Raw genomic sequence first — 60,948 nt, forward strand, 5'->3', positions numbered from 1 at the left:
ACAGGCCAGAGTTCTCTCTCTCGCTCTCTCTGCAGCCCTGAATTCTACTTCTCCATAGAAATAACATTTTAAGTTTTGGTCTCAGACCTTAATTTTTCTGATAACACACTGGCCAGTAAGTAAACCATATTTTCTACAAATTCAGCGTATCTGTTCCCAGAGAAGGACTGAAGTAGTCATTTGTTTAAATGTATTGAAAAAATGTCAATTCATCTATCAGTGGTGCAAAGTTCTTTTAACAAGTTATATTCATCTCCTTGCTAGCCTGTGTACTAATTTATGATGTTCTGTTCAGTCATGGCCAAGCTTGACATATAAGGAAATGTCCAAAAGTACACATTACACCTAGAAAACAAAGAGCCTTCTCCACCAGAATTTTGACTAAATTGTTTTGCTGAATTTGTGGAAACTGCTCATGCCAACTGAAACCTGTTTTTTTAAGGAACATTCAGTTTTGTTGCTGTTTTTCCAGACCCAGACTGGCATTTCTGGTTACTACCCAAGCCCAAGTGACCCTATCCTGTGTTCCACTTCTGAAATGCTAGGGACAGGCATCCAAACCAGGGAGCCATAGGTTCAGTTCAAGTTTAAGATTAAATGTAGGTCTCCCAGATCCTGGGGAAACAGTCCACCCACTCCTTTGGCTGTGGTTAATCAAACTCTCAGATTTCATGAAAAAAAAAAACACTCTGGCCTTCTCCATTTTGAATGAGAACATAGCAGTTGTAAGAAGCCAAACAGTAAAGAAAATATTTCCCCATATCATGTTGTTCAACCAAGAGGGAGGTTATGTACAACTTGAATTTATAATGCCTGGTTTGTTGTTTTTTTCCTAAAAAAGGTCATAGAATCTGATAGTTTTAAAAATTACTTGTGTAAAGCCAGGATTATAAAACAAGATTTGTATGCACCCCAAACCTAAATCCCAGGTTTATAAAAGCCATCTTTAAAATAAAAACTTTTAAAGTTTCTGGGTTTTCCTAATCAAAACGTAATTTCCTATAAACCTCAGGTCTAATTCCACAGGCCCCCAACCTTTTGGTCATGCCCCTTCCCATTTTTTGGATTTGGTTATTTTTCCACTATAAACCAGATCATCGGAGTGGTCCACTCCCGAGGAATGTGCCTGAGCCCACGAGGGCTGGGACAGAGGGCTGCACGGGGAGGGAAGCAGTTTGCCTTTTGCCAAGGAGGAACCACCCACACGCTGGGAGGATGGGATGGGGGCCCAGCCACTATCTGAACAGCTCCACTGCCACCGGGGAAATGAAGTAAAGCAGATACAAACAACTGGAAAGGCTGCCAAAGTGTCAGGCTCTGAATCCTCCAGAGCCGGCGGATGCTGTAATCGTTCATTGTCTGCTGAAATAGGTTCTTGATTTCCCTGTATTTGCTGTCAGCGCTGCTGACTTCTACTAGCTAAGAAAAAAAAAAATAAATAAAGTTAAAACGCAACACAGACCAAGGCGTTACAGCGCTTTGGGTTACACCTCACTGGTCCCTCTCAAAGGACCTAGGGACCACTCACTGCAGGTGCCATTGTGGCCTGGGATTTTTCGGACTCCCCTCTCACTTTTTCATGGTCCTTTCTTCACCCTCACTCCTGTCCCACGTGCTCTAAACTCCTACTCTGGGAGCTTGTCCTTAATACAAAGAAGCTATTGCTCTCTGTGGAACACATATCTCCTGCTCAGAGAGCATCTGTGATGCTAAGCAAGGTAAAACAAAGCTGTGCAAAGACATTGAGGGTCAGGATTGGTGTCCAGCTGGAAAAGAGAAGGTGAAATCATTGTTCTATGTCAAGTGCACACATCTTGTGCACTTACTTGTCTTTACAAACAAGCTCCGATGTTACTGTAGTGAGACATCAAAGCAGCTTTATTTATAAACACACTGCCTGATGTTTCAAAAACATACGAGACCTAAATCTCATTATTACAATACTAAATCAGCTGATGGTCCCCTTAACATGCATGCTTTTATTTGAAATTCTAGAGCGTGACTGAGTTTTAAAGGAGAAACAGTCCTGTGAATAGGGAGCACTGATGCTCAACCTCCAGATCATCAACTGTCATCTAGGTCAAAGCAAAAGCACAATGGTTAAACTATCATTTCTGTACACTGGTCATTTAGATGTGCAATGCTGTGGAGTGACAGGACAGTCTTGTGTCCCCTGCAAAGCTCTTCTGCAAAGCCATCTGTGTGCCCCTTGTAGCTGTACAATTTGAAGTGACAGGCTTGCAAGCTGAAAACTAACAAAACCACTCCCCAGGACTCAGGCATGTATTTTAGATAGGCTTGACACAAGCCATTACAAACTATAACTTTTCCCAAACTAGTGAGTAGGTGTGAACAGATATATACCTCATATCCTATTTCAGGCAGGGCTGAATGGCCCCAGTCTTAAGGAAACATGACGTATGTGAACAGCATCTGATTGACTGTTCAAAACAAGTTTGACCAAGATTAACAAACTCAAGGGACTTCCATTAGACAGTGTCCTGGTCATGTTTCAGGCTTTTGCTCAGAAAGCTTTCCCTCTTTATATTCTATATAAGCTCTTCTCCCTTACTGACACAAGTAGACCATGTCCATGTATGTTATACTGACACTCTGCAGCAAGATGCATCACATGCTTTCAGCAAAGTGTTACCTTTTCCTTCATTGTCTGGCTACATGCTTATAAATGTTTAAAGTCTAATAATACCCCAACCTAGTCCTGTCTGAAGAAAGTACTTTCCAAGCATGATCCCTGCATCACCTCTCCTTATCACCACCAGGCCATATTGGCCTGTTCTGGCAGTAAACTACAAAAAAAAATTAGTAGTGGCACAAACAGTTCACGCAATACCTGTGGAGAGCCTAAGAAACCATTAAAACTATCCTTCTGCTGAATTGCATGGCAGGACCATGCAACTTAACCCATTGGGAGAGGTGTCATAGAAGGAAAAGCCCACCAAAAACATGTCAGATTATCAACATCTGCCCCTTGTTCCAACAAGAACACTCACTTTCTTCCCATTTCTCTTATTTCCTCTGACTGCTACAAGACTCTACCCATGCCTGTTCCAACAACACTGCACAAATATCCCTTAATTCATGTCTCCACTCTTCCAGTCCCACTCTTCCTCCTCCAGATGACAGCATCCACAACTCAGGATGTCATTCTTATTCCCCGAGCTTCCCAGCTCACTAGCAGGCTACATGGCAAACCAAAAATATGTTTTCCCCAGGCTATATGGCAATGCATGCCTGAGTTGGACCTGAGTTGTTCGATGTTGTCACCAGTATCAGCATCAATAGAATAATATAGAACACCACTCCAGAGACAGCAGTATGGTAGAGTTTTTCTGTCTCCATCAGATTTATTTGAACACCCCCAGCCACATAACTTCTCATCAGCAGCAAGTGGGAAACTGCACTGGCAGCCTCCAGGCTGCTGGGATTTCTCCTGGGTGCTTCCCTTGCAGCGTGCCTGCCACAGTGACAGCCTGTCAAACCCACCGCCCAGCCTACCTGCACGAAGCCTGCATCAGCAGATCAGTGAGTCATCCTAAAGCAGGAGAGAATTCGATGAACAGGAAAATAACAAGCATAACGTCCCATACCTGTCCTTGTCCTGTTGCCTACTGCCACTCACTGCAGTTCTGGGACTTCTGCAGGTTTTTTATCACAATCTGAGGATTCAGATTTCTCTGGATTGTTTCTTGAAAGAGAAGACAAATGCACCACGAATGAGAAAGGAGGTTTTTTAACATCTGGGAATGCTGCCCAGGAGAGCAGATGTCATTGTGCAACACAGTGGGATTAGCCTCTCTTGTGCTGCTCCTGCACCCAGTCCCTCCTCTGCTCCCTGCTATTTCTGCGTCAGGCATTTCATTGTCAGGAAGAGGGGATCCATGCAGACGTTTTGTGCTGTAGCGGCTGACTGAGGAGCTGTTTATCCCCATCACCCAATTTCACATTTCCTTTCCTTCACATGGATTCTGTCTCCAAAGCCACAGAGACTCAGGCGGTTGCTGACTTGGTTTACGGCCAGCACCAGCTCCTTTTGTGTTGTCGAAAAAAGACCTCATGTTGATAGCACAGGGTGAACACCCACAGGCATTTGAAGTGCTGCCTGTGAAAGTTTTGGGGAAGTTCGTAGACATATTTTCAACTATGCCTCACTCCAAGTGGTCAAAGCATGTGGGTACTCAGAGAACCTTTTGTTCCATTCATAGGAGCATGATTTCTATCACAAAAACAGGCCTCTTTGAACTATGATGTGGTCCTTCTCTGGGGATCCAGAGCCTGCTTTACTCATGTTACACCATCTCTGTTTTCCACCAGTGCAACATAAAGCCTTACACTGAGCTCCCCATCCCAGGCACTCTCACTACTCTGCTGTTTGCTGGAGTTGCTCAGGGTAATTCCTGCAGCTACCCACAACCTGGCAGCTGGCACTGCCCATACCAGACAAGGCCCTGGTGACAGATGGTGCCTCAGAGGTTGGGGAAGCCCAGAACCTGTTGCTTGCAGCCACCCTGAGTGTCTGGCAGCCTTTCTGGCAAACACCAGATTCACCAGCCCCCACACAGTTGACGTGCCTGGATTCTGTTGGATGACTCAGGCTCAGCTTTATCACTAGGGAAGATGTAAGAATAAAAACTCCACACAGTCACTTGCAAGAGTACAATAATGAAGCAGAGGTATGAGAAGATAAAACCCAGAAGGAGCTACTGAGGTGGTGCTCAGTCACCATCTAAATGCTAATTCACTGGCGTGCTTACAGCTCACTCATCCTGCAAAAATCTTGGACAAACTTCTCTCTTTTCCAGCTGTTGAAGAAGGCCACCAGAGAAGCCATGCTCTTTTTCCATTCCCCGACTGGAGAAGGGGCCACCCGACCTACCTCTTGCTCCCTCAGGCTGGTTTGGAAAATCCTATATGGTGACACACACCGCCTCCTTTAGGCATAAGACACACTTCTAAACATTTTAACCAAGGCTGCCTTCCACAGCTTACAGCCTCCTTCAAATATGATATATCATGAGCAACCATCACTGCACATGATTTCATTTTAAGCTCTGCACAGAATGTATGTATACCATAGAAAATCAAATACAGTACACAATTAGCTTAAGCTCTGGTGCCCCAACCTTTCTTCTTCCCTGTTCCTCTCCCCCAAGGCCGTGGCCACAGCAGTTTGTGGGGTTTTTTTCTGCTAGGAAGAGCCCTAGCTGTACAGGACATTCACACTCAAGGAAAAACAGAGTCACCAGAATGTCATGCTCACTGTGCACCATAGTAAACCAGGTTCATATAGAAAGCCAAATTACTATTCATGCAACAACCACCTACAGTGTGTATGCACAAGAGTGACAACAAGTCCACAATGAATTAGTCACTATTATTCCCCTGAACATCCTTATTTCAGTCCTTGATTTCCCAACCGTAAAAACATAAGAAAGGTTCCTGTATTTACAATCTTAGCTCAGCACGGTGTAACATCATGGAGACAGAAACACTGCTCTAAAATGTCTCTCTGTTCAGATCAGAGCCATGCCCAGTTTGGATTAGTCTGCAAAACCTGTTTCTATTTTCTCTGTTTTATAATTCACTTCCTTCCCTTTCCCCTTCTTACTGTGCTAACAGAGGCTGCTTGTGCTCCATGAAATGTTCCCTCACTGCTCTCACATCCAAGCAGACAAGGATTTTCAATGAAATTTTGGAAAAGCAGCTACATGACAGTTTCCCTGAAAGTATGTCAAGAGGTAAGCACACAGACTTTTTACCTTCGAAATCTGTCTCATCCTTCTGTGAACCAATTTGAAATTCAAAAGTGCACTGATGAGTTTGGAAGCACAGCTCCACATCTGCAGAAGCTGTAGGGGAAGCACCTTGTTCTGGATGGTACAAAGGAAGAGGATATTTGTTAGCAATGGGCTTTGGGGCACGGAGTGTTCACACTTCACAGAGTCAGATTTAGCACCTGTACAAGCCATGAGGAAAAACTGGTAATTGAAACCAGTCAGATCACAGACTCATCTCTGAGCTGTGGCAGGTTTTCTCTGCTGCCTTTGCCACCACAAATCTGAGGGTGTCTCTCCTGTCCACCTCTTCTCTCTGCATCCCCCTCGGACTACTGGTGCCTGCAGCGCAGCCTGTGCATTTAACATCCCTTAAATACCCTTGCGCAGTGCCAATCCACTTCGATCCCTGCAGCCCTTCACCCTCCTTTGACTGCCCTGGGAGGAAGCCTCCTTCCAGAAGTATTCAGTTCAGCTGTGGGAATACTTTCCATGAGATGTTCTGGATGTTAAAATTTTATGCAGATTAAAAAAATAAAAAGTGATAGAATAATTACTGGAAGAATAATGCACCCAGGCTTATTACATATATAGGTACCAACTCTGGAGCAGATTCCCAGGCCAAAAATTGCTGGAGGCAGGGAGTGCATTTGGGGAAAAATACCACCACATGACTGCCTTGAGCTTAGAATTTTCTTTGGGCACATCTGCCAATCAGCAATGGGTTAGTTGTACCTCTCATCCTCTCATGCTACAGCCTTTCCTGCACTTTGTGGGAAGGACACAGCAGGGAGTGACCGACATAGGATGCTGGGTACCTGCTTCCCATATTCAACCTAATGGTTGTGCCCATTCAACCAATACCATCAGCATTCCATGCTGCCCATGGAGCGGGCATCAGGGATGGACAGATAGTGCAGAAAGATCACCAGGGGCAATAAAAAAGGCAGATCAATCTCTGCTGGTCCCAAGAGCATTTGTAATAAGCATGCAGCCCTTCAGTGTGCTCTGCGGCACCTCCACCTACAATCATGGAATCATGGAATCATTTTTGTTGAAAGAGATCATCAGGATCATTGAGTCCAACCACAACTTAACCTAACTCTGGCACTAAACCATTTCTCTAAGAACCTCGTCTAAGTACCATTTAAATACCTCCAGGAATCGTGACTCCACCACATTCCTGGGTAGCCTGTTCCAGTACTTCACCACCCTTTCCACGAAGAAATTTATCCTAATACCCAATCTAAGCCTCCCTTGGTGCAACTTGAGGCCATTTCCTCTTGTCCTACCACTTGTTATGTGGGAGAAGAGACCAACACCCTCCATGCTACAACCTCCTTTCAGGTAGTTGTAGACAGTGATAAGGTCTCCCCTCTTCCTGCTCTGGGTCAAAATCTGCTCTATTCTGCACTTAGTGCTCAGCAGCTGCAACTAAACGGTGACTTTGGGGAGAGGAGAACTGACCGGGTTGTGGTGCAGATGCTGATGAAGAACAGGACCCGGCAGTTCCTACGAGCTGCCGATGGTTACAGCTGGACTTAAGCGATACCTCCTCACGATCTTCCTCTCACCACATCCCGAATCCTGCATCTTCCTACACCGTCCTCCCCTACAGCAGCTCCTCGCACCCGGCCAGCCCTCCCCGCAGCGGGGCTCTGGAGCAAGGCTGGTTCTTCCCGACTGCCTGGGCAGCCAGGGAGGGGGTGGGGAGTGGCCCCGGCAGGTCCCCACGGCCGGGCGGGCACCGCCACCTAGGGACCCGTCAGCAGAAGGCGACGGCACCCCGGCGCACCCCGCAGCCCTCTTGCCGCCGGACACCGGCGGCTCTGCCTCTCCTCCTGCCTGCGCAGGCTCCTCCGGAGCACGGCTGGGAAGAAAACGTGAAAGCAGACAGAATGAGGAGCACTGATCTTGATGTCGGGTCTTGCAGAGTGCTTTGAACTTCTCCTCTGCCTGGCACAGGCAGCAAAGCATGAAAATTTGGGTAACCACCTTTTTGGGGTTCCCTCCCCCCTTTTCCCCTTTATTAAGTGCCATTTCCATTGTCACTTGCAATCACAATGACTCTGCACTCATATCTGAAGATCTGTCTGACAGCTGAAGAACAGATTGTCACCTGCTTTTGCCCTTTTTTTTTTTTTAATTCTTAGAGTTATCCTGACTAAAAGATCAAGAGGCCTGACATAGCATGGTTCCTGAGCTCTGTCACTCAGCAGCATCACATACAGGGGCTCCCATCACCTTCCACTCCCACCCCTTCCCACTCTCTCTGCTAAGGCTGGGGCTATATCCCTCCTTGCACCAACATCTGCACATGTCCTTGAGCCTGCTCAGTGGAGGATCCCCTTCTTCCCATCCTCGATCCCCTTCTTCCTACCCTCGATTCCCTTCTTCCATCCTGCCCTTCATGCTGCTGTAGCATTGATTGCTTACAATCCATGAAATGTTTCTTATCCCTCTCGTGCCTCTGCCTTCAAGCTTTCTCCCAGGACACACTGCATTGCAGCAATAGTCACATCCCATCTGCATTAGACATCAAGCACAAAGTTATTTCACCATTGAAACTGATCTCATACTGCCAAGAACCTGTTTGAAACTGGAGAATGTCTTTCTGGTCAGTCTGAAATGACTTCTCTGCCTGTGTAGAGGTTACAGTGGCACCAGCGTGGTTGGGAGAGTAGCAAAAGGAGGGGCAACACCCATCAGAAGGAAATTTTGGCTTAAAAGGCCTGCAGAGCAGCATTTTGTTTGCTAAACAGGGGTAATTGCCTATGACTTGGAGTTTCCTAGTGCAGAGGCTCACCCCTGCCCTACCTCACCTCCCACCAGAAGCTGTTTCCTGGACTCTGCCCTCGCTTGCTCCCAGCCACTGCTCCCTCCTCATCACACCATGCATGGACAAGTTCTGGTGGGGGTGGCATAACCCCAGAGCCCCATCCATCTCTGCAGGCTGTGGTGCTCACCATCTTCTCCTCAGCCCTTCCACATAGGATTGGAGAACATTGCCATGGTTCTCAAAATGGTCATGTTTTCCTATTGTTCCTTGTCAGCACATGGGACAGCTTGCTGGCACTCTCTTCTGCAATGAGTTATCAGAATTTCCAAAAGAAAAGAGCGCTCTCCTCACAGATGCACACACAGCATAAAAATTGTTTAGGTTAAAGCAATTTTGAAAGACTCTAGTTTGGCCGAGAAAATAAAGAGCATTCAGACCTTGACCTCACAGGATCCTGAGTGATACAAGTAAGATTCTGAGAGGATGCTGTGTACATCAAAATGCACATATGCCATGGGGAGGCACTGAAGTAAGACCCAGGAGATGTGTGAAAGGCACTGCCGGTGAGGGGCAAAAGAAAGAGCAGCCCCTGAAGGGTGGCCAGCACGTGAGCAGGGAGAGGATAGATGCTTACTGCTTCCCTGTATCCCTGCTCTAACTGAGCCATCCAGCCAGTACCAGCAGTTTTCCATACTGACCACAGGTGAGAACCAGCATGTGACAAACTGAGAGGAAAAATATGGAGGTGGAAGAAAAAAGAAAAAAACAAAAAAAAATCAGTGCCTGGTAGCTGCAGAAATCCATAACCTCCATTTCCATCTCTTCCATCCACTGGGTCCAGCTCCTCCTCCCAGTGGATGGGTACTGGATGGGTACTGCCAGCTAGGGATATGCCACCTCAAACTGAGCATCCCACGACTCTCCTCCAGCTGGCTCCTGCCTCCAAAAGAATCATGGTTTGGATACCAGCAGGCTTTTCTTGTCATCTGTGTATTCAGATTTCTCTGGACTATGCCTTGAAAGAAAACACAAAGGCATGCAGAAGTAGAGCACCTATTCAAGAAATGGATAGTTCTACCACAGATCCCAGTGCCACAATGTGATGCAGGCACCACAAGTCTGCAATAGTTCAAGAAATTCTGAACAAACGCACAGGGGAAGAGAAATCCTTTGAGATTCTTTAACTACAAGGACATTATCTCAGGCATAGGAATGCCCAAGCTGCATGTCACTGGTAGTGAGGGATCTATCACTGCTTGATGCTAGTCATCCTCTTTTCCTGGGATCCAGGGCCTGGCACTGCTGGAGACAGGAGCCAGGCTAGTATGCTGTGGCATGTCCCTGTTCAGCCACTCTTATATAGAGAGGGATACCAAAAATTACTATCACAGCCATGCAATGCCTGGCTTTCTTCTCTGTGTTATTCCTGGAACGCGGAGTAATTTTGTCTAGTGCTGCTCCTGCTTGCACTGTCAGCATGAGCAGTGCAGAGACATGTCCTCTTGGCCATCTGTGAAGGTTCCTCTTTTGATCTCATCACCCAGACAGTTTTGAGCTGTTGCAATCCCACTCCTCAAAAACTGATCTGGGCCCTTAAAACGGTACTTATACATGTTTTAGGTCTTCTCTTGCTCTGCTTTGAACATCACCCCATCCTTTTTGCTCACAAACATCAGTCGCGCAAACAATGTCCATTGCAGCAAACAGCTCCACAGTCCAGAAGCCACCCTAGGGCAACGGAGAATGACAGGTTGTTTCTCATGCAGATCTCCTCCTACACAGCCCCAGCAAATCCAGGTCTTCTCCTTAGCACTTCCTCCTTCACAACACCTTCCTCCCTTGTTCATGGTGCCACATGCACCAAGATCTACATGTTAGTTTCTTGTCTGTGTGTGTGTGTGTGTGTGTGTGTGTGTGTTAAATACCATGACTTCCCTTTTCTATTGCTTTAACTGTACAGGTCTCCAATATCTCCAGCAATTAAATCATATTTCATGCTCTGTCAGATACAAATAGCATCTCCCCTACTTCCCCAATTTACACTTTTTTTTTTTTGTCTTTCCTGGTGGGTGTTTTTAAAGTTTTGCTTTCCCTCTGGTATAGACAGACACTTCTACTGGTCATTGGGCTACATGAGGCATATTCAGGAGAGAAGCTGAACTACAGAGTCAGCAGCATATCACATGTATTAAATTATAAACAAGTAAGTATTTCACCTTTAAAGTTTATCTCATATTTCTGTGAATGAGTTGAAATTTCAGAGTGCCTTCCTGATCTGCCTGAAATACCTTCTCCACCTGGGAGATGTCACCAAGGCTGCAGACTAGGTTGAAGGCTACAGAAATGAAGCTAATGATGGTGTCTGTTATAGGTAATTGGTTTTTAATGCTCTTTACAAGGTGTGTGTAAAGGTTTAGCATAACATCAAAACCAAAACAGTTAACAGTTAAAGTAGTGGTGCATTGTACTTTAGAGAAACAGCTTTTTGCATACAACTTTTTCAGCTTTCCAGGGAGTTACAGAATCATAGAATACAACCATAGAATCATTTTGGCTGGAAAAGACCCTCAAGATCATGAAGTCCAACTGTTAACTTACCCTGACACCCAACGATGTCCCTAAGAACCTCATCTATGCATCTTTAAACACCTCTAGGGATGGTGACTCAACCACTTCCCTGGGCAGCCTGTTCCAGTGCTTCACAACCCTTTCTGTGAAGAATTTTTTCCTAATATCCGATCTGAACCTTCCCTGGCACATTTTGAGGCCATCTTCCCTTGTTACCCGGAAGAAGAGGCCAACACCCTCCATGCTACAACCTCCCTCCCCACCAAATTTATATAATGTATGTGTAATATATGTGAGTGCATGTGTACTGGTGAAAAAAAACAAGCCTTGACAAAGATTTTAGCTACTCCTAAGACAGACATCTGTGCTTAAAGGTGGCACCCAGAAGCTCCCCTGAGAGTACCAGTGACACTCCAAGCCATTACTATGGGACTATGGAGAAGGCCAGTGTGTCACCTGACAGGCAGTCCTTACAAAAAACAAACAAACATTCAAAGCAGGACTTGTCCACTAATGCCTTGGACTTGCAGCTGGGTTTTTCAGGGTTGCAGTGGAGTTCACCTGCTTCCTGTACTTGATCCACCACAGGCAATCGTCCAGCCAGTACCAGTGGGTTTCTGTGCCATCAAATGAGTGACTATCAGGAGTGATCAAAAATGCAGAACTGTCTCAGAAAAGATGAAAGGAAAAAAAAAAAAAAGAAAAAAAATATTATCAGCTTGTGGCAGGCTCCTTAACAGTAATCTTGAGAGGGAAACCCAAACTCAGCAGTAATTCCTGGACTGTTGTCCATTTCACAGCCCAGAAAATTTTCTGGTTACCAAATACTCAGGAAAGACAACAAGTCCTATGCAGGTTTTGTTTTTCTTTTTTGCCTGTGCTAGAGTCCATTTTGTGCCCTCTGAGTGTGTTATATACAATGAGCAGACGCCTGACCCCAGTTACGCAGCAATAGTATTATTTGGTTGTTATTGATATTTCACCTGTAGAAGTCAATATTTCTGAATTCCCTGGGTTGCCCAAGAAAACCTCAGCAGATGTGGGAACAGGTCACCTGGCTACCAAGTCCATTTTCCTTATGCTGCCCACTGCAATGAGCTGCTTCCAGTGGTGAGCGACAGCTTTCACAATCCTCATGAACTCACAAAAAAGTTTCTGTTCATTTCTGTCTCTGTTGATAGCATTTAGATGGAGAAGAGTCCTGTAAATGGCCTTCCCAACTGCTACCTAATGAAGATTTTGCTTTACTTATGAGTCTTATGAATTATGTTTCAGATTTAGGGAGCTTCCTAGATAACACAGTTTAACAGGAGCAAGCAGAACTAGAAATTGAGAGGGAAAAAAAAAGAAAACAAATCCAAAGCTTGGTCTGGGAAGGGAAAGAAAAGCTGGTGAGTAAGATGCATCATGGAGTTACTCAGACTATACGAAAACAGCAGCAGCTGGAGGAGGTCCTGATGCAAAAAACGTATTTTTTATAGTGTTGTCACAAAGTTTAGGTTTGTTAGTAGCCTACGGTTTCATGCAGCGAAACTAATCACGTCTCAGACTATAATAAAGAAATGTAGAGGAGGCTTTCTGTTAGTAAGGAATCTGAGTTGCTCAGTGAGGGGAAAAAAAGGCAATTTTTTAAGACATTATAATAGATGTGATGACTTTCAGTCAAATAAGTTATGTGAAGGGAGAGGTTGTGTAATTGCTAATACAAGGTCAGATTTTATGAGGATCAGAGAGGAAAAAGGATGTGGAAGAGACTCTTAGAAGAACCTCCTTGAGCTGAGAGCAAAAATGAAGGTCAGTGGGCTTTCAGGACAGAAGAACAGACCACAGCTTGAGGTGGATGCCACCGAGTATAGGTAAAAAATCATAAATCTACAGGAACTTTCAAAAGGAAAATTAATTGGAAGATGTGAGGGGCTATCTGCAGAATGCAATCAGAAAGTCTGCAAGAAACAAAAGTGAAAGCGTGCATGAAGTGTTGAGGAAAGCAGAGACCAATTGACTTCTAACATCTCCTTGGGACTTACTAAAGGGAAAACCATTTTAAAAAAATGAAATAAAGAGACCAAAACTTAATATACAGCCCAAGAAAAATTATTCAGAGAGCACACAGTGAAATAAAGCTTCTCTTTGGGGATGAATAAAGACATAGTTTCCTCCAGTGGTGGGGATATCATGTGTAGACACTTCGCAAGCATTTATAGGTTGAGCACTTGTGCACCAAATAATGGGTCCTCTGACATTGCAGTAAAGCATCTGGAAGGAAAATCTAAGCTTATTAAGAACAGATGGATAAGAGCCAGGTCAGCCTTTTCTATTGCTTCTATTTGTAAGCTAAATGTAAAAGTAATTTTGGAAAGATAGTTTGAGTTGTTTTGGGAAATGGTGTCTAGGACTCAACATGTCAGACAATAGGCTTCATCAAAAGAAACAGGACTGCAAAAGAGCAAGAACAATTTGAAAAAGCTGTTCACTGAGCAGTGGAAGTCTGATTGCTACAGATCCGTCTCCTGCAGCCCCTAGCTGAGGACCCTCACCCTCCCCCAAATCCTCAGCCCCCCACCACTACAACAGCTACACATTGATTTGGGGTAGTTATTCCCTCGATTCAGAAACAGTCTTGTTAAATAATGCAATTGTTGAGCATGTCATGCCAAGAACAATATCTGCATTTTCTTCACCTGGCACCCATACAGTGGTAGTACCAGGTTATCGGGCTCAAGTTGATTTTTAGGAGTTAAAATGTTTTGAGAAATAACATGCCATTCAGCCTGTTCAATCAAGCATTAAGTTTCTACAGTTTAATCATTCTGTAATAAATTCTGTCAAAACGGTTAAAAAGGATTCTAAAAAAATGCTGGAAAGTCAAATTTGGCACCAGTAAATTAGAAGAAAGCCTGAAAACTTGCTGAGGTGTTATTTAATAGAAAGCCTAGAATGGGAGCATGAATATGTAACCAACAGTGTTAAAACCAGGGACATTGTGAAGTGCTAAGAACACCACAAGAAAAACAATTAGAAATGCATTACATTGAAAAAATCATTTGAGCATTTGGTCATCTTTGCATTTGAGGATTCCTGTGGAGGCAGCAGGCCTCGCAGCAGAGCCCTTTCCCCTCTGGCCTCCTGCAGCAACCACACTCTCAAAAAAAACTCCTATGGTGGCACAGATGAAGTACCCCACAGCACCCTCCTAATAGGAACCTATTTGAAAGGTAGAGAAGTAATTAACCAAGTAATTAGTAATTAGCCAAGATACCAACTGATCATTTCATCTCATGTTGAGGGCAGCTTTACTCCCTGTCCTTGGGCAGAAAGAGCTTCATTAACAGGTCCTGCACCTGGGTTGGGCCAACCCCCAATATCAGTACAGGCTGGGGGATGAAGGGATTGAGAGCAGCCCTGACAAGGAGGACTTAGGGGTACTGGTGGTTGAAAGACTGGACATGAGCCAGCCATGTGTGCTTGCAGCTCAGAAGGCCAATGCTATCTTGGGCTGCATCAAAAGCAGCATGGCCAGCAGGTCAATGGAGGTGATTCTGCCCCTCTGCTCTGGTGAGACCTCACCTGGAGTCCTGTGTCCAGCTCTGGAGCCCTCAGCACAGGAGAGACATGGACCTGTTGGAGAGGGGCCAGAGGAGCCACAGAAATAATCAGAGGGCTGGAACAGCTCTGCTGTGAGGACAGGCTGAGAGAGTTGGGGTTGTTCAGCTTGGAGTAGAGAAGGCTCTGGGGAGCTCTTATTGTAGCCTTTCAGTGCTTAAAAGGGGCCTATAAGAAAGATGGGGACAGACTTTTTAGCAGGGCCTGTTACAACAGGACAAGGGGTAATGGCTTTAAACTGAAGGAGGGGAGATTACTCATGAAGAAGAAATTTTTTACAATGAGGATGGTAAAACACTGGAACAATGTTGAGGTTGGAAGGGACCTTCAAAGGTCATCTAGTTCAACTCCTCTGCCATGAGCAGGGACATCCTCAACTAGATCAGGTTGCCCAGAGCCCTGTCCAGCCCAGCCTTGAATGTCTCCAGGGACAGGGCATCTACCACCTCTCTGGGCAACCTGGGACAGGGTTTCACCACTGTCATTGCAAAAAATTTCTTCCTCACATCTATCTTGAATCTCCTCTCTTTTATTTTAAAACCATTACTCCTTGTTCTATCAGGGACACTGCTTTTGGCAGTGACACAAACTGAGTACCAGAGTGACCCTGATATAGTGTGTGTTCCTCAAGGAGTGCTTTTGCTTCAGAGATGGTACTCAGATGCCTACAAAGCCAACAACAGCTACACCTCAGCTGTCCCACACCACAGCACGCCATTACAGCTGCGCACACCAGCCCCATGACTGATCTTCACAGTATCACAGTATGTTTGGGATTGGAAGGGACCTCAAAAGATCATCTAGTCCAATCCCCCTGCTGGAGCAGGAACACCTAGGTGAGGTCGCACAGGAACATGTCCAGGCGGGCTTTGAATGTCTCCAGGGAAGGAGACTCCACAACCTCCCTGGGTAGCCTGTTCCAGTGCTTTGTTACCCTCACTGAGAAGAAGTTCTTTCTCAAATTTAAGTGGAACCTCTTGTGTTCCAGCTTGATCCCATTGCCCCTTGTCCTATCATTGTTTGCCACTGAGAAGAGCCTGACCCCATCCTCGTGGCACTCACCCTTTATATATTTATAAACATTAATAAGGTCACCCCTCAGTCTCCTCTTCTCCAAACTAAAGAGCCCCAGCTCCCTCAGCCTTTCTTCATAAGGGAGGTGCTCCACTCCCTTAATCATCTTTGGCCCTACGCTGGACCCTCTCCAGCAGTTCCCTGTCCTTCTTGAACTGAGGGGCCCAGAACCGGACACAATATTCCAGATGGGGTCTCACCAGGGCGGAATAGAGGGGAAGGAGGACCTCTCTCAATCTACTGACCACCCCCCTTGTAATACACCCAAGGATGCCATTAGCCTTCCTGGCCACAAGGGCACAGTGCTGGCTCATGGTCATCCTGTTGTCCACCAGGACCCCCAGGTCCCTTTCCCCTACACTGCTCTCTAATAGGTCATTCCCCAACCTGGACTGGAACCTGGCGTTGTTCCTGCCCAGATGAGGACTCTACACTTTCCCTTGTTAAATTCCATCAGGTTATCCCCCGCCCAACCCTCCAGCCTGTCCAGGTCCCGCTGGATGGCGGCACAGCCTTCTGGCGTGTTGGCCACTCCTCCCAGCTTAGTGTCATCAGCAAACTTGCCGATAGTACACTCAATTCCCTCGTCTAAATCGTTAATGAATATATTGAATAATATTGGCTCCAGTACTGACCCCTGAGGCACTCCACTAGATACTGGCCTCCAACTGGACTCCGCACCATTGACCACCACTCTCTGGCTTCTCTCTTTAAGCCAGTTTGCAACCCACCTCACTACTCTATTGTCTAGACCACATCTCCTCAATTTAGCTGTGAGGATACTGTGAGGGACTGTGTCAAAGGCTTTACTGAAGTCAAGGTAGACCACATCCACCGCTCTGCCATCATCCATCCACCTTGTTACATTCTCATAGAAGGCTATGAGGTTGGTCAAGCATGACTTACCCTTGGTAAAGCCATGCTGACTGCCCCTAATGACCCTCTTATCCCTGATATGCCTTGAGATGGCACCAAGGATAAGCTGTTCCATTACTTTCCCAGGGACAGAGGTGAGGCTGACCGGTCTATAATTACCCGGGTCCTCTTTCTTGCCCTTTTTGAAGACCGGAGTGACATTTGCTTTCCTCCAATCCTCGGGCATCTCTCCCGTTTCCCAAGACTTGGCAAAAATGATGGAGAGCAGTCTAGCAATGACTTCAACCAGCTCCCTCAGCACCCGCGGATGCATCCCATCTGGACCCATGGATTTACGGATGTCCAGACTATTTAATTGTTCCCTAACCCAGTCCTCATCGACTAAAGCAAACTCCTCCATTAACCTGGCTTCATCCGGGGTCTCAGGGGTACAGGGTTGCCCAGGACAGCCTCCAGCGGAGTAGACAGAGACAAAGAAGGCATTCAGCAATTCTGCCTTCTCTGTGTCTTCTGCCACCAGGGCACCCACCTCATTCATCAGTGGGCCTACATTGCCTCTGGTATTAGTTTTATCTGCTATGTATTTGAAAAAGTTCTTCTTGCTGTCCTTGACCCCTCTCACCAGCTGTAATTCTAAGGAGGCCTTGGCTACCCTAGCTGCCTTCCTACATCCTCTAACAGCAGCCTTATATTCCTCCCAAGTGGCCAGTCCCTGCTTCCATGACCTGTAAACTCGCCTCTTCTGCTTGAGCATACCCAACAGATCCCTATTCAACCACGCAGGCCTTCTGTCTCCCTTCCTCAACTTCCTATGTGTGGGGATGCTCTGATCCTGAGCATGGAAGAAGCAATCTCTGAATGCGATCCAGCTCTCTTGGGCCCCTTTTCCTTCAAGCAGTCTTGCCCATGGGATTTCCCCCAGCAATTGCTTGAAAAGGCCGAAATTAGCCCTGCCAAAGTCCAGGGTTGCAATTCTACTTGCTATTCTGTTCCTGCCACACGAGATGCTGAACTCCACCATCTCGTGGTCGCTGCAACCCAGGCAGCCCTCAACCTTTACTGCTTCGACCAGACCCTCTTTGTTAGTGAGGATGAGATCCAGCAGTGCACCTCTCCTGGTCGGCTCCTCCACCATCTGCATGAGGAAGTTATCATCAATGCACTGGAGGAACCTCCTGGACTGTGGCTGGCTGGCTGAATGGTCCTTCCAGCAAACATCAGGGAAGTTAAAATCACCCACAACCACCAGGGCCTGTGACCGTGAGGCCACTCTCAGCTGCACATAGAAGGCCTCATCAACTTCCTCAGTCTGATCTGGTGGCCTGTAATAGACACCTACAACTGTATCACCCCTGCCAGCCTGTCCCTTGATCCTGACCCATACACTCTCAACTCGCTCCTCATCCACTCCTGGGCAGAATTTAGTACATTGCAGTTGCTCTCTCACATAGAGAGCAACTCCACCACCATGCCTGGCTGGCCTGTCTTTCCTGAAAAGGGCATAGCCATCCATGACCACATTCCAGTCATGTGAACTGTCCCACCACGTTTCTGTAATTGCCACCAGATCATAATCTCCCGACCGACCATAGGATTCTAACTCCTCCTGCTTATTCCCCATGCTGCGCGCATTGGTGTACAGGCATTTCAGGGAGCGAGCAGAGCGCACCAATTTCTCCCTAGGGGCACAGGAGGCCACCCGGTCCTCATCTGTTTTAGAATGCTGCCCCACTGGGGCAAGCCCAACTACAACCCCATCCCCCTTCGAGCCTAGTTTAAAGCTCTCCAAATGAGCCCAGCTAATTCCTGCCCCAGCATCCTTTTGCCTCTGCGAGATAAACCTTTCCCGCATAACACTGTCCGGACTGGAGTCTTATAAAACCAGTCATTATCAAAAAACCCAAAGCCCTGCCTGTAGCACCAGTCTTGGAGCCAACCATTTAGAGATTGAATTTTCCCATTCTACCCCACATCGTCACTTGAAGAGGGAAGGAGTGAAGAGAAGATCACTTGAGCCCCTGAATCTTTCACCATCCTTCCCAAGACCTTGAAGTCATTCTTCATTCCCCTCAGACTACGGGAAGCAACTTCCTCCCCATCTGTCTGGAAGACCAGCAGCGGGTAGTAGTCTGTCGGGTGCACCAGTCTGGGGAGCTCTCTAGCAACATCCTTGATCCGGGCTCCAGGTAGACTACAGACTTCCCTAAGATGAGGGTCAACCCTGCATATTGGGCCCTCTGTTCCTTTCAGAACGGAATTTCCTATTACAATCACCCTTCTATCTTTCTTATCAGAGGCAGTCTTAAGTTGTGTAGTCAACCGCCTCTTCCTATGTGATCTTGTAGGCAGGCTTGGCACCACCTCCTCACCTACCTCTTCTTCAAGATCCAGGGCCTCAAACCTATTACGGAGGGGCACCTGGGGAGGCAAATCAGGCAGGGAGGGGGGCTGCCTGTGATGCCGAACTGGAATAAGCTTCCAACCCTCATCTTCTTTTAGGTCATTTACCTCTGCCCGACAGCGACAAGGGTGGGGCTGTCTCAGGACCTCCGCCTCTGTCCGGGAGGGCAGGAGGTCCATCTCCTTTTCGGGGTTACCTCCCTGGGGCCTTTCCGACCGGCACGTAAGGGTGTTACTCCACCAGTCAATCTCCCTTTCGCACTCCCTGATGGACCTCAGCGTCTCAACCTCCCCCTTAAGCTTCACAACCATGTCGAGCAGATCTTGCACCTGCTCACACCTCACACAAGTAGAGTGCTGGCCTCCCTCCTCCGGCAGCAGCAGGCTCTGGCACTCCTTGCAGCCGGAGACCTGAACAGCCACCGTTTGGGACAGAACCTCAGTCTGCGTTGCCACAGTCTTTTTGAGACATGCTCTCCTTCTGGAGGCGACCATGGTCATCAGCGGTCTGGGACGCTGGCAATAAGTCGGTGGGAATGACAAACAAGTGCTCTCTGCACCCCGCTGCGCTAGCTGCCACACCCGCTGCGCTAGCTGCCACACCCGCTGCGCTAACTAGTTGCTCCTCTCTGCACCTGGTGGGCAGTCGCTGCCCTCCCAAAGGTTTTTTCAAGGCAAGGGGAGGAGGTGTGGTCGCCGCCACCGTGGGAACGCCCCCCGCCACGTCAGCCGCTCTCTCGCAGTGGCTACCGGGGCTTCGGGGGGATCAGAACCGGCTGGAGTCACGCTGTCCCTGTACGTTTCCCTCTGGGCTTTCTAATCTCGGCTAAACCTCGTAGTCGACTGAACCTCACCGGCTCTGGCTCTCGCTGCGCTGGCTCCGATCAGCTGACTCAATCTTCTCAGTATAATACCTGGCCCCTAATTACTGAGGGTTATGTGAACTTTCCCTGCAACCAGAAATATTTTTTACTTCTTGGAAAATCTCCTTTTCTTCCAAACTCTGCATGTTTACACCTGTCCTCTCCTCTCCGCCTGGTTTGCTCTTTTGTAGACCAACAAAAACCCCTTTTTCAGTGACTGGCCTACCCCTCAGCATGGTCTCACTTACTTTCTCCTGCCTCTAAGGAGGCTGGAAACAGATTTCTCCTATGTGATGGGTAGTTTGTACCACCCTAGTGGAGAAAAACAGGGTAAGATGGTCTGTACAAGGGCATCGTTCCACAGAGCATTTTCTCTAACAGCAAAGCTATTATCAACTCTTCCATCTCCCAGTCCTGGTCCTGCCCAAAGGCCGCACACACAGTCCTGCCCCTCTGCCCCACGCACCCTGACCTCATAAACTGATGAAGCCAGGGAGCAAATTTACACAATGTTGCAAGGACCAAGGTAGGATGATGGCTGGAAACGGCCTTTGTTCATTCCTTTCCCATCCTCATGAGTCCACAGCTTGGAGACAGCAAGGGGAGGGTGATTGCAAGGTGAAGGCTGCCCATGCACAGCACCCACTGGGTGCCACAGCTAGGCTATAAGTCTGTAAATTGAAAAATATTTCTATATAAACCCCTCTATTTCTAAAATTAACTGCTCAAACAAACTTTTTGTTATTATTTGTACAAAAAATGCCCAGATTCACATTTATGCAAAGCACAGGATGCAGATCTATGACAAATGACAAAAACTAAGCAAAGAGGTCACCAAAATGCAGTTTTCCAATGCAGCGGTATTGATAGCAGAGGACAGCAATTAACTCTTGTACACCACTTATTGAGAAAGGTGTGAGGCAGACAACTTGGTGCCGTTTTCCTTCTCTTTCTCTTCCCTTCTTCTCCTCTTCTCCTCTTTTCATTAAAAATATTATATATTCAGGGAAAAGTCCATGTCAGTGACTTTCACCATTACTTCCCAGCTGCACAGGAAGTTCTCTACTGTGGCTGGCAGGATTATAGCACTAATTTGCAAATGAACAACCTTTAAGCTCCCACTTCCTGCAAGAAGAGATGGGACATGGAAGTGCACCAAATAGGGCAGCTCAGGGACTCATTGCAGTCAGCTGCATTTCTGACATTTTCTAAGGACGATGATTGTGCCTGAAAATAGCAGGCCTTAGGAAAGCTGATGAGATCCCACACACATCTATACTCTTGCTTCTTCCCACTCATGGCATGGACAACTGAGCCACTTGTGACTCCTTCGCTGAATTACAACAGCTTATGCAGAAAGTCTGTTTTAAAATAAACCATTAAGTTTTGTTTCATTCTAAATCTTTTCCCATCCTCCACCATGTTTCAACTACTGTGTTCATCATCCAAGCTTTTCCCTGTCCACCCCACTCAGAGCACACACCACTGAGGTGCTTCTCAATCGCGCCTGGAGAAGTGCCAGGCAGCAGCAGGACAACTCAAAAGAGCCACCACCAGCTCCGGTCTGCAGGGTGGGAAGGGGGGTGGCTGTGCCATAGGCTGCCCCCCACAAAGCCCCTTTTCTTCACCGCCCGCTGCTGCAAGCACTGGCTCTGCGGCCCTGGTGGACACTGCTGTGTGCTGCTGTTCAGCTTCACCATAGACCCCCTCACTCTTAATGTCATGCTGCAGTGGGGATCTAATTTCAGCAGCTGCAATATCCCCAATTCTCTTGCCATAAAGTCAGTGGGGACAGAGCAAGGACAGGGCATCACAGAGGCAGGCAGAGTTGATACAGAAGAACAAGGTGAGAAGAGCTGTCAGTAATGTGACCAGGAAACAAAGCAAAGTTCCTTGCCAGCATTAGTTACAAAACCTCTGGGACGCAGGAGATTCCTGCCATTTACTGGAAGGACAGGCCACAGTTCCTGTCTTGTGCACCATGATGTAGCTATTTGCACTTTCCCTCCTGCATTCTCCACCCAGTCTCCCTTTGGCACATCAGCACCATCATAGGCAGGAATCATCCCCAAGTGACTGTATCAGTGGATCAAGTTGATCATATGCTCAGCAGTGCTGCTTCCAGCAGCAGCAGGTGTCACTGTATCAGGGTACACAAGGCAGGTACATCCCCACCCAGGCTAGAGATAAAGTGGAGATTAAAGTCGAGTACTTTCTGCTTGCAAAAGAACAACCCTACCAAAAAACTATGCTCCAAAATCCTTCAGGGAATTGATACTGTTTCACTGCATTACAAAATGGTCTGAGGCTACTACTAATATTCAACAAACATTAAAAAGAAAAAGATGTAAGAAAATGTAATTTATTCAGTGTAAATTTAAAGGAGATTTCATGATTCATTACAGGATCATGCACCGGGTGTGAAAGCTGTAATCCAAGATGTAGGCAGGGTAAATCTGGTGCTTCTCAAAGACAACAAAAATGGAAGGGTTTGTTGGGTCATCCACGCAGCTGTCATAAAGTCGGTTTTTATTGTCAGGTCTGGGTGGAGGGCGAAGGTATGTTTTGTTTCCCTGAACAAAGTCTCCAACAAGAACCTGAGCTACAAACATTCTGTAGCGACCATTCTGAGAGGAACAGTACTGGTGAGAATAGATGGCATCTCTGGCAAAGTAGCTTCCTGGGAACCAGAAAAAGCCACAGGTAAAACAATAAATCAACCAAGGAACAAACATTTGCTATCAGCACTTCGGCAAGCCAGCAACTCAACAATCCCATGTTGCTCCACATGCAACCTCAGCATGTGTTTCCACATCAGCTTATTTTAAAGTATTGACAGACTCTAGCCACATTTTGCCATCAGCCTCCCAGTCCCACCTGTCCAAAAGCTTTGCTGAACAGCAAACAGTGGGGGGGTTTAGCCCCTCTTGAAAGAGGATTACTGCTGATGCTGCCTGCAGCAATGCAAAGGCACACAGATGACAGTGCCCTGCTGGCAGGAGTGCAGGGGTCAGGGACGGTCAAACTCCTTGCACCCACCCTCCAGTCTGGCCAGGGTCTGCACCCCACACTGCTGCAGCCCCTGAACCCACACTTAGTCACAGAATCATAGAATGTTCTGAATTGGAAAGGGCCCACAAGGATCATTGAGTCCAACTCCTGTCCCTGCATATGACAACCCCACAGTTCACACCATGTGTCTGAGGGCTTGTCCAGTCTCTTCTTGAACACTGCCAGGCTTGGGGCCGTGACACCTCCCTGGGGAGCCTGTTCCAGTGCTCCACCACCCTCTGGGTAAAGAACCTTTTCCTGATATCCAACCTAAACCTCCCCTGGCACATCTTCCTGCCATTCCCTCTGGTTCTGTCATTGGTCGTCAAAGAGAAGAGATCAGCATCTGCCCCTCCTCCTCCCCTTGTGAGGAAGCTGTAGACCATGATGAGGTCTCCCCTCAGTTTCTTCCAAGCTGAACAAACACAGTGGCTTTAGCTGCTCCTCATACAGCTTCCCCTCCAAACCTTTCACCAACTTCGTGGCCCTCCTATGGACACCCTCTAGTAGTAGCTTGATATCCTTTGTACCTTTCCCATATACTGTCCCATGAGTCCCACAGATCCTCCAGTCGAAGTTCTGCTCACAGATGGCAGACACATGGGATGGATTTGTCCCGTGGAACAGGAGCCGCTCATCCACTGATTTCGATTTATTGAGCTTCTCCATTTGCTCCTTTTGCCTAAGAACCCAAAAAAAAAAAAAAAAAAAAAAAGACACGTTACTCTGGTTCAAATGAGGACAATTTCCCAACTCAACTACTCCTGCTTTTGGGTCATGAAGGAACAGTGATACAAACCACTCTCAGTGGGGTTACTGCCTGCTTTGCACTTCTGTTGGTACCCTGCTGCACAGCTGGCTCCTTCCAGCAAAACAAAAAGTTCTCATCATGACTCTGGACTGTGTCACCCACAACTTCATACCACATAAGAGAGCAAAGAAACAAACATCTCTTGACTGGGAATTGGTCAGTTCCCAGGTTATATAAATCCAGAATGCATAAATATGGTTATAAAACTGAGCTGTATGAAGCTACAGTGAAGATTGCATAATCTCTATCCCTATCTTTACCACATAAAATTTCCTATTTTTTAAAAAATCCCATGTGGAAGAGACTAAGAAACAAAAAGAATAAAAGTGAGATACCACAGGTCAAGTCATGGTGAAGGAAAATAACTTTCTTTTTGAATAACACTACCAAGGACCTCACATGCAACCTCTTAGGTTATGTCATAAAGAAAACACAGAGACAACTCCCTCTCCCAGGGCTGCCTCAGGGGATCCTCAGCCCCAGGAACCAGGGTACACCCAACACCATGGGCAATGTCAAGGCTCTGGACAAGCTCATGGACAGAAGCAGGGCACCACCTACGAGAGTATGGGACTGACTATGGAACAGCGGGGGATAGCATCTGGGGATTGCACAGGACTTAAAATGCAATGTTTAACAGTAGAAGTGTCAGTAGGAGAAGGGAGGGAACAGGATGGACTGAGGACAAGCAAACATGGGAAAATACATCAACAAGGGTGTGAAGAGGGCTGGTTGTGTATAAACAGGCAACTGGCTGCTCAGTAGGCTTGTCTGGCCATGCCCTGTGCCTGATCTGTATGAGCTGCCTGTCTTCTCATTAAATTCCATTTCTAACTCCTATCTGGGTGATAGACTCTCCAAGTCTATGTGCATGCATGTGTATGGGTGTCTGGGTGCAGCAACTGAAGGTGGGACCGTGAGTCACAGGAGGGAGTTGCATGTCCACAGCACCAACAACTGCAGCAAGCAAGTTTCTGATTGGGGCAGTCATAAGTCTGGGCCAGATGCTGGAGAGACCAGAATGTCTGAGCTTGCTCAGCAGAGGGACCAGGAGATCTGGGCCAACCACTGACAACCATGAAGTGTACAGAGACCCATTTGCACACGTGTGTCTATGCAGAACATAACTGGAGATGAGAGGACCCAGGAACTAGCACACGAGTAGACTGAGTGTCTTAAGTTCAACTCCTGGAGGGACCCATACACGTGCATACATTCCAGTCAGAGGCTTCCATCCCAAACAGCCAGAGGAAGGCAACAGGATGAGGCCTTTGGTGCTGCTCATGGTTGAACAAGTGCTGTGCTGTCTGTGTTGGGTTTTATGGCCAGCTGTGCGCATGTTCATACACTTTGTGTGTAGGTGTGTGTTTGTGCCTGTGTGCACACGAGGAAGATGTGCTGAACCTGGTTACCAGCCGAACCCAGGCACAGAGACACATGGCAGTCACACCTCTGCTAAGCAGCTGGATCCAGCAACTCCTAGTATATCACAATATCACAGTATGTTTGGGATTGGAAGGGACCTCAAAAGATCATCTAGTCCAATCCACCTGCTGGAGCAGGAACGCCTAGGTGAGGTCGCACAGGAATGTGTCCAGGCGGGCTTTCAATGTCTCCAGGGAAGGAGACTCCACAACCTCCCTGGGCAGCCTGTTCCAGTGCTCTGTTACCCTCACTGTGAAGAAGTTCTTTCTCAAATTTAAGTGGAACCTCTTGTGTTCCAGCTTGATCCCATTGCCCCTTGTCCTATCATTGTTTGCCACTGAGAAGAGCCTGACTCCATCCTCGTGGCACTCACCCTTTATATATTTATAAACATTAATAAGGTCACCCCTCAGTCTCCTCTTCTCCAAACTAAAGAGCCCCAGCTCCCTCAGCCTTTCTTCATAACGGAGATGCTCCACTCCCTTAATCATCTTTGTTGCCCTACGCTGGACCCTCTCCAGCAGTTCCCTGTCCTTCTTGAACTGAGGGGCCCAGAACTGGACACAATATTCCAGATGGGGTCTCACCAGGGCGGAGTAGAGGGGAAGGAGGACCTCTCTCGATCTACTGACCACCCCCCTTGTAATACACCCAAGGATGCCATTGGCCTTCCTGGCCACAAGGGCACAGTGCTGGCTCATGGTCATCCTGTTGTCCACCAGGACCCCCAGGTCCCTTTCCACTACACTGCTCTCTAATAGGTCATGCCCCAACCTATACTGGAACTTGAGATTGTTCCTGCCCAGATGCAGGACTCTACACTTTCCCTTGTTAAATTCCATCAGGTTATCCCCCGCCCAACTCTCCAGCCTGTCCAGGTCCCGCTGGATGGCAGCACAGCCTTCTGGCGTGTCAGCCACTCCTCCCAGCTTAGTGTCATCAGCAAACTTGCCGATAGTACACTCAATTCCCTCGTCTATATCATTAATGAATATATTGAACAATATTGGCTCCAGTACTGACCCCTGAGGCACTCCACTAGATACTGGCCTCCAACTGGACTCCGCACCATTGACCACCACTCTCTGGCTTCTCTCTTTAAGCCAGTTTGCAACCCACCTCACTACTCTATTGTCTAGACCACATCTCCTCAATTTAGCTGTGAGGATGCTGTGAGGGACTGTATCAAAGGCTTTACTGAAGTCAAGGTAGATCACATCCACCGCTCTGCCATCATCCATCCACCTTGTTACATTCTCATAAAAGGCTATGAGGTTGGTCAAGCATGACTTACCCTTGGTAAAGCCATGCTGACTGCCCCTAATGACCCTCTTATCCCTGATGTGCCTTGAGATGACACCAAGGATAAGCTGTTCCATTACTTTCCCAGGGACAGAGGTGAGGCTGACCGGTCTATAATTACCCGGGTCCTCCTTCTTGCCCTTTTTAAAGACTGGAGTGACATTTGCTTTCCTCCAATCCTCGGGCACCTCTCCCGTTTCCCAAGACTTGGCAAAAATGATGGATAGCGGTCTAGCAATGACTTCAGCCAGCTCCCTCAGCACCCGCGACTGTGGAGGACAGTAGATCAGGAAATACCAGCCCTCTGCTAGCATCAGGATAATGAAATAAAACGGATACAAACCACTGAAAAACTTGCCAAAGTGTTGGATTCTGGATCCTCTGCAGCTGGTCGATGCAGTAACCTTCCATCGTCTTCTCAAATAGCCTCTTAATTTTTCCATATTCACAGGAAGTGTTGCTGAGCTTTACCAACTGAAAATTTTAAAAACATCAAAAATAAGGTATTAGTGATACTAACAACTCCCAATCCTTCCAAAGGACTCATCAACCTCCTCACATAAGAGGAAAAGCCCTGCCATTAAAATCACAAGCCTCTCCTGTCGTTTCAGCTAACCATCCTTTCCCATCTTCACTCCCACTCTCCATGCTGGAAGTGCAGGCACTGACTGAGGGAATTAATGCAGTCCCATGTGAACTTCCTTTGGTGGACACACTTCTGCATCTAGATTGTTTTTACTTCAGAGTAACCTAAATATGAAGTGCACAGCAGTACTGAGGTTGGAAAAGAGTCACAATCAGTTGCACCTTAATTTGACACCTTAGCTCCCTCCCTAGAGGACTAAGCCTTAGTTTTACTGTGGCAAATAACATTTTGCCTCAAATCAACAGAGGAAATACTGCAGCACCCCCTTAAGATGTAAGTCATCCAGTTTATCAGAGGATTAGGTGCCTTGGGAGAGCACAAAGGACAGGTCAGACCAGTAATGGCCAAAAGGGCATTTTTTTATCCTTCATGATGTACGTAGGGGATCTCAGAGATCCTCCCAGGAAACACAGATCTATACTGAAATGTGAAATTGTCAGTCTTGTTTCACCTCATAGTTGTTTATCTTATAAAACACGTTTAAAAGCTGAAAACATCTCAAGTGCCTAGGGTCATGTTCTCAGAAAAATCAGTATAGGATGCAGTTTGTCCTGCCCATTTGGAGAGCTGGAAAGACCTACCTCGAACCCGATATCAGGCAGTGCAGATTTGTCCCATTCTGGAGGACAGACAAAATGGGATAGAGTAATATTATGTCTGAAGAAGAGAAAATAAGTCAGTCCATGATACTCCCAACTGAATCCTCCTTACAAAAGATCCAGCTGCTGGCTCTATGGCAGCCTTCAAGCATCCCTGGATTATTACTTTTGTTTTACATTCCACATAACCGTTTTCCCTTTCTCCAGTTTAGATTGCCACACAAATCCTTAAGACAGTAATGACCCTGTTGGCAGGTTAAGACACTGATAGAAGAGCCTCAAATGAGAAGCAACCTGCTCCTAGCTGAGTGGTTTATACAACTGCTCCAGCTAACCCACCACACGTACTGCTTGAACCTCTAGGAAACTGGAGCATGAGTCCTCTCCCTCCACGTGGCTACATCGCAGGGGAGACAATGGGTGACCTGTCCCCAGGACCAGGCCTCTCAGGAGGCTATAGGGGGGCAGTTGTGCCCTGCGGGAGCTACAACACCAGTCAGTGCTCAACAGCTTCCAGCACCAAGGCCCTCCTGGCCTGCGTGTTTTAACCCAGGCAACAGGAGCAGTAGCACCCATTCAGGAGCTGAGGTCTGTTTTCTTTTTGAATCAACCCACATTTGGTTTAATCAGCCCTTACAAATGGAACCCTTAGCTTCAAATGCACTCTCTGCTGGTGAGTTTCTGAAGGAAACAAGGCTCTTTTTAAAATAAAACAGTGCACAACTGCCTTTTATAGCAGACACTCTCAAATTCTGTCAGGCTGAACTTCCTTTTAAAAAAATAGAAGGTATCCCAAATCAGTGCATCCAGTTCATTTACAGGGATGTGCTTCTGTGTCTTATTTTATCCTCAGCTTTCCAGGGGATGGCAGCTATCTGCTCCACAGTCCTTGGGACTGGCAGTCCCTTGCTCCTACTCTGCGCAGAGCTTAGTGCATTGTTAATTTATGAATCAAGAATAAGAATTCCTGGCACAGTTGTGTCAGCCCTGTGTGGCCTTTCTCTTGCAGAGAGAACAGATCTAGTCTAGGGGTAGAGCCAGAGACTGACACCAAAACTCCCTCCCTCCAGCACACTTCACAGAACTGTTGCACAATTTACAAATACCGTCACTGCAAAATTTGTCATCAAACCAGTCAGCAAAAGGTGTCTAGAAATGAATTGAAGAAATCTAATATCAAATTCTAGACAGGCAGGAGGAACTTCTTAGCAGAAATCTAGAGAGATTATTAAGTAATGAATGTATATTACCTTCTATCTTTTTCACAGTCAGAGTGCAGAAATTTTGGCAGTCGGACAACTGTTCTTTGAGTTCCATAGCTCAAATTTGTTTGGACCATATCTTGAAAGAAAAACACAATGGTGCAATAATTAGATAATTTATTGTTCAGAGGCACAGTCTTATGTGTTTAGGAAAAAAAAAAAAAGGAAAAGAAAAAAAAAAAAGAGAGGTAGCCCTGAACATTGCATGGTGGTATTTTCTCTACCCTTAAACCGTAACACATTCCCACCTCAGTTCATAGTTTGAAACCATTCCCACTTGTGCTACTTCTGCTTGGAGATCAACAAGGTCAACCACCTGCTAACACAGGTAATGAAGGAAGCTCAAAGACAACTAATCACCGACACAGCTGATGTCAGGCCTACAGCAGGGAGGAGTTTTCAGTCCAATAGAGGCCATAAATCTAGCTTTCCCAGCAGGGTGGGATTGCTACGTGTTACTAAGAGGAAAGTCTGTACTCTCTTTTTGGTCCTGTAACAATATCACAGAGCACACGCTGTGTAACATGGCTAATTATCCATTGTTTCCTCCTTTAAATGCCACTGTCTTTATTCATGCCAGGAAACAGATTTAAAATTTGGAAAGCTAGCAGGAATTTTAAGATGGGTAAATAAATCAGAAACAGAAAAGCATTTCCCATTCTCTCTCTAAATTTTCCTTTGCTGCACTTCGTGCTTTCTCTTCCCATAAGTGGCTTGCAAGATGCCTACCACGGGTTCACTCCTTCAGTACTTGACTTTTCAGTGGGGTTGTCGTGGTTTTTTTTTTTCCCTTTCTCATCTGTCCTCTTTAGTTGCATAAATCCAAATGCCAAAACCAGGTGCCATGAAGTGTTTAGTCTCAGCTCTTCTTCAGAATTTACAATATTATCAGAAACGCTTTTTTTACTATAAATGTCCAAGTCTAGAAGCTCAGGCAGGCCATCTCAAAACTGCAGAGAAGTGGACAAACTGCTCAAGTTCTGCTTGGAGAAAACTCAGGGGAGGAAAAAGACTTGTTCAAAGAAGGCCAGACACAAGGTGACAACTCTCCACGAAGGAGGCTACCTTAAGGCCAGCTACACTGTGTAATGAACTTAAAACAAGGAGATACTTCACCTTCAAAGCTTAAGACATACTTCTGAGAGCCAGCCGTGAACATCACACTGCCTTTACAGTCAGCTAGAAATTCCTTCTCCAGAAGCGCAGATGTCACTGTGGCAGAGCAGTGATCCGGATGCTGTAGAAAGAACAAGGGAATTTTACCTGTTGCAAAGCAGTCTTTGGTTTAGCTGACACTGTGGAGAAACACCAGTGTTTCCCCAGGCCCCTATCCTGAGATGCCATTTTGAACTAAGACTCTAAGTCTTCAAGCTTTTTGTTCTTCAGTGATGGAGGGGTACCCCACAAAGAACAGCTGTTTGTAGCAACAGCAACAAAGCAGCCTTCAGCTTGTGTGGTCAGCTTCAGCCAAAAGACTTCTGTCATCTCTGGAAAACACACTTACTTTCAAAGCCAGTCCTTTAAAAGTTTCCATAGAGTAGCGGTGCTGCTTTGAGGGACAATTAATACAACAAACCCACCAGTGCATCAGAGCAGCGCTGCAAGGTCACCAGCAGCATGTGTGAAATGCACCATATGCAGAACAACGTGCCCTAAATAACTCTCCAAAGATTGCTTAACAAGAGCTTTTGGCATCAAAAGCAGAGGGATCTCACCTGTTCTCCGTACTCAATCCACTGCCCAGAATCATCCAGCCAGTGCCAGGTGTATTCCATTTCGGGAGCTGATTGGATGAGCCAGAAGACATCAGAGGCACAGAAGGGCTGACCAAAGCCTGGCTGCTTCTTCGGCTCTAACATCAGAAGAAAAATCCAGTTAAAGTAGGGGTCTTTTTCCAAAGCTGTCAAACTATGTGATATTCCTGGTCTGGTCAGAAGTCTAATGACTTCTCTAGAAGAGGAAACCCTTCCAGCTGGGAAGTGCAGGTTGGTCCAAAACTGAGGAACTGATGTTTGTACATTTATGGGCCATAGTAAGCATCACAGAAGTGACTCTGACCTCTGTGACTTGGACCCAGATCACTGTTTTTCTCCAAAATGTATCTTTCTAAAATAATATATTGTAAGCAAATACAACTTGACACAAGGAACTCAGCTTGTTACATGAAGGCCAGTGGTGCCAGCTGGCTGACAGGAGTAAGATTTGGCTTCTAAGCAGGCAGTGAGTGATCAGCAGCAGAAGTCAGAGTGCCTTCAGGAGGCACTGATGAAATCATCCTTCCTTGCATGCTCAGGAAACCAAAGCTGCCACTCACAGCTACAGGTGCCCAGGTGCTGGCAGCAGGGACTTCTGTGTGAGAAGAAACCAGGGAGTGCCCCGTGCCCAACACAGCTGGCTCAACAGACCCACTGCAGGACACAACTGAGCCCATCTGTCAAGCTCATGGTGCCTCTGAGAAAGCTGTCCAGCAGTGAGAAGTGAAAAAAAAAGTGAAAGAAAAAGCCCCGCAGACGCCTAAATGAGTGAAGGAGGAGCAGGAGAAGGTGCTCCAGGTTCCAGAGCAGAGACTCCCCGGCAGATGGTGAAACAGATTGTCCCCCTGCAACCTGTGGGAGCCATGGTGGAGCAGATACTCACACTGCAGCCTGTGGAGGACCCCATACTGCAGCATGTGGACATGCCCTGAAGGAATGTCCATGGAGAGAAGTCCATGCCAAAGCAGGCTTATCCTGAATGACTGCTGCCCATGGGAAGAGAGCCATGCTGGAGTACAGGAAATTTTTGAGAATGATGATAGAAGGCAATTCTTATGGTCTGAGGTCAATGCCCGTTCAACAGCCCCCTGTGCCACTTTGGGGAGGAGGGGCCAAAGGGGAGGTTAAAAAGTCAGGAATAATGGAGTGAAGTTGAGTCTGGAAAGAAAAGGGTTGTAGAAAAGGTGTTGCTCTAATTTTTGTTTTTGTTCCTCACCATAAAAATCTATTTTAATTGCCAATCAATTAACTTTCCCCAAGTCTAGTCTGTTTTGTCCAGTGATTTTGTCCTGTCTTTATGCCAGCTCATTCACTTTTCCATCTTATTTTGTCCCTCTGTCCTGTTGAGGTAGGGGAGTGAGAGAGCAGCTGGGTGGGCATCTGTCAGCCAGCCAAGGTCAAATTCTTTGGAGAGAAAAATAAAAAAATCACTTACCAGCAAAGTCTCTGCTCTGTGCTCTACCCCAGAGACACAGCACCTACAAAAAGAAGGAGCTGAAACAGTAACCCACCAAAATAACTCAGATTCAGAGGGTTTTACTTTTCTTGCTGCTGTGCTTCAGCCTCCTTCGAATGTGCCAGTTTTGGACCCAGCCAACATTTTTCTATGCATCTCATCACTTGGCTGCTCCCACAACACAACCCTGTTGTGAAGCACATACATGCAGCTGAGACCTGCCCACCTGCCTGCTGTGGAGTTAGCAAGGGTCTGTGGCTGAGCTACTCAGCGCTGCCCAGAGAATCTGAACATGGCATTCAAACAGAAACTAGAAATGATCATTTATTCTGCTTTGATGCCCTTCACGCATTGGCAGGGATCATGGGTATTCAGAGGAGGCTAATGAGAGGAAAACGTTATGGAAGGAGCTCCCCCATAGAGTTGGTTACAGTGCAGAAGTCCACGAACAAAGGCTTGGCAGCCCCTGGCCTGCCAGAACAAGGAGCAAGGAAGGTCTCATCTTCTTTGCAGCCTTGGCTTCTTGCACCGCTGTCTACAGACCACAATTCCTCTTTGTACACAGTAACACCAGCCAGGCCTATTCCTAGAAAAATTGCTCCCAGATCATTTTCTCTGAAATCCCATTGCAGGGGACTCATGAGATCCAGCACTCCTGGGAGCTCTGGATACAGTTGCCCCTTCTCTCCCCTCTGTGCAGCAGTTTGTTGCTGCTGCTGCCTCGGCCACAGAAGAATTTGATGTTTGTACATACAGAGTGTGGGGTTTGAAAGGGGAGGAGGGGAAATGGGAGAGAAAGCAAGGGAGTGGGGTGGGATGCTGTTTCCAGGCAGCTTTTCTCCATTGCTCCCTCACCCCTGTTCTGTCTATCCCCACTTCGTAGATGGATGCCAACCCCTGCCGGAAGCCCTGCCAAGATCCAGGGCTCTGGTTCCTACCCCATCAGCTTTCCAAGATGGCCAGTTATGCCTTACTTTCAGTTTCACTTGCCAGTGTTTCTGCCCTTTGCAGTGATTTTCCACTCACCAGCTAACCCCAAATAGAAAGAAAGGGAAGTGAAACACTTAAAAAAGCAGACAGAAATATTTGCCTGGCAAGACAGGTAGTGTCCTTCAGCTTTTGTGGAAGATTTCGCTATCTGGTCTTGTGCAACTGAAAGGTAGCCTGTAAATTTGTTTTTTTATATCTTCGAAAGAACAGTTTCATGCAGAGGAAATTTTATACAACCTCATGCCACTTTTTCTCTTACACACTTCTCCCTCACATGGAAGAAAGAATGAATTAATGAAGACACAAACACAGCTTACAGTATGGTTAACTGCAAGCAAGGTATCCTTCTAGCAGACCCTAAAGCCAAGCCCACAAACTGTAAAATCCCTGCTTCCTCTGCTTCCTCCACTCAAGCACCTGGGGAAATCTGTCAGAGCCCGGCACACGCCATCTGTTCATGTTCCCTACTCACAGTCCTGCCATCAGGCTGCCCAGCCGCCACGCCCAGAAGCCGAGGGCATCGGCCATGTCCCCACCAGTCAGACAAGCCCTCTGAACTCTCTACATGGGAAAGGTCCCCTGGCTGTGATGAGACCGTGAGAAATAAAATACGACTGGCCTGTGAGAGCTCCTCGTGAACTCCCAGCCACACGTCTGTACCTCGCCGTCTCTCCCGGAGCCTCTCTCGGCGGGACGTCACGGCTGCCTTTCCACTGCTGCTGACCTTTGGAAGAGGAGCTGCGTAACCTTTCCTCCCCGGCTCTTGCACCACGTGCGCAGGCGTATCTGGCAGCCATGAGCAGAGCAGCCAGGCACACCTGATGTTTTTCGCAGATGCATCAGTAAAATCAACGACCCTACAAACTGGTATAGTTGATCCCCACTGCTTGGTTCCTCTCATTGCACACCAGCTCTTACCTTTCCCAGATTTCTCCCATCCTTCCAGCAGTCAGGGATATTCAGGACCTCCTTTCAAGATTCTTGCCGGGAGCAGCTTCTGCTGAACATCACTCTGTGAAAGCCAAAAGCCAGTGTTGCCTTGCAAAGCAAACCCTGAATCTCAATGCAGAAAGTGGGAGCACCTCTCAACACACTCTCCGTGTTGGTTATCGCAGCGTTCGGGGGGTTGCAGCATGCAGTGCCACTCACAGCAACCCAAACCAGTGCAAACCAAGAGGCAGGCTCGGTCAGCCCGCACAGAGCTCTGTGCTGTCCCGACTACTCATATTCCTTTACCTTGAAGTCTGAGTCTTCACTCTTTTTTCCTGTAGAAACCCGAGAAGGGTCAGGATGTTTTCAGTCTAGCCTTTCAGTCTAAAAGACTGACAGCATTTCCCTGAAGAGCTTTGAAGCACAAAGCTTAGTCACAAGTCAAGTAGTACTAACTACATAAACTTGGTTAGATGCAAACATTTTTTTCATTATTTTTTTTGTTACACAAATTATGTTTCATTGAATTGCCCAGAGGACTTTTTTTTTCCTGATGATCTAGTCAGACCAGACCAGTAGTGGCCAGAACACATAAATCTCTGTTTCAGTTTCTGGAAAGGGTGCACTCTGAGTGCATTTTATAGACACAGTATTAAAAAAGAAAAAAAAAAATTATGAAGTTGAACTTCATTTCTTCCCCATCTGGCCTTTTTAGATTGGCTTTTGACCTCTCATATAGTATCTGGCTCTCAGCTTCACATTTGTGCAACTTTTATGCTTTCCTTTGATTGATGAGATTTATAGGATCAGGTCCTGCAGGTTCCTTTCTGCATATGTGAGTTCTCTAGTAAAATACCCTTCTGAACTGAAGCCAAGAGCTCCAGCAGGCGTGAAATATCAGCTCTAGGAAAACATATTCTGGTTGGGTAGAAAATGTGTAAATGGCTTTGCTGGGAGCAGCATAACATCCTCTCTGAAAACAAACAACTGGCTGCAAACTGGAAACTTGTGCTCACTGTAAACTGATACCTTCTGAACATCGTATTTTTTTTATTTTTATCAATTTTAATTGCAATGTCATTTTTGGAGCTGTTGAACCTCTGATTTTTATTGTCAGCGTAACTGCAGTGTTGTATCTATCTGCATTTCTAGTATCTGACAGGTGTTTGAGCAGACATCCTATATATAGCCCCACAAGATCATTTTCCTGCACAGCCAGCAAAGGCATCGAAGTGTTGTTTCCCTGAATGTGTCAAATGATTTATAGTGTATAAAGAAACCGTGGTCCAGCAAGTAGAATTACTTCCTTCCTCGCCCCCCGCCCAGGCATGTAAATTCTTGTTCCGCTTTTCTCTTTGGAGGAAACACACGCACACACATTAAAAAAAAGTGACATTTCATTCTTTCTTTGTGTCTATCTGCAGACACACAGTAGCTCTCTTGCCATGCCAGGCCACTTCAAGGTTTGTTGTGTGGGTGCTGATGCTGCAGCGTGGGCACACTGTGCTCATGGAGGTCCTGCGGCACGGCAACTCCTTCAAAATGTGCAAAAAATCCCCCAAATCAGCACCTGAGGGAGTGGACTCAGGCTGCACTGGGGTGATGGGGCTCACCTGGTTCTGCAAGGTCTTCCACATGTTGGTTCCAACACCAGGGCCCGGCTGCAGGAAGATGTGCCTAGGGGTTCAGCTTCAGCAAAGCCCGGTGCGAGGGGGGACCAACCCCTGCCTGGGAGCCTGGAAACATTGCCCAGAGAGGTGGTAGATGCCCCATCCCTGGAGACATTCAAGGCCGGGCTGGACGGGGCTCTGAGCAACCTGATCTAGTTGAAGATGTCCCTGCTCATTGCAGGGGGTTGGACTAGATGACCTTTGAAGGTCCCTTCCAACCCAAACTATTCTATGATTCTGTCATTTCCAGATCTCACTTCAAACCACACTATGACTTAAAGCCAGTATCTTCTCTGGTAGTTTGTGATGGTTTTCTCAGTAAGACCGGATTTCCTGTTGAACAATATCCAGCACCTTGTAAATTAAACCGTGGGAGAGGAGCAGGGAAAGAAGCCCTGCGACAATGCTGCTGCTCTCCTAGCTTAATTTAGCACAGGAAAGGAAAGCAGACACAACAAGAACAATAATTCTCAATTGTTTAGGAAAAAAAAAAACAACTCAACAACTTATTTATTTCTAAGTCTCGATGGTGAATTTTACAAGTTTTGGTAGATTACATTTGGCTTTTAAATGGTACTTTGGCTTTACTCTAAGTACATAAATGCTTGATACAAAAGATTAAAAATGCTCTACATCCTGCTCTTCCTCTCTCCAGCAGTCATTAGAGAAGTCTCAGCATATTACTTCCCATCTTTTAGGAAAATATTAACAATTAAGTGATTGGAAATAGCTAACTGCAGTTTAATCTGGACATAACATTGCCACATTAGTAACGTAAATAATGGAAACATTTCTTATGTCAATAGTTCAAATTAGCATTTATGTATTGATTCAGCAAGTCATTTGACCATGGATTTAAAGTTAAAGCTTTGACATGAAATCTTTCATGTCTTCTTACAGCACCAAAAGATGCACTTATTCAGGAATCTGCCCAAGTCTCATCAGTGGTCTTGTCTAACTAAAGGAGAAATTGTATTTCACCGGGGTTGGGCCAAAATCTGAATTTTCAGCTTCCCGGGTAGTACTGTGGAAGGAGTGGGGCTGGGCAATTGGTGGATGGACCAGGATCCATTTTGTCACTTCTTATTGATATTTAGCTGATTTTTTAAATGTGTTTTTGTATTTTGTAATATCATTTCAGAAAAATAAAATGCAAATTTGAAACATTATTTCAAATCAAAATAAACTTATTCTGCTTATACAACAATCAAAGCAAAACATTCCAGCTTTGATAATATTTGAATTTCAAAGGGTTTTCAAATATCTTCACATTAACCTGAATCTGCACTTTCTGATAAATGAAATTTGATCCCCCTGCCTCCTCCTTTCCAATTCATCTACCTTATTTCTAATTTGCTCTCCCAAACCATTTCGCTTCATAATGATTGTCCATAGCATGGCTACTACAGTGTTTCAGTTTAAAACCTGCATTTGGCTTCCACGTACTGGACTCCAAGTCCTGCAACATGCTCCCTTGCTCTGTTTGCCAAGTTAGGAAACTAAAAAATTGTGTGCATGTGTCTATACACACATACACACACTATTGTACTGAGGACTGGACTAGGCTGCAAAATCAGGATCTTGGTTTTGAACGCACTCTGCAGGCAAAGCAAGCTCATTTCAGAGAACTAGGTTGTTCTGCTAAAAAAACAGAAAAGGTCAGAAACAGATGTGACATGCTCATCCTGACCAGAAAGCTTGGGAACACTTGCAGCAAAGTTTTGGCTCAGGCTCATCCTCATTTGCAGTGATTAAAAGAATAAGATCATGGCCTGCTTTTGGTAGGATCAAAGGTATCAGAAACAGAGTAAGTAGATTTTATCTTCTCCTGTGAGTTCTAATGGTTTTCTCAGTAAGTCTTGATTTCTTGTTGGACTACTTCCAGCAGTAACTGTAGTTTGTGTGTAATATAATCTGAAAGGGGGGGAAAAAAGGGAAAGTTCAGTCCAGATGAAATCTTGAGATATGGCTGAAAATCAAAGCATTGGCACTGATGGCTGGAGCACTTCACATTAGCAAATCACTGTATCTGTTTCCTTTCTTGCTATATGTTTCCTTCTGTTCACTGGTTACTGATACACCTCAGTCCAACATCAAATCAAAAGAAAACAAGATTCATAGCTACAACCATAAATCAAACTCAAAACTGTGCTCTTGTTTCTGAGTATATCATTGTACCGCCAGGGCTACACCCAAAGGAAATCTTTGCTAGACGTTGCATGGAGTGGAGATGTATTTCATCTACAGACCCACATCTGTGCCCAAAACAATGCTGGCCTCTTCACCAAAGAGAGAGCCCTAAGGCTCTCCTACCAGTCTCCTCCAGCCTTCCAGCAAGTACATTTGTGCACAGGGTTACTGTGACTGCCTGCCAGTCCCTCTCCATCCTAACTCTTGATCTTGTTGCTCAGTGTTAGCCAAATTTGGCTGAGACATGGTGACCCCATGGATACGATAAAAGTTTAGTAGAAACCAGGGCTGGGGTGTGAAAACAAATCTCTCTGTCCCCCACACTGGTAGGCCTTCAGCCCTGTCTTTCTCAAAACAGAGAATCAGGTTGGTTTATCAGGACATTCACAAGCCAGGCAGAGACAACCCGTGCATGACTGCCAGCCATCGGCACCACAGCCTGCCCCACGTCTCTCCAGCTGTGGAGGCTGTGTCTTTGGAAAGCCACTGAAGGGGTGTTGGGGTCATGATTTAGGTTTCATGAGGTCTGTTGCTCATGGAGCAAGTTGCATTAGAGATGAGCCCTGGGAACAAACCAGCATCCCCAATCCCTGAGTGTGTTCAGGTCCGGAAGACTGAAACTCAAATGCATACTTACAAAACGGGCTCTGGCAACGATTTGATATTTGCCTATGGATTATGAGGTAGTAGACTGGAAAACCGCTTAAAACCACGGCACATCCAATGCTAATGTTCACTGGGTCTGAGTAGAAAGACATTGCCACCGTGAAGAGGCAGATGATGGTAAAAGAGACAGGAATGAACAGTGGAACCTGGAGGAAAGAACACAGACAGAACTGTCGCAAATCAGCCTCCACACACACCAGCACACACCATATTCACTTCTCCATCTTAAAGAAGATGAGAAAAATCATAGAGATGTCCTGCATACTAATGCTGTACAGTCACTTGTGAACAAGAAAGATGACAGAACAAAAACTGACTCGTGCCACCCTCGGACCCCAGTGTGCCCTGTGAGGTGCACACCTCACTCCTAATAAAAGCATCACCTCAGAAATGGAAACCAAGTGGGGCACAAGTCACCTATACCTCACTGCTCCCTTAAGGTACTGCTCCTGTACATGCACATGCACATGCACACATTTCTACTTGCCCCCTGTGGCAACCACTGTTGGAAAACCTGAAGCCAAGAGTAGAAGCAGCATTTTGAATAAAACCTGTTCTTTGGTTATAACACTTGTGACTCATTTTGACCTGCCTCCAGCTTGCCTGAGACTCATAGTGGACAAGTACGATAAATCAGTCTCCCTATCTCCATAGCACTTCCATCAAGTCCATGAGTTTCAATGACATCCTGATGCAAGATCAAAGAGGTAGTCAGCTCCTCAGCCTTACCCTGTTGTGTCAGCCAATTCATCTGGGTTATTTGAAAACTAAATTTGAAGACTACAATAGAAAATAAAACTGTGAAACATTCCCTCAAGTCTTCAGATACCAACCTCAGCCAAGTTTCTCTTCACCACAGCTGATGGAATGAAGGAGCTGCTGGTATCACCAAGAGTGATGATCTCTTTTCTGGTAACAGAGATCGTCTTTTGGATGCTGACCATGCAAGGTGAAAAAGATCAGTTGCTCCAGCGACAGCAGCCATCCAGCCACCAAAATTATGTGGTCTGATGTCCTTCCAGCCAGAGCATCCCCTGCCAGCCTCTCCTATATGCAGATTCATGTGTGTGAGAGGCCTGCTTCATCCTCTTACCAGTAGGATTTTTTTTGCTATTTTTAACTCAAAATGCTGTAGGGTAGAAGAAGTACCAGCACAATCATGTCTGGTTTTTGAGCTGTTCTCCATAAGCTGGTGGCAGAAGACCAGCTCTCTCTGACCACTAGAGCGCAGCACATGCCCACACCACCTGCGCGCAGCCCTTTCCTCTTGCAGATAACGGGGCTTTGGCTTTGAACTGGCTATAAAACTAGGAAGAGAGGAGAAAAATATCAGCCAAGCTGAACGAAAGCCCAGCATTTCCCTCCATCACTTAATCTTCCTTTAGGAACCTAAATGCCTAAATCTAAACCAAAATTAGGCAAAAATCTCAACAGCCAAAAACATCACCAGTGCCATCCACTAATAAACTTCCCCCGCAGCAGCTTGGTTTAAAAGCAAAAGGCAAAGCTTATTTAAATATTGTTCTGGGTGAGTACATGAGTGCAGCCAGCCGACAAACTGGGAAGCTTCAAGGTCTCTTCTAAACATGCTGTCTCCAGCAAAGACCAAGAAGAACTACCCCAAGCTACACGTCAGATCTCACACGGCTCAGGGAGGAGCACTGGGAGCCCCAGCAAGGGATTCTGTCCCCTGAGCTTCTCCCCAGTCAGCTGCCTGGTGCCTGTGGCCTCAGAGGTCTCCTGTCCTCCCCAGGAGCTAGCTGGAGGCACCATGCAGGTGGGACCAGATACAGGAACAAAACGTGTATGCCTCAAGCACGGCCCCAACCAAACACCTTCTGCACATTATCTAGGAGTGGGAAAGATGCCTCGAGTGCAGGAAAGCTGCTCCAGCACTAACTCCAGCTTCCCCCCATCAACACAAGGGGACTGGCTGAGCCCCAGCACCCAGCAGCAAGAGAAGGGCCACCAGAGGAGCCCAGCTGGAGGCAAGTGAAAGGCATTCTCCAACTTCCCTTTGAGAAGAGGGAATTGAATCCCCTTGCTTCTGTCCTTCCTTTTGCCCCCTTTTAATGCCTCTTACTGCTTGCAGTCACTGGTTTGAATGCGCTGGAGCTTTGCAGGTGCATACACAGGGCAGTGCCTGCACAGTAAATCCTGCACTCTCCTCCAAACTCAGCACATCAGCAACCAGCAAAACAATAGATGCACCAGCAGCACTGGTTGGAAATCACCATGGGAGAAGTCTGGACCTTCTTCACAGAAAGGGTTGTCAGGCATTGGAACAGGCTGTCCAGGGAAGTGGTGGAGTCACCATCCCTGGAGGTGTTTTGAAGACGCGTAGATGAGGTTCTTAGGGACATGGTTTGGAGGTGGACTTGGCAGTGCTCGGTTAACAGTTGGATGTGACGATCTTAAATGTCTTTTCCAACCAAATGATGTGTCAGGCAGCTTCTCAAACCCCACCAGACACCTGGGCCTCTGGTACAAGAGGCAGCACGCAGAGGTCATGCACGGCTGGATGCTCACAAAGCCTCTCTTCTCTCTCTCCCTGGAGCAAGAAGGAAGGTTCTTCTCTACAGGGCCACACACTGCTCTGGCCATTCACTGTTAGCTGACTGCTGAACAAAACACTTTGTGGTGCATGTGCACACACTGTGCACATCCTCAGGGCCTGCAGCAGCAATAGCTGCACACAAGCTGCTTTACATTATACAATATTTTTGTGCCAGCAGATGGTTCCCCTTAAGTCAGATTTGCTCCCAGGATCCCTCCAGCCATACTGTTTCCTCCCAAGCCTGTTGCCCTTCTGCTTCTCAGTGAGAGCTGAGACCTACCCACCATTGAAATATCATCCAGGCAAGGGTGCCTCCTTGCAGCCCAAAGGAAATGAGTGCGAAAACTGCCTTCTGCACATCTCACTGTTCCCAGCCTGAAACTTGTCCCCTGGAGCAGGCTGCCATCTTACAGCTGCAACTGGTGACACCAGGTAGAACCGATTTTATGGGATTTGACACATCAACTGACTTCAGGAGCTACCTACATGCCTTACTGAGCAATAAGGATGGAGACCCCGTAGAGCCCAGAAGTAAACCATGGCCATGAAATGCTCTAATTTCACAAATAAGAGAGAGAAATGACAAACCTGCGCACTCCTGGCTGTTAGATACAGGCCATGCATTACCTTGAATGGGCTGTGCAGCTCCGGGTGGCGGTGACGATGGACAATGAGCCCAAGGGTGGCTAATCCTATGAAGAGCCATCGGGAAAAGCTGAAGAAGTTCATTAGATGGTAGATATCTCCGATACACACCATGGCAGTAACCAAAGGGAACTGAGCATTGTGAAGATGAAATACAATTGTTAAAGTCTTACTATGGTCCTCAGACTAGAAAGGATAATACAGGTCACCTCCTCCAGCCCCCCTGCAATCACAGATGGCTACTGCACAGCCCCAGAATTTCAGAGGTCACTTTACAAAATTTTACACCCCCTTCCAAAAAAAAAAATGCACCTCTGAAAATGCTTGTTCCTTGTGTTTCCACCACACCTTGGAATTTTGTTTTTCCAAATAGCCAAAGCCTGGTAAAAATGTTTTCACAGAACAATACCAAGCAGCAACTGTGGCAGATGGTAGGAACAGTACTTTTTAAAAGGTGTCCAAGGTTATAGGGCAGAGACTTGGAGGCACTAGGTTTGGATACCACTGCTGGCCCAAGTGGACTTAATGCTTTGCAGTCATTTTCAATATTGTACCTTCTTTATTTTTCAGAGGCTGGCTCAGTGTCCAAATACCCTTTAAAACACCTCAGCTTCTCCAAATTCTGCAAAAAAAAAAAGCCAAGACTGCAAGAATGGGGCATGTCACACCGTCAGATCTCCTTACCATTAACATGACAGCGGGAAGTGGTGTGTGCCTTCGAATGTGGATCATGGAGAAGAGTGGAGGCCACTGTCCTTCCCTGGAAGCCACGAACAGAGTCCTAGGTAAAGACAAGGAGCCCTATGCGTTAGCGTTCCACATCCACATTAGAAATGAGATGATGAGTCATTGGGCTGACCTGAGGCCACAAGGCTCCCGACCCCTGAGCACAGGTCTGCTATTCAAGACCATGGTTCTCCCTTTACCCACACTTTTTTGGGCATTTGGAAGAAAAACCCAATGTTGCATTCCCATCACTCTCCCAGGACCAGTGAGCTCAATGCAGCACAGAGCCCACCAGCAGCATCCCCTTGGGTGGTCCATTAGCAGACACCTTTGAGCAAGTCCAAAGTGACCATGAATGAGATCGGACTGGAAACAGAAGCAAGAAAGTTTCTTGCCATCAGAGAAGGAATTAATCTTTCTAGTAGGAAGTTGGGGGGGGGTCACAAACTTCAGTTCTTTACAAGAGAGGCCGGTGAGTTTATGAAAGGGGATTGTAGTCTTCATGTCTACATTTATATATATATATATATATATGAAATATATATAATATATATATGAATATCTACTAAAAATAAAGTGCAATTTCCTCAAATAATAGAGGATTTTCAATCCTCTGGCCAGCTGTAGGAAAATGTAGCTTGGCATACTGCCAAGAGGCCAGCGACACAGAAGACCAGCTACAAACTGACAGCAGAGAGCTCCTTGCCTCCATCGATCCTTGGACTCACGAAAGGGCAATTAGGGAGAAGTCATTGCATCCAATGTTATAAATTTAATATCCACAAACAAACCATGCCAGAGCATCAGCTGGGCTGGAGCAGGGCCCAAAGCAGCTGGGGCATGAGTGTAAAACTGGTTTTATTGCTGTCTCTGTGGTTTTGCAGGGGTGTGGCTGGCCAGCAGCCAGGGAGGCCCCGTGGCTGTTTATATGGCCTTACTGTAGTGATTATGTTAATGGTGCCAGGATGGGGGGAGAGAAGAGAGACAGGGACACATAGAACATTTGTGCTGTCGAGGGACTTCTTATCCTTAAAGAAGACCACTAACTAGAGGAGCTAACGGGGAAGATTCTCCACACATTGTTTAATACAGGACTTCAGGGTAGTGAATCAAATAATTCATTCGTTTTTGAGCTATGAAACATCCCTTTCATATCAACTGATTTTTCCTTTCACAATCAAAGCTGTGAAACAGAATCAGCTTCAGAGAGCTCACTCGTCTCCTTGGGACCAGCAGAACGTGCTTCTCCTGGAGCTCTGCCCTCTTCTCTAATTTCAGGGGTCCCAGAAGGATGTGCCGCCTGGTAGCCAGTGAAGCTTACAAGATAATATTTCCACAAAACAAAGCTTTTCTTATTGCTACAGCCAGACTTGCTGAACCTCAACTATTGCTTGAGGAATAGCCTGTCCCCAACAACATTTCACTGATGTTAAAGCAAAGTCCTTGAGGGAGAGTTCAGTTTTGGCCAGAGATCCTCATAACAGTGGGACCCTGTGCCCTGCAGCAGAACAGCTGAGTGAACCCCGCAAAAGAAGACTCCATCTCACTGAGCAGTTGCCAATGTCAACAAAGCCAGAAACATTGACATTTTACTTTAAACTGACGGCGGGAGCAAGGAGGAAGATAAAAATTTTTGTTTGTGACCAGCCCTAGATACCAAAATCTGAACCTGTCCAGAAACAGTAAGGGTAGACTCAGCCAACAGGAATGATCCTGTAGCTGATATCCTGGGAGTCAAAGGCCTTATTTTTCCCGCAGTGTGGCTAAAATGCCATCATGTGGATGGGCAGTTGCACAGGTCACTGGTACTTCTCTCTGACTCAATTAGCCAAAAGAGTAATAAATTCTCAAGGACATGACCTTGAAAATGTGAAGATTCCTCCATTCATGGTTCCAAAGCAGGACAGTGCAACAAGGACAGGGACCACTGAGATCAGGCTTTTGAAGGCTCGCTGCGCAAAGCTCTGGAGGAAAAGCAAATGTGATTTTAGGAACGTGTGGTAATCTCTAGATGACATCAGACTCAAAAGAAAATTTCCTCCGATGAGGGAGTAAAATACAACTCATAAATCTTGCCTTTTCTACTGTCATCTGCAGGTTCTTTTTCATTATCTTTTAGGCAAGAATACAAGAAATTACTGTTGCCCAATAATCCAGAGAAATGACAAAGCAATAAAGCATTTATTAGGAAATCTGTCTCCTAAATATGTGCCATGACCACCCCTTCAGTATGAGCCGATCACGCTACAGAAAGATAACAGTAGGGGTGACGACTCACCACAGCCACAGCAGGAGAAGCCAGAACGTCTTGCATTCCCAGGACGGTGTAATAGGAGACGTTGGTGAGCATGTACCCCACAATTACAGTGACCACAGACACGATGACAGCCAGGGGGATATTTCTGCAAGAGCGGGGAAGAAAGGCACACAAAGAACAAGACGCTATCCCTTGTTAAGCACAATATTACTGTAGGTTGCAGCTGGCATTGGTTAGGTGAACCCACAAACTTATTCTCTCCCATCCTGTGTTTGGGAAAGCCATGGTACTCCAGAGGCTGGCAACCCAAGACAACTTCTTCCACAACTTACCGTTCAGGTCTCACCAACTCTTCACGTACAAAGCTGGCCTGAAACCTGTATGGTGGAAAGAGACAGAAAGTTTGAGCCAGGTCTTTGACACCAGTCTGCTGCCCATGAAGTGCTCTCCCATTACACCTACCAGCCTGAATAGGCGAACATGCCTGCATAAAAAGCCAGGGGTAGCTTATCCAAAACCAGCAACTGTTTATTGAAAGCATCCTGGAAGTTCTCAGTGTGGCCTGAAGAAGAGAGAAACAAGGGACACAGAGGAGGGAAATGTCAGAAACAAGCTTCCTTCCCGCAGGATAATGCCCCTTGTACCTCTTGCCCAGACCTGGGAAGAGTGTTTGTGATTTCCTGGGAGCCAGGTAGGTGGATTTGTTTCATTGCTTTAGTTTGCAGTGCTGTGCTGATGTGTTTGCTTCATGAACAGTGACATAACAAATCTGTCCCCCGTGCAGACACAGGAGAAATTTCAGGAAGAGCAATGTCAGTGGCTGGTTCTGTTTCAGACAGAGCCTGCTGTGGGAACAGGAGATCACAGAGACAAGGGGACTCAAATTGTCCCATCCTTTCTTTAGGACCAAAATTAATTCTCCAGGTTGACCTCCCTCTTCCCCCCACCAGCCCCCATAAGCAGCTGGATGCCTGCTCCCCTTTGATGTGGTGCAGCCAGCAAGGCGTCTAATTTGGCTCCTGCCGCGTTCCCTCCCGATCCCGCTGCTGGAGCACTGACCCCAGCCCCATGCTGGCCGGAGCATGGGAACCGAGGCGGAGGAAGGAGAGGGGACCGACAGCCTGGTCGCTGCTCGGGAAACACTCCCCACCTGTCGGCCCTGCCCCAGGACACAGAGGGCAAAGCATGTAAAATTTCAAAAAGAGTAGAGGTGACTCACATAAAAATCTCATTTTACCAGCTCCCCCAATTTTTCTAAAACTTTTCTGCTTGAAATGCCAGAAAAGAAAAAAAAAATCTTTTTGGATACAAAACATATTTTATCAAACTCCAAAAAGATATAGGGAAGGGAAGGAGAAACACCTAAAGGCCGCTCATTCAAAGGAAGAATAATAAAGGAACATAGTCAAAAGGAGCTGTATTTCCAATATTTTCAAATGCACGTGGCCCAAAATTTGAGTTTCTATGTCTATATTCACTTCTCCACACCAAAGTCTCTTTAAAGGGCGCAGAGCTCACGTAGTTGGGCTTCACCAGGAAAGGGGTGAAATGGCACAAAGCACATGGAGAAAGCCAGGCCTCTTCTATGGAGGTGCCTCTGCAAGGAGCTCTGTGACAAGATTTGGGCACTTGGGTTTGAAAAACTGGCCCAGCAAGTCTCCAAAACAAACCTGAGCCAAAGGCAATAAAATGGCAGAGGAAAGGACAAGAGTATAACCAAAAATAGTAGAACAAGGCAGGGGAATCAGGCAGACTGGTTTAAAAGCACAAGCCTGATTTGTAAACACACACACAAAAAACAAACAACCTGGGTAAAAAATAAAATAGATTTGAAGAAAACCAAACCAAAATACAGGAGTGGGCCTCTCAGAGTAGTCTTTTTATATTCTAAAATGATTGTTGATAAGTGATGGTGCATAAAAAGGATTTATTGTCTGCAATGCACTGATGAATGATTTACAGTCCCCTATGAGCCACATTAAATACAACCTGTCCTATGGCTGTCTCCTGGTGAATTCTCCATCCAGATGTCACGAGGACTTCTCCTCCTCACTGGAGGATGGGTGCCAGGGCTCCAGATTGTCATTTTAAGGCATTCCTAACAATAATGGCTTGGGATTTCTAGCTGCAGGGCAGACCTTCAGCTCAGAAGTGCTGCCAGCCTGAGAGAATCTTCGCATGTTCAAAGGAGCCAGCTCCAGACTATCAGAAAGAAACCAAATCGTGGAGCCTATCGCCTGTGTTGTTTTCTCCACAGAGGAAGGCAATAGCATGAAGAGGGAGCAGGCTTCATCCCTCGAGTGGGAATACCTTGTGCTTTTCTATAAACAGAGCCCTGGATTAAAGCCAACGCTCATGTATCATTCCCAGAAGATACTACTGGTAGGGTTTTTGTCCCCCAACTCTGGATGTGAGTATGCAATCCTGTGCGAGTCCATTGTAAGTTTATTCATTTAATGCCCATCTCAATTAGGAGGTAAAAAAAAAAACAACAGCCATTAGCCGCAGAAAGGTTAGAGATACAGTTACCAGGGCTCAGCTGAGGGCTCGTAACTCATTACACAGCTGTGACTGGCTCTGATCACCACTGAATCGCCACACATCCCTGATGTCTATCAAATTTGTGCTGCTTTGGGAGGATTTTGAGCCACACTGAAAACAGGCAAGTCTGACACCAAAGAAAGACTGTCCGCAGAGGAAAGTGCCTGCATGACCCTGGACAGGCTCACACAGCCTCAGCTGCTGAGAGGTGACTCAGTTTTGGAGAAAGTACAGCTGAACCGGGTTCATCAGCTCCGGTGCAATGACACATCTTTAATGCCAGTTACCCCAGTCTCAGCTCCCAGCTAGTTCACATTCAGCACACAGGCAGAGAAAGCTCCTGCCAGCTAAAGGAGAGCCACACTTGTCACTAGGGACCGATAAATATAATGACAGGCAGGCATGTCGAGCACCCTCCCTCAGCCACGCAGCAGCACACCTACCCTGGGCCAGCAGCATCATCCCTGGCACGATGATGAGCGCAAGCGCCAGCAGTTTGATGATGGAGAGAGCTGTCTGCAGCCGGGCACTCCAGGTGACGCTCCATGAATTGAGGGTGAGGACCATGTCTGGAGAGGAGACCACACTGTTACAGCTTTAGTCCATTCCTGACGCATGCAGGAAAAAATATAGCAGTGCTCCCTGCTCTAAGGACTTTGCAGAAAAGTGTTTACAGAGAGGGTGAGAGATGTCAGAAAACATCACAGGTGTGGTCCAGCATATAATGTTTGAAAGGTGAGCCAAATTATGTTTCTAAGAGCAACCAGGACCCTGGGTCCTGTCAGGTGATTCCCCTGTCTGGAGGGAAGATTCGAGTTTGCAGGGACATCTCAGCAGTCACCTTCACAGCAGTCTCCATGCCAGTACACACTGGTCTAGAGCAGGCAGGACAGCTTCATGGGCTGGGTGCACCAGGTGAGGAGTTCAAAATCTTGACCCTTACACCCTCAAACCAGGTGGCATTTGCACAATTGTACATGAAGAATTTCTACCCTGATACTTGGCACAACCCCCCCAACATAGGGTTCCAGCTGGTCCCCAAACCAAAACCTTGTATTAGGAAGTTTTGGGTGGCCAAGGAGGTAGGCTGGGGCCCTGATCCCCCAGTTATCCCAGAAGATAACAGCCCATAGGTGTCCCTGGTCCAGGGCAGAGAGGCTTGGAGATCGGCAGTCCCAAGAAAGTCAGTACTTACAGTACCCCAGGAGGGACACGAGCTTCACAGCAGGGACAGGGACTGCACAGGGGGCAAAAAATGGCTCCAGCATGTAGCGTCCAAATGCCAAAGAAACCACAGCACTGTTGGCAGGTCTGGGGGGAAAACCAACCACAAACTGTAGTCTGTGGACAGCCGAAAAATGTCATGATGTAAAACTGCACAAAACTCAGGAGGGGGGGAAATTTCCCCATCCAGCATAATCCTTCTCTCCTGTGCAGGTGGTGACTTCCCACAGAGCCTTTTTCACAGGTTTTTCTCAGTAAATAGGTTAAAAACCACATCATGTAAAAAGATTAATTCCCAACTAAAGCTGAGATAAATCATACTGAGCAATGCAGTGTGGTTTGTATGTCCTGCTTCATCTCAGTTTACAGGAAGGACACAGGTTATTGAGAGGGAAGGACTTTAAAGTTGAAAAATAAGTCATTTACAATTTTCTAAAATATTATTTATCTTGTGGCTGAGCCAGAAAGTTGTCTCCACAAGAGAATCTGAAAAAGTTTCACAATGAAAATAAAAGATCTGAAATAAATCTGGCATTTATTGTCAGTCTCTGAAAAACACTGTGGCTCTTGGAGGACACAAGCTGCCAGGGGAGAAGATAGATATTCTTCAGGCACAAACCACATTGAACATGTGTAACTATTTACTCATTATGCCTTCTTCCTTTTATCACTGAAAATCTTCAAAAGTTGTTCAGATTGTTTCTATGCTTTACTAACTGCCTGGACTGTTACCTGGCACCATAACTTTTGGGTTTTTAAATTGTTACAGTATCCAGCAAAAGGCACACAAGCAAAATCTCTTACCTGATAGCAAAAAACTCTGCCCACAGGAATAAGAAACTTGGCAGAGGCCCTAGTGTCTCCAAAATGTAGATATAGTGTCCTCCAGACTTGGTGATTCTTGTTCCAAGCTCTGCATAACTCAAGGCACCTAGAAAAGTTCAGATAGAAATACACTGAGTAAATAATCCCATGGATTTTCTCTTTTCTGTCTATCAAAGGATTGAATTAATCTGTTTAAAATAAGTCATGAATTAGAGGAAGAAAAGGGGGTTTAGCAGACCCACTCTTCCCAATTTTTGTGTGTTACCGTGTTTTGAAGTAAGTTTTGAAGTAATTGACTTTTCTGTCAGAAGGAAAGAAATTCTCCATTTTCTGGTTAATGATACAACTTTTCCAGAGAAGTTATGTTGAAAGGTGTGTGATAGAAAAGTCACACTAAGCTGAAAGAGGTTTCCTTTGAAAAGCATCCTGGAGGTTCGGGTTCTTGCCTCTCACAGTGAGTGAGAAGTGAAGTGGCATCAGTGAAATGGCGCTTATGGGGCGGCTACAGCAGCTCAGCCAACAGGCCGAGGCTGACCAGGTCATTTCAATCACGTTTTTGATCAGAGACCACGTTCCTGTGGCCTTGTCTTGTGTCTTCACATAAATCTCTTCCTTCGTTTGAAGACACCAGACAGCAGACCTGGAAGAGCATCTCCTCTGAGAGGGAAGACCTGCCACTTGTAGAAACACAGCCCTGATGGTGCAGAGCAAGGGAATTGTCCATGTGAGAGCCTTAGTCAGTCTGTTCTCATGCGTTAATGTATCAACAGAACCAGGGTCTGCCCGCTCCTGCCTCCACCAGCAGTTCTGCACTTCCCTGCCCCTGCACTGGGGCACAACGAGAAGCCCTGGGAGAGATGTGCTGGGGAAGACAGCCTAAAACTTTCAGGCAAATGGATAGAAACCTTTGTGCTTCTGCCAAAAAAATTCCATCTGTGTTTTCACTATAGAGCAATTCATCCTGACACTTAAACATGTCTGAGTACACACCTGAAGCTCTGCCTACACTTAATCCACTTGCTAGGTTAAGCATTTTTCACCAAAAGAGATCATGAAACGCTCTGTTGTGCCTGATGCTTCCTGAAACAGGGCTGGGCACTGTTTGGGATGCAGCCCTGTGGGGTGACACCATCTCTAGCTGTGCTATTTACTTCTTCGCCCAGCTTGGGCAGTCGCAGAGGGACAGCATGAAGGAGCCCAGCCATGGGTACAGCCCTGCCTCCAAGTCCTGGGGCGATTGTGCCATATTCAAGTCATGCTGATGGTGAGGACCCAAATTTTCCCCCTTCTCTGTTGGCAGATTTGTGCAGAATCCCTGTTCTAACTCTTGCACATAGGCAGTTATGTCCTCCCATTTATCCCAGTGGGTCTCTTGACATGCTTCAAGTGTGCATTCAGGTGCTCTGTTGAACTCATACCATGGGACTCATATAAATGCCATACGGGGCCGGGGGGTGGGGGGAAGCACAAAAGAAAGCGGGTCTTCTTCATGTACTGCAAAAAAAGTTTCAGGGAAATGATCAAGGGAGGTCATCAGGCAGAAAAAAAGGAAGAACAAACTGACAAATCCAGCTACAAAACACAATAACTTGATAAAGAGGCTCCCAAGGCCCTTCCAGAACAGTCTGTCAAAGGATGTAACAGAGAGAGAAATGTTTCCAAGTGCAGAACTTGGTCTACGTGACCAGCACACACGTTATCATTTATTGCTCTGCTCAGTTAAAAGCAACACTGTGCTCACATTGTATTTCGAGGTTTTCCTTAAGCAAAAGTATATCATTCACCAAACAACCACACACAGGCTGCATCCCACATGTATGGTAAGGGAGACCTGCACTTAACAGCATATGCAAAACCATGAAATATTGGTACACGTATGCTAAGTGCAAGAACCAAAATTGTAGCCATATTAACAACTGAATTTTCCGATTTCTAAATTTGCATGTGTGTGTCACAGTGCCAAGGTGTCTTATTCCCACATGGAGTATTTCTCCTTTCTTGCCTTTTTTGCTTTTTTCCTAAGTTATGATAGAAGAAGAATTTTAAAGTCACCCCCCAGAGTTGAGAGATCTTCCAGTTCTCCTGACAGCACCTTCAGAGCATTTCTGAGATGGTGCTTTTATATGGTTTATGAAGGAAACCAAAAGCCACACATCTCATCCATTGTAACTTTAATAGCTGCATTATTTCAGAAGAACCAGAAGGAAACTGTCATCAGAAAGCCCACCCTTTGTGAGAAAAGACTGGCATTAAACTCCAGAAACTGAGCCAAGGGTAATGCACAGAACACAAGGCTGAACTAACTGATCTGCTCCATCTCCTTGCTCCAAGGTAGCATCAGACATATCCAAACCATTCCTGACAGACACCCACCCTCCCACCCCTGCCTGGGGGACACCCTGCAGCTCCCCAGGCAATCTGCTCAGGATCTTCTCTGTCCTCACCAATGCAAATGGGATCCCTTACGGCACGTTACGACTGTCACTTCTTGCTCTTTTCACCATGTCTATGAAAAGCACCACATAGCCCTCGTACTCACAAGTGCCTTTTAGATACCTACATCTCTTTTCCACCATATAGAATGAATCCCTCCACCTTCTCCCAGCTTTCCCAGCAGAAACTGTGCTATCTCCATCTGCAGTCATTGTCATTCCTCTGCCCCAGACTCACACACAATTTCATATTCACAGACTGTAAGTGCTGGGATTCTCTCAGTCAACACGGAGGGATAATTTGAACTAAAGACCCCGAGTGACCTTCCCAGGCTTGTTAAACCTCTGTTTCTGTTGCAGTAGGAATGGAGAAATTTTGGTCTATTCCGCTCCTGACTTCTTATACGTAAAAATGTGCAGGTTCCCCTCACCTCCTGGGTGCTTGAGCAAAGGCTGACAAAGCTCACCACTCACCAAACATTGAGAGGAGTCCGCAGGCAAACCAGACAACCAGGGAGAAACCCACGCTGCCGGAGTTTTTCAGTACCCCTTTTGGGGAGATAAAGATGCCGCTGCCCACCATGCTGCCGATGAGGAGTGAGAAAACCCTCAGCAAAGTTATCTTTTTCCTCAGAAAGACGGCCTCCTCTTTTTTCTTGTCTTTTCCCATGGCTTTCTTCTAATCCCAAAGGAAACTCTTGCATTCAGGAGCTGTGGCCTCCTAAGTGTCCTCAAGGGCTCACCTGTAAGACGAGGAAAGAGTTAGAGATTCGGGGGTCTTCTTTTTAGGTTAAGACTATTCGCAATAACCTGTCCAAATCTGTTGAGTCTGTTCTCCTCAAGCTGCTGGACGCACCAACCAAACCACAGGTGCCTGTGACACGCTCAGCATCATCTCTCACATCTGTACAGCTCCGGAGATGGACTGCTCAGTGTGTTCTACCTCTTCTGCCAGGGACCACAGATTGTTCCAAGTTGTGTGCCACAATTCAAGATATGATTTCCAAATTCAACTTTGATGCCCAGACTGGAACTGGCCAGGTTAGGGTAATTTAATGGGACCTGATTTGTGGGAACATTGATATCAGCATGCTGGTAGAAAGCAGATTTCAAATTGAAAAGCTAATAATCAAGAACTACAGGATCTCTGAGGTGTTTGTTGTTTTTGTTGTGGTGGTTTTTGTTTGGCTGGTTTTTTTGAGAAGCCAAGAGCTGTGTTAGCTGCGGTACAGATTTAAGCATTTTTAACTTCCCATCCATCCTTGCAGAACAAACAAACCCTGATTTTCTCACTAGGGCTTCATTTTTTCAGTGTTTTTTTTAATATACTGTCAAGCGTTTTTTCTACCAGAGTACTGAGGAGTCTGGAATAAGTACTGTTTACAATTGCAAGACAGAATAGTTATTAATATCAGACATATTGTTTCTTCTATTAATATAAAAACTTTCTCAATAATAACAGCAGGAGTGGATAGTTTTTCTTTAAAAAGAGGGAACTTCAAACACTCCAGGGATCACAGGAGTTGATCTAGATCCTGTTCTCTCACACCACAGTAACCTCCTACTTCACCGTTTTGTCTCCCCAGTCTCTCAGTCCCAGGCTGGCAACTTCACCAAGAAACTCACCTTCTGCCTAGGCAGGTAAGACAAATTCACATCAGCTATTACTGTTTAATTTGCTGTAGCAAACCTGTTTGTAGTTTTTCTAACAGCAAGGCAGACACTTTATGATTAACTCTAGTAGAGCAGACTAGACAGATCTGGAGTAAGTGATTTGTCTCCTGTCGAATTGCAGTAAAATCACAGGTAGAATGAATATTGGCCCCAACCCCATGGGTCTATACTACTGCAAAGTTACACTGTACATCAGACCATATTTTATGGATTTCTTAAACTATTTAATAATAGCAGTGGTGTGTCTGGGAGCAGGCAGCAGTCACCTATAGAAGCAGATCTAAGCAGCCAGAAATAAATTTCTTGGTAGTCTGTATTTTCCATGCATCAACATAAACGTCCCCATAACTTCGAGGGGACAATTCTTGTTACCACTCACCCACAATACCTCTTTGTATGCCGTGTATAAACTCAGTATAACTAAGGGCTTCTCCCCCCTATCCCCAGCTATTTTCCCACCTGGAAACCAGCAGGAAGAAGTGGGGGTTCTCACTTTCTCCGCAGACATATGAATAGCACATGCAGAAAGCCCTCGCTCCTGCCAGCAGCATTTGCTGGTTTCTCTGAGATCGCGCCAAGCCTGCACAAGCATTTTCTCAATGAAACCAGACAAGTTTAGTTATTCAAGCTCTAATGAGTCCCGGAGGACTCCTCGAGGCTCAGATGGGTCACACCAGCCTCTTCTGGTCCCGCAGAGCCGCTTCTTGGAGTCCCAGAACCTCGCAGGGCTGCTGGAGATGGAGGCTCTGGAGGAGCAGGGAAAGACCCCAGGAGCTTCCGGAGCCATCAGCTGCAGCTCCCTCAGACACTAATTAATTAGCTCATGTGAATTACCGATATCATCTGGGATTCCTCAGCTGAAAGGGGAACTGCAGAGCATTCGCTTGCAATGGTGAAACACGGAGGGCTCACCAAATTGAAACCGAACTGGAGAGAGATGTTTTGTGCGCAGATATGTCTAAAACGCTATTGCAAGATAATTAAAATGGCACTTATCTGTTTGGCTGGGTTTTGAACAAAGCACGTGCATTTATAATCCATCAGACTTCCATTTCTTGCTGAGATCCCAAAGCAGCAAACGACGGTGTCTCTTCGCAGCCTCTGAAATTACACAAAGATTGGGGGAGGAACAAAAAAAAAGGAGAGATCAAATCAAATTTACAGACAAGGTTAATGGTCCAAAGTAAATACCAAACTCCACACTTCTGTCCACATGTGCGTTTTTTTTTTTCATACTACTGCCATGCAAAAGCATTTTGAGATAAAACAACCCAGTCCAGCAAATTTCAGAAACATGAAATCTATCAGGATTTGTTCCAGAAGCTGTTGAAGGCGGAGGAAAAGAAAAGAGTAACAGAAAGCTATTGAATAGCACTTCAAAGAGACACCTAGCAGAGCCCACCACCTGGAGAGAACATTCCTGCCTGCTCCACTTTCCAGCTACATTCCAGCACCAGGCACATTAAAATGCAGAGATGTTAATCCTTGTGGCAATGCTTAAGAATATTCACAATGTGCTTAGCACAAAGGAAACACACAAAGCTGCTTTTTGTTCACCCTTTTGACTTAAAGGACAGGCTCAAATCCTTCTCTATTCCAAAATGTGGTACCTTTGTTCAAGATCATCAGCTAGCAGGACTGGAGAAAAACAAACCCATTCCACAACTTTTCACACCTCATGGATCTTTACTCCCTTGTTCTGTATCTTTACTGTTTTATTTTTGTTTATATTTTTAGCTGTAAATCTTACCTCACAGGCACTGCAGGATGGAGATGAAGGAGTCAAGCATAAAAAGAAAAATGGTGTTTGTTATTCACAGGGGTGTTTTAGAGGCCCCAGCTGAGAGCGGGACCCGTCGCGATCGGCGCACAGGCAGAGTAGCTGTCACTCTGCTGCAAAGCCAGCGATATGAACAAGCAAGTTGGAAAAAGCAGAGGAGGCAGAGAACATCATTCTCAGCTGGGGAGCCAAGACCTCAAGCAGCCAGTGACCTTCCTCCTGCTATCACACAGGACACAGGTGGCATCCCTGAGAAACAGATCATACCTCCTGAGTCCCAGTTCAATTATTTACCACCCCCCGCTTCCAAATAAAAACGAGCTACCAGGGAGTACTCCTAACTATTTACAGATGTATTTTCTGTTTTCCTGGGCTTCAATCAACACCATACAGCCAAGAACAGGTTAACCCCTCCCTTTTCATACTGCAAAAGACGCGGGCATCAAACTGTTCTCTGAAGTCCCACTATTATTTTGGGGTTTTTGATGCCAAAAAACTTCACTCCGCTTCAGTGTCCACCACAAGGCACAGGATCTCACTAAGTAAAATCAGCAGTGAATGGGAGCTTTTTTATTCGTGCATGAAAGTAGCACAAATAAGCTTTAATGAGGCTGGTGGTGGTCTGTTCTGGGAACTTGATCAGAAAATCTATTTAGGAGACCTGAGAGATGTTTGTTTATAGACCAAAATGAACACAAGAAACAGGCTAAAAAGACAAGACATGCAGCTCAACTTCTTTTCAGTTTTCTACAGCTGGTTTCCCACCCTGGATAAGAAACTGAAAGGGACAGTAGTTAATAAATCAGACTCAGGCTTGCAGCCTGAGATGTAGTAATAAATCTAGAGTGATTGCCTTAGGTGTAAATGTAGGAACAATTTCCATCAAGTCTTCTTTCTACAGGTTTCACAAATTCAGTCTCATGAGTTGTCTGTCAAAAGACTGCCATTTTCCAACATTTCTTTCTTAATCAAGATCTATTTTTCAAGCCTTGACAGCAAAATGGATTTTGGCTCATGTCACACCACTTTTATCATCTCATTTAGGCATTTCTAGTTGTCCTTCGGAAAAGAGTGACTTTCTCTGGAAAATAGACTAATGATGTGGTAAGTCTGGACCTCTTGAGTATGTGATGATAACCTTTTAATTGAGAACTTAAAAGTGTTGAATCCACACTTTGGCTCAAGATTGGACTAAACTGAATCTGATTTTCAAGCAGCAAAATGCCAGTTGATTTTAGAGTTTCTGCCTACCAGGATTTATACCCTACACCAAGCTTGAAATGCTTTATTACGACCAGTCTGCCAAAGGAGTCATTACAAGTGGAGATGTTTTCATAATAGTAGCATTGATTCATTTTCACAATATGTACAGATCAGATGATGTCATCTCACTCTTCTAAGCATCTGAATGTAACTCTCCATCCAATTGCCACAAGAAACTCACACTTCCGTGCATCCGGAACTGATTTTGCATGAATATTGTGCAGGAACATTGGCTCTTTCATGAGTATTTCTTCCTTTCACGTTCCATGTGACACACAAAACACAAATATGGGAGAGATGCACACCTGATTAAAGCAGACTCAACTCTTCCTCTGCAGCACCAGCTATTACAGACAATCAGAAAGGTGCACCAGCATTCCTGTGAAATAATCTGACATGATTCCTGTTTCTTACAAGCAGGAGAAGGGAATACCCCAGGCATTTGCTTCCCTGCCCATCAAACCCCAAGGAGCAGCATCCAGAGGATCAGGCACCTGGGCACATTAATCTAGGAAAAAATGAGAGTGTCTCACACAGCAGTGCTTCCCAAGGCCAGCATCTTGGCTCTATAATATCTCTCGTGGGGCACAGTGTAGGGAACCATCCTCAGAGCTTTGTTCTTTTGTGGACAGCTCTCCAAGTAGAAAGCTGTTTTCACTCTCCAGATCAGACCTCCTCCCTGGAACAAGACAATTTGTCCTATTTGAAACTGTTTTCTTAGCTGCGTAAGACGGAACACAAACAAAAATAAATCTAAACGTTTCTAGCAGAAGAGACCCAACAGAGAAGTCTAATGCTGCAGGCAAAGTACAGCCAAAATTTCCCCAAATAAGAAGTCATTTTAACCATTTCCAATTTAAAAAAAAAATAATAATAAAATAAAATAAAATTATAATAATCCTGTAATAGAAGAACATCTTCCCTACTCCCAGCTATTTGCCACGCTGCCTCAGTGCTGCGGTCAGAGGGTTTGCCTGCCTTTGACATGGAGCAGGGCAGCACGAGCACCTGACAGCCCTTGCTCTTCAGATAAGAAACTCCTCCGTGAACCAGGTCCTTGTTTCACCTCTCGCCCTGGCTGAGAGCTATAAAAATATTGCTTCTTAGCCGCTGCTTCAAGATTTAGCAGAAATGAGTCCCACAGCTGTGAGCTGCCCCCTGGGGAACACAGGTGCCCATCATGGTGCAGCAGGTGCTAAACTGCCACCCAACCCCGAGGCTGTCGGTCTGTGGAGCTGCTCTCATGAGGGGCTTTATCAAGGCCAATATGCCCATCAGGCCAACAGCACCATCATCCAGAACCACCTGGTGCATTTGCTTTCAAGCAGCAAACAAATCCCAAAGCCTTCCCAGAAATGTCCTGCAAGAACAAAGCATATTTTCCAACTAGAGGGAAATGCCAAAATGGGCATGGCTATCACCAGCTCTCCTCACAAAGAGGAAATTCCCCACAAATGCAAGCTATTTTATCCTGCTATGGAGACAAGTTCCTCCAGGTGAAACCCTTTCTCAGTGCAGAGGAAACCCCATTCTGCTTCTGCTATTGTCAGATGGTGGGCACCATCTGATGGGGGTTTCCAATCTGCTCCCACTTTAACCATCTGGAACTGAACCCTTTCAGAGCTGGCCATAGTCATAAAACTCTTCTTTCTATGTTACCTCATATATTACACTACTTTTCCCATTAATCTCACTGCAATGCTGCTGATTTATCACTCCAGGCCTCCAGCTCCCCTAAGGCTCAACCACAGTGTCTGGCTTTGTTCCATCCCTTCCCGCCTTCAGGGAATTCAAAAGAAAACTTCAACATTAAAAAACAAACAAACGAACAAACAAAAAAAACCAAAACCAAACCTATTCACACCTGCATTAGCCACTCACTCAGATTCCTACTCACCATCTACATAGCTGTGTAATTCTTAATCCTCAGTGTTCGGGGCTAAATACCCACACCAGTACCTGACTCACACACAGCTGAAACTCTGCCTTGAATGTACCTCAGGGTGAGGGGACTCTACTTTTGGCCTCTCTGCTCAGCTGTTACTCATTTATCAAAATATAAGCCAAATATATAACTATTCTGGAGGGAACATGTTTCCCGGTTAACCCTTTCTGGCTCTTTTCCAGAACTTCTCAGGCTCTAGGGATTTATGTTTGACCACGCAGACTTTCAGATTAATTGCTCACTATTCCCGACGCCTCAGATGGAGGGAAGGGACACAAGGAGAGCTTTCTCTGACCAGAACCGCTACCTCATCCCCTGTGAGACAATACAGGAATGCACGCCCAGAATTTCTGATGGCCCGTCCCAGGCAGTGGGGAGCAGTGCCTTGTAAAAAGACAGCAAACCCTCTGTCCAGAAGGAAAACGGGACTTATGCTCACCCCTGCCAGCACTTACAGGGCTGCTCCAGCCCAGCTGTAGGTATGGGGTGTGCTGGCAGCTGCCGACAAGGCTCTTGGTGGGGCACAGGAATGGGAGAAGGTTTGGTTAAGGGTGGCATTTATCGAAGGGAGTGGAGCATGCTCCATGCTGGGAGCAGCTTGGGCAGAGCTTTAACCCCTGGTCTGCAAGGAGTATCTCCAGTCATGCACACAGATCCCTCAAAGGTCCTGTTTTGTGCCTGCAGTGAAGCAGAAACACATTATTACCTCTCATGGTTTAGAAGAGGTGAGGGAATCAACATATGGCAGTGGACTCCTCAGGCCCTCATGAGCTGCAGCCCATTTTACCTGCAGCAGAAGCTGAAGTGCAAAGACATAGCAGAAATATGCCCTGAAGGGCCATTAGGCTCCTGATCACAAGGAAGAGTTTTATCCCAGGAATTGCATCTCTAGAGCTTGCTATGGGGTGACTTTTGACACCATGTCATCACAGGGATGAGTGTACAGCCACTGCCAGCTTTCCCAGAGCCTGAAGGATGGCATTAGAAACTCACCGAAACCACAACTTGCATGTGTTTTCAGGTAACATACAGGTCACCCCCCACTTCCACTTGTATTTAGTGAGAATCCAATTCCAGGAACGAGCATGTCAACGAAACCAGATCAACACTCTCACTGGGAAGGTTAAGTCAACACAAGTGCATGTTTATTCGGTTTTAATGCAAGTATAGTCATAGAAGTATCTGCTGGGCAGGACTTCTGAGTGCCTCTGGTCCCACCTCCCATAACAAGCAGGACTGTTGCCAACACCAGCTCAGACCAGCCATGGCTTTGTCTCACTGAGTCTTAAAACCCCTCAAGGTCAGAGAGTCCCCGACCTCTCTGGGCAAACCTGTTCCAGAACTGCACCATCCTCCTGGGGAGAAGCTTCTCCCAATGTCAACCCTGAATGTCCCAAGCCACCCCTTATGGCTGCCATCCACAGCCATATCATCTAACACTCCTGAGACCTGCAGGAGCTCAACCTCGTGTCTTCCTGCACTGACAAGCTTGTATGTGCCTTTGCTGATGGTCCTTGCCACCCGCCCCCTCCTGAAACCAGTGCTCCACTAGCCCCTGGAGACTCACGTCAGGTTTCCCTGAAGTCAGTGGACTCAACAGAGCTGCGGGCTGTGATGGCTTGAGCACAGATAGCTACAGGCAAGTGAAAAGCAACGCAGATATTCTCCTCCAACCTGGAGTCTCCAGCATGTCTCTGATGTCCCTTGAGCCACACAACCAAATGACCTCCAGCCTTGGAAAGCCTAGTTTGGACTTTCTCCCCCACACACCTTTTTTTTTTTTTTTCTCTCTCTCCTTTTTCCACGGTGGACTTTGAAGTGCCCTATGATCTCATTTGTCCGCATGATTGCATCATTCATGGCAGGTAAGGTTAGCATGAATAGAAGGAAATAGAAACAGCTCTTCACACAGCATGTCAGCAGCTGGGAGAACCTGCAGCCAGCAGAGGTTACAGACCCCAGTCAGGTCTAATAAAGACCTGCATCACTGGAGGGGCAGGAACTACAATTGCGATTACTCACGTAGAAACAGAGGTCACTGCGTCTTCTGCTTCAGAGGCAAATCAGAGCGCTGCAGGATGTCTCAGAAGGAGGTTTCCTTTGTGCACAGCACTGAGCACTGGGCCAGGGCAGCACAGCAAGGCTCTGCTGCCAGCTGCTCTAAGGAAGGAACGCCACGTGTTTTTTTTCCTTCTTGTTGTGGCTCAACAGTGACCCAGCATGTGTGTGGAGAGAGGAAGGGAGGACCTTCTGTTGCAGAATGAGGCCGTAGCCACGTGAGACACTGGGTTTTATGGTTGCTATGGCCAACACCCAGGAGCTGCCATCCTGGACATGGAATTCCTGAATTCAGCTCATCTACTGGGTGCCTT

The 60,948-nt window shown here is 46.3% G+C and overlaps 2 protein-coding genes across 12 annotated transcripts; both read right to left on the reverse strand.

Moving 5' to 3' along the window:
* Window positions 1–22,301: 22,301 nt before the first annotated feature.
* Window positions 22,302–33,997, reverse strand: LOC136101142 (protein mono-ADP-ribosyltransferase PARP12-like). The gene is made up of 9 exons (XM_065837050.2): window positions 33,871–33,997; window positions 32,241–32,283; window positions 30,767–30,903; window positions 30,168–30,288; window positions 29,040–29,130; window positions 27,772–27,847; window positions 26,888–27,018; window positions 23,537–23,688; window positions 22,302–22,635 (listed from the first exon to the last, which is right to left on the reverse strand). Exons 3-9 carry the CDS (start codon window positions 30,824–30,826, stop codon window positions 22,355–22,357), a joined length of 912 nt encoding a protein of 303 aa, XP_065693122.2. The 5' UTR covers window positions 30,827–30,903; window positions 32,241–32,283; window positions 33,871–33,997; the 3' UTR covers window positions 22,302–22,354.
* A 2,330-nt stretch (window positions 33,998–36,327) lies between these two features.
* On the reverse strand, window positions 36,328–60,685 carry LOC136115991 (cystine/glutamate transporter-like). 11 transcript variants are annotated; one of them, XM_071798232.1, is made up of 15 exons: window positions 60,144–60,306; window positions 57,165–57,310; window positions 56,937–57,010; window positions 52,389–54,689; window positions 49,462–49,588; window positions 48,629–48,744; window positions 47,877–48,002; window positions 45,355–45,454; window positions 45,225–45,269; window positions 44,914–45,037; window positions 44,496–44,599; window positions 42,594–42,690; window positions 41,892–42,041; window positions 38,679–38,853; window positions 36,330–37,765 (listed from the first exon to the last, which is right to left on the reverse strand). In XM_071798232.1, the coding sequence occupies exons 4-15, from the start codon at window positions 52,582–52,584 to the stop codon at window positions 37,701–37,703; spliced, it is 1,425 nt and encodes a 474-aa protein (XP_071654333.1). In that variant the 5' UTR covers window positions 52,585–54,689; window positions 56,937–57,010; window positions 57,165–57,310; window positions 60,144–60,306; the 3' UTR covers window positions 36,330–37,700. The 11 variants fall into 11 exon arrangements, with proteins under 11 accessions (XP_071654361.1, XP_071654333.1, XP_071654334.1 ...); XM_071798233.1 differs by lacking the exon at window positions 60,144–60,306 and adding an exon at window positions 58,529–58,627; XM_071798234.1 differs by lacking the exon at window positions 56,937–57,010.
* Between the last annotated feature and the right edge of the window lie 263 nt (window positions 60,686–60,948).

Source organism: Patagioenas fasciata, chromosome 1, assembly GCF_037038585.1.
Source record: "Patagioenas fasciata isolate bPatFas1 chromosome 1, bPatFas1.hap1, whole genome shotgun sequence".
In the NCBI taxonomy this organism is placed as follows: Eukaryota; Metazoa; Chordata; class Aves; order Columbiformes; family Columbidae; genus Patagioenas; species Patagioenas fasciata.

What these genes read in the sequence shown, in the direction of transcription:
- LOC136101142 (XM_065837050.2), bottom strand. Translation starts at nt 30,826, where the DNA reads ATGGAATACACCTGGCACTGGCTGGATGATTCTGGGCAGTGGATTGAG. An exon ending in GGATTGAGTACGGAGAACAG is followed by an intron (nt 30,289 to 30,766) that starts GTGAGATCCCTC and finishes TTCTTTCTACAG; the next exon opens with CATCCGGATCACTGCTCTGC. An exon ending in TGGGACAGTATATGGGAAAG is followed by an intron (nt 22,636 to 23,536) that starts GTACAAAGGATA and finishes TCTGGTTCCCAG; the next exon opens with GAAGCTACTTTGCCAGAGAT.
- LOC136115991 (XM_071798238.1), bottom strand. Translation starts at nt 52,584, where the DNA reads ATGGGAAAAGACAAGAAAAAAGAGGAGGCCGTCTTTCTGAGGAAAAAG. An exon ending in CGGACTCCTCTCAATGTTTG is followed by an intron (nt 49,589 to 52,388) that starts GTGAGTGGTGAG and finishes GAACTTTTCTAG; the next exon opens with GTGCCTTGAGTTATGCAGAG. An exon ending in AGCTGCACAGCCCATTCAAG is followed by an intron (nt 38,854 to 41,891) that starts GTAATGCATGGC and finishes TCTTTCCTCCAG; the next exon opens with GTTCCACTGTTCATTCCTGT.